The 60,948-nt window shown below is 41.9% G+C and overlaps 2 protein-coding genes across 5 annotated transcripts; both read left to right on the forward strand.

The window, feature by feature from the left end:
- The first annotated feature begins 4,386 nt into the window (after positions 1-4,386).
- Positions 4,387-21,833, forward strand: cept1b (choline/ethanolamine phosphotransferase 1b). 3 transcript variants are annotated; one of them, XM_080001428.1, is made up of 10 exons: positions 4,387-4,425; positions 5,047-5,287; positions 5,362-5,536; positions 14,111-14,258; positions 14,344-14,485; positions 15,260-15,344; positions 15,709-15,840; positions 17,495-17,653; positions 17,743-17,868; positions 20,597-21,833. In XM_080001428.1, the coding sequence occupies exons 2-10, from the start codon at positions 5,100-5,102 to the stop codon at positions 20,711-20,713; spliced, it is 1,272 nt and encodes a 423-aa protein (XP_079857554.1). In that variant the 5' UTR covers positions 4,387-4,425; positions 5,047-5,099; the 3' UTR covers positions 20,714-21,833. The 3 variants fall into 3 exon arrangements, with proteins under 3 accessions (XP_079857554.1, XP_079857553.1, XP_079857555.1); XM_080001427.1 differs by having other exon boundaries at positions 4,408-4,544; XM_080001429.1 differs by having other exon boundaries at positions 4,408-4,544; positions 5,368-5,536.
- A 12,557-nt stretch (positions 21,834-34,390) lies between these two features.
- On the forward strand, positions 34,391-40,967 carry dram2b (DNA-damage regulated autophagy modulator 2b). 2 transcript variants are annotated; one of them, XM_080000069.1, is made up of 8 exons: positions 34,391-34,496; positions 36,191-36,356; positions 37,982-38,049; positions 38,187-38,329; positions 38,608-38,785; positions 39,841-39,923; positions 40,133-40,225; positions 40,582-40,967. In XM_080000069.1, the coding sequence occupies exons 2-8, from the start codon at positions 36,226-36,228 to the stop codon at positions 40,702-40,704; spliced, it is 819 nt and encodes a 272-aa protein (XP_079856195.1). In that variant the 5' UTR covers positions 34,391-34,496; positions 36,191-36,225; the 3' UTR covers positions 40,705-40,967. The 2 variants fall into 2 exon arrangements, with proteins under 2 accessions (XP_079856195.1, XP_079856196.1); XM_080000070.1 differs by lacking the exon at positions 34,391-34,496 and adding an exon at positions 35,154-35,171.
- Positions 40,968-60,948: the final 19,981 nt, after the last annotated feature.

Consider the following 60,948-nt stretch of genomic DNA (forward strand, 5'->3'; position numbering starts at 1 on the left):
GAACTCTTCATTCGGGCTTCTGATGGTGAGCAGTATGTTGTTCTTCCCGTACAGGGCGATGTTGCTGCTCTCAAATCCCTCAACGGTGGCGATTGGGACTTCATAGACCAAGAGGGGCCAGAGGATCCGTGGAAGGATGCCATGCTGGTATATCCAGGCTTTAAACTTGCCTGGAAGGCCTGACTTGTCCACCGCCACCAACTACACTTCCAGTTCTTGATTGGTCGCTCGGATGGCTGCCTTGTCCCTCAGGCTGCTGTTAAATACTTCCCCAGGCTCTTCACTGGTTTTTCACTGATCGATGGTATCAGGGTGCTGCCAACACTGAAGTGGTACTTGTCAACGCTCTTGCCCTTCTTTAGCACCAGGGATCTGGATTTCACTGGCTTGAAGCTCATGCGAGCCCAAGTGATCAGCTCCTCCAGACCCTTCAGGATCCACCTGTTCCCCGGGACAGATGTAGTTGTCATGGTAAGGTCCATGAAGGCCCTGATGGGAGGGTGTCGGACATAGGACTTGGTTAGTGGTCCTCTGCACTCAACCTCAACCGACTTCACCAGCATGTTCATGGCGAGCGCAAAGAGGATCACTGAAATTGTGCATCCAGTGATGATCCCCACACAGAGCTTGATCCACTCCGATGTTGTAGTCCCGGAGGAGACCCTGAAGCTGAAGCTATTGTAGTAGTCCAGTATGAGGTCTCTGAACTTGCCTGGGACGTGGTTAAGAGCCACCTCAACAGGCTTGTGGGGTATAAAGCAGCACCACCAGGTCCCCCTTGCTCTCCAGTGCTTCCCAGATCAGCTGGGTAACAACGCCTGTGTGGTCCAGACATCCCGGCATCTTTGGGATCCCGCCTTTATGGACCGAGTTGTCGATGTATAAATTCCCTAGGAGGAAGTCTGTCAGGTGCCTTGACACAATGCTGAACAATATCTTTCCTTCAACACTGAGCAGTGAGATGGTTCTGAACTGGTCGATGTTCTCTGACTTCTCCTCCTTCGGAATCCACACCCCTTCCACACACCTCCACTGATAAGCAACCCTGCCCCTCCTCCAGATCACCTTCAGGATCCTCCAGAGCCTGTAGAATAGCCTTGGGCAGGTCTTGTACACCTTATAGGGTACCCCACTTGGTCCTGGGGCTGAGCTAGCTTGTGCCTTTTTCACTATCTCCTTGACCTCCTTCAAGGTGGGCTCCTTTTCCTCGAAGTTAAGGGTTGGTGAAGGAGGATTAATTAAGGACTTGCTTTGGCCCAGATCTTGCTCCCTGGTTGCATCACTAAAGGTGTCTCTGAGGTAGCTGTCAATCTCAGCTATGGAGGAAGTGAGCTGCCCACTGCACTTCTGCCACAGCAGCTATTTAGTAAACCCGAAGGGGTTAGCTTGAAAGGCAGTCCTGTCTTCTTGGGGCTCTCCTTCCTCCGCCTCCGATGCCACTCAGCTCAAAGCGTATTGTGTTCCCCTGGTTTGAAATGCACTTTATAAATAAAGTGTGACTTGACTTGACGATTTTCTGGGGCTCCCACAATCCAATGTTCATTACATTTCTTAGTTGTCTTTAACAACAACATACACAATCAATCACAGTTTTGTACCATACACATTACTTAATGACAGCTCTTTCCACACATTTTATAGCTCAGCCTTCTATCACGGACTCCGGAGGGACACAGACTAAGGCCTCCTAGCCTTTGACTTCCATGAAGCCTTTGACTTCAATTATGAATTACAAATTTGGCAATCTGACCGAAATCAAAATTTAGGTTCATCCAGGAGGCACACGATTCCCAAGACACACAGTCAGCAGCTAATGACAGTCCAATGTTTCTAAAACAGATATTTATGAAAAAGGCTCTGTTCACCGATTTTTCCTAGTTTTGTCGTTGGCTGACTGGGCTGCAGACCGATGCGTGTCCGAGGACAGCAGCTTCCTCCTGGCCTAGCTCGCCAGATGACGGCCGGTAATTTACTGCCAATGTGACTAAGGAAAGCTTAAACAAAGTCAGTAAAGTTTGTACAGGTACTTATGTAGTTTTATTACAACAGGTACAACAATGGTGCACTCTGGTCTGATCGCAAGGTATGAGCACTGAGACACGGTTCTGTCTCATCTTATAGCCCCCCTGAGTGGAAAACTACTGGAAGGACAGCACACAGAGTCAAGTTGTACAGAGTTGTACAATATGGAAACCGAAAGTGACTGAGTTACAGAGAGAGAGAGAGAGAGAGAGAGAGAGAGAGAGAGAGAGAGAGAGAGATTTGACCGAAGCTCATAAAATAGACTTCACCATCAGACCTTGAATGGTCTATTGTGGGATGCTTCTGTGTCAGGTACTTTAAGAAGAAAATGGACTTCACATCTTCTGAGCGGAGATGTGAAGCTGAGAAGAAAGGTTCTTGTCTGGTTTCAATCAGCAATGGCCAGGAAAACATTGAACTGGACAACTTCACCCAGGATCAGAACAGAGAGGACCCTCACATCTGGTTAGGGGGACTGTCAATGCGCCACCCCCATACGCGTCATGATTTAATGTGGCTGGTTGGTACAGCAATGCTCTATCACAAATGGCATGTCGCTGAACCCACTAATGATGGAGACTGCATGGAGATGAACTGGCTCGAGAAAGGAGACTGAAATGACATCCTTTGCTCTCATCCCAACTCCTTTGTGTGTGCTGTTGAAAAGTAACAGAGGACAAGGCAACACAAGACAAGCAAGAAGAGAAGATGTGTCTCACAGATGCCATCTACCCTTCACAATTATTTACATTCAACTGCCTTTGCCAACATCATACATTGTTTTGCCATTACCAATGAAAACGTCAACATTTCTAAATAAACAAATAAATAGATAAAGGTCTTTTTGAAGTGAATTCCTTGGTTTTCCTAATCATTCTCTTAATTTGTTAAGTGTTGTTTTTCCACGGCAGTATCCAATGAATGTTCAACTGCAATTTGGGAAGCAGGACAAATGGTTTTATGTTTATGAATGTACATGTATCCAGGTAGTTTATTATTATTATTATTATTATTATTATTGTTATTATTATTAAAACTCTACTTACAAATACGTGACAAACAACAAGATACAGCTAATAAATTAAGGATTAAGTATACGCTGTCGAACCTCGTTCTCCCGTGGATGGTACGTTTTTCTTTATAACTGCTCCAACAGGCAAACACCATGAAAAACTGAAATAAAATAAATATTACATTTATAAACAGAAGCATATTATCAGTGCAAAATGAGTCTCAGTTGAAACTTGTATTTACATTTACTTGTGAAACAATAAGTGAATAGCACAAAGGTTGGAAACCAAATAGCGTGTGCGCCTTCTGACCGGGAATTTAGAAGTTACAATCTTAATATCGCACTGACTAATACTTCCCAGTCAAACATTTTACTCCGTGTTCGCTCCTGATGGTTTGGCGAATTTATCCATTTATCCATGATCACATGGTCGCAGAATCTTGTCTATTCAACGTAATGCACTGGTTTGAACTGTAGGTGTAGCTACTAACCAAGACGTTAACAAACCAAAGGTCATTGAAAAATATTATTTACAATGCACCTATTGCACCTATTATAATAAACAATCTTATTTCTCTGGAAAGGTATCTTGGATATTATTGTATATTATATTTTCCTGCAACAGCTACAATAACTTCTAAACCCATCCCTCTTAGTCTCAAATTCTGAATCTTGGGCGTAAACCCTAAAAATCTATCTTTGAGAAGAAATTAAATTAAAGTGTCTGATCTCTGCTTAATTCACACAAAACGTCTGATCACTATCTACTGGAAAAATGTGTCATGCCCTCACATCAACCACTGGCTTAAAGAACTATCATCCTGTCTTGAACTGGAAAAACTACGTCTCAAACGTAAGCTCAGTGAGTACTACAAAAGTTGGGGCCTTTTTCTATGTCTTCTTCAAAGCGAGGATTTGCAGCACATTCTAGATTCATGAATCCTCTCCTAGCTTGTCATCCTATATAGGCATTTGATACTATAGTATCTACATTTGTATTAAAAATATTTATTGTTCTCATGCTACGCTCTATGGGTATGATACACTTTATGTTGTTACTTCTCTATTGTCTGCCCATTCATTGTACTTTATATGTTTATCTTGAAATGCCCCACCTGTTATTTTTTTGTTGTTGTTTTCTTTGATAAAATGTTTGGGGAAAGGGGCAATTGTCTACAGTGTATGTAGACTTTTGCTTTTACATTGTATCCTTGACTTAATTATCAAAAATCACAATAAACAAATGCAATAAAAAAAAAAAAAGAACCAACAAAATACAATACAATTTACTACTGTATTTTTATATACATATGGGTAATTTTATGCTTTTAATTTGAAGGCAAGCTGGGGCGGAACCCCCATTAGCTGAGAGAAGCAAGTAGTAGTCTGCTGTAAGTGAATTTGCTACCAAGTAAAAGAGGGGGAATTGAAATCGTTCCAACGACCCCGTTAACCGGGGCGAAGTGTCTCGGGTGTGCCTTCAATACACCCCACGTCTGTAATTCACTAGGTCAGTCGGTGAACTTCCACGTACTGGTTTGCTAGCGTTGAGCTAGTTTAGCAAGCTAGCTAAAGCCGTCCCCCCTATTTTAGCCAGCTTGAATTGCTACGAAAACGTCAGCTGGGTCATAACAAACCGATTTTGTAAAATCGCGTGCCCTACATTGTATTGTGCATGTGTTGCTGACAAAATGTTGCTACGTAGATGTTAACCGCAAAAAAGAGTTTCGTTCAGGTAGACGTGGTTATGAGCTAGCTTCCGTATGATTTACGACACTTAAATAGCAATGGGCGCTTAATAGACACTTATAACCTAATGATGTTGATATTGTCATGGGAAATATTTAACTGAGAGCAAAACCTCAACCAACTTGCAGCTCGATGGCTACGGCCGTGTAGACGTGCGGCTTTAAAACCCTTCTAAGCATAGACCGCTGCCTTTTTAACATGAACGGAAGCAAACGACGCTGTCAGACTTTATTAACTAGGTTACCATTATCCTCAATTTAAAGGAGATAGTGAGAGCAATTCTGGGCAACGGTAGCAGACAGCTAGCCAGTGCCCCATGGTCACCACGGGGCAGCACCAGCAGGGGGGTATGAGGTCACGTCGAGGACCAGCCCGGGAGAAAGACCCACAGGGCATGGGCATGGAGGCGGTCTGCTGGCTGGCCCCTGGAGCCCTGCGCAGGCTGATTGAGCTGCCCTCGCCCCCACTCTCTCGACACCAACTCAAGAGATTGGAGGAACACAGGTAGTAGAAATGGGGTTAATTGCAAAGTACATGTGCAGGCAACCCTTTTGATAGTAAATTATTTTTCCTTTTAGGTACAGCAGTGCAGGCCATTCCCTGCTAGAGCCTTTGATGCAACGCTACTGGGAGTGGCTCGTGGGACATGTCCCTGCTTGGATTGCGCCAAACCTGATCACCATTGTTGGCTTGGCCACAAATGTCTTCACTACCCTAGTGCTTGTCTATTACTGCCCTACTGCTACTGAACAGGTAGGTCGGTCTGAATAATGATTAAAAAGTAGGAATGGCTTATCCTAAAATATTTTTTTTTATGGCTAGGTGGTACTAGTAGTGCCAAAATCACATAAATGCTATGTTTTTTATATATATATATATATATATATATATATATATATATATATATATATATATATATACACACACATATATATATATATATATATATACATATACACACACACACACACATACATACATACATACATACATACATACCGGTTACTTTATTAGGTACAACTTCCTAGTTTTGCCTTCTTTTGCCTTCAGAACTGCCTTAATTCTTCATGGCATAGATTCAACAAGGTGTTGGAAACATTCCTCAGAGATTTTGGTCCATGTTGACATGATAGCATCACGCAGTTGTTGCAGATTTGTCGGCTGCACATCCATGGTTTGTGTGTGTGTGTGTGTGTCTGTGTGTGGCACAATTATCCACACGATTGGATTTTTAGTTTCTTTACTGAACTAAATAAAACTTACCTGTCGGTGGTCAGCTGAACAGTTTAGATTTTCGATAACAAGCCACGGAACCTTTTCTCTCCACTCACATTGTGTGCATTTGTCACAAATTAGGACCGCTTGTTTTGATACAACTAATCTTAACTTACCTAATGCTGTATTTGGTTAATGCAAATGCAGCAGAATCATTGTCTTCTAGTAATGAGATTCAGGTATAAATTGAGATTGTGATTATAATAGATTTTATAGCGCAGCCTTTGCTCGGTTGTTGGAGTTATGCAGGCAAACTCAAATCACTTGCGTATTTATTATATTGCTCATTTAAGTTTTTTAAAACACCACTTAAACAATAATCCAAATATCTCTTCCCATTTCAATGACAAAGCTGACATTGCAGGTTGGAGTATTTCCCTACTTGCAAGGCCTGTTGATATTCGTCTACCTCAGGTTTGCCAACTTTGTTCAACTGGCTAGAGTGCGATTTTGATATTCTGTGCTGTTCTCTTTTGCACATACCACTATTTTTTTATTATTGTTATTTGATTGTGATAATTGCAACTATGTGTACATAGAATAACAGTTTACATTGAGAATATGACATGAACCTATCATTGACTAGGATGTTTTCTTAAAACAATTTAGCCAGACTAAAATAATGGCCACCTAAATTGTTGTCTCAGCATGGTCTTCAACTACAAACCTCAAGGACGCCCTGCAACATGTTTTAATTTCATATTGAATAAATAGGTTGTGTAAAAGTACCAAAGACTTGCAGGACAAGGGGTCTCAGTAGACTGGAGTTGAAGACCACTGGAATTAAGCGTGACTGACCTCTTGCTGTTAATGCATCCACCCCTATTACACTCTGTCCTGGTATTTAATAAGGGGAAACAAAATAATCACGGGAAGGTTTTTTGTTTTTTTTCCCCCTCCCCCATCCCCATTTATCTTCTCCTGTGTTTTCTTTAGAGTTGTATGTACTTAGAAAAAAATCACCTCTGACATTGAAAAGCATGAAGGAGTGACCTTTTAAGTCAGAATTCACTGAGATAACGGACCTGATTGTGTCGTGTACCGTCAACCATGAACACAGTTCCCTTTGCATTGTTTTATATTTGAAGACACGTCAATTTTGATGTGAACTACCGATAGATGCATAACCGTAAATCGGGTTTACATGTAGACAAAAACCCCAAATTAAATTTTGTTAAATATGTAAGACTTCAGCAATTGGCCTTCTCAACCACAATGGTATATGATGTAGTAGTCACTAGTAAGCTACATCACATACCTTTTCACCATGTTCCCAGTAAGCCACTACTAACTTGTGGTTTACTGGGCACATGGTCCAACCTACATTACCCAACACTCTCCACCACCGCTCTCCCAGAACTTGAAGTGATACGCGGGCTCTGGAACTGCCAGGCGGACACCATTTCAGCCTATGCCTCCTTGCAGACTCTTCACTTCCTGGCCCTTACAGAGACCTGGATCACCCCTGAGAACACTGCCACCCCAGCTGCCCTCTCAACCCTCTACTCATTCACACACTCCCCAAGACAATCAGGTAGAGGGGGAGGAACTGGACTTCTCATGACACCAAAGTGGGTTTATCAAGTCCTTTGTCTGGATCACCTGCCAAGATCTGCATTCGAATTCCAAGCAGTCTCTGTCACCCTTCCACTAAAGCTGAACATTATAGTGATCTACCATCCACCAGGTCCCCTCCGTGACTTTTTTGAAGAGATGAATGCCCTCCTCAGCTGCTCCCCTGATGATGATACACCTCTCGTTGTCCTGGGCGACTTCAACATCCAGCCAGAGAAGTTGCGCTCATCGGAATTGGCTGTCCGAATCTCTTCGAGCTAACAGAACAGAGCTACGAGCAGCAGAGAGAAAATGGAAGAAATCAGGGAGACCTGATGACCTTGCTTACTACCATCACCTCCTCTCTGACTTCACCTCCACTGTCTCATCAGCCAAATCTGCCTTGTACCAGACAAGGATGAACTCCTCTGTGTCCAACCCCAGGAAACTGTCCTCCATGTTCTCTTCCCTCCTCACACCTCCCAAACCTCCCCCTCCCTCCTCCCTCACAGCTGATCACTTTGCACCCTTCTTTACTAAGAAGGTAAAATATATCAGCTCCTCATTAACCCTATGACCATCCAGAAGGCATCTCCCCCACCCCCCTCCTCTGTTGGCCTTACCTGCCTTACCCCTCTCTCCTCTGAAGACATCCACACACTAGTTACGTCTAACCATGCCACCACCTGTTCCCTTGACCCAACAACCTTGTTGACCCCCATCAGCAAGGCTTCAGGACTGCACACTCCACCAAGACTGCCCTCCTCTCTATGACTGAGTCCCTCCACGTTGCCAGAGCATTGTCCCTCATCGGTCCTCATTCTCCTCGACCTGTCTGCTGCATTCGACACAGTTAACCTCTCGCTGAACTTGGCATTGCCGACTCTGCTCTATCCTGGTTCTCATCCTACCTCACAAACCGCACCTACCAGGTCACTTGGAACGGCTCCCTATCCAAACCCTGCTCTCTCCACACTCTCTCCCCCAAGGCTCAGTATTAGGACCACTTCTGTTCTCCCTATACACTAGATCACTAGGCTTGGTTATCACCTCATACAGTTTCTCTTACCATTGTTATGCAGATGACACCCAACTGTTCCTCTCTTTTCCCCCATCATCCACACCGCAACCCGCATCTTGGAGTGTCTGGCAGACATCTCCACTTGGATAACTGGACATCCCCTCAAGCTGAACCGAGAGAAGACCGAACTACTCTTCATCCCAGGGAAGGACTGCCCTCACATGGACCTGTCAGTCACTGTCAAGGACATCACAGTATCACCTTCATCGATCGTAAGGAACCTGGGCGTGATCCTCGACAACAAACTACAACAGCCGACCGTTGTAAACTACAACAAACTATCCTGCTCCCCCAACATTACTGCTGTGGCCTGATCCTGTAGATTTGCGCTCTACAACATTCACAGGATCCGCTATTTCCTCATGCAGGAAGCAACACAGCTCTTGGTCCAAGCACTTGTCATCTCCTGCCTGGACTACTGCAACTCTCTCCTGACTGGACTCCCTGCCTCTGCGATCAAACCCTTGCAGCGTATCCAGAATTCCGCAGCATGCCTCGTGTTCAACTTACCAAAGTTCGCCCATGTAACCCCCCTCCCCTGTGACCTTCACTGGCTCCCCGTTGCAGCTTACATCAGATACAAGACAAGGCCTTCAATGCTGTCAATAAAACTGCACCCATCTACCTCTAAACACTGGTCAGACCACACGCCCCAGTGCAATCACTCCGCTCCAATACCTCAGCTGGCCGGTTGGGACCGCCATCGCTAAGAGCAAACAATGCTCGTTCAGCGAAGTCACGACTCTTCTCTGTTCTGGCGCCTCAGTGGTGGAACGAGCTCACAGCCAACGTCAGAACAGCAGAGTCACTCACGACTCACTCACGGCAAGAGACTCCAAGACCCACCTGTTCAAACTTCACCTTAACTCCGCATACCCTGACCCTAACCCCTTCCATCCCTCACACACATCCACACTTACACACACTCACAAAACAAAATAAAAAATAAACAATGCACTTGTATGTTCACTAGCACTTATATTGTAGTACTTACTATGCACTTGTCCTTGCGATGTAGCAGCCACTTTGCTCAAATGAGAGCCTGAAACTAGTTTTTTTTAATCTTTCAGACTAGATTGACTATATGTTGTGGTTTCTCTTTCTCGAGTCAAATGTACTTATTGTAAGTCGCTTTGCACAAACGCGTCTGCTAAATGCCCCAAATAAATAAAAAAATAAATGGTGGAAAGAGCTTTACAGTCCAGTGAAGCTCCCTTCCTTCCATTCAAACACCCAGCAAACAGCCCTTGATGCCCATTATGTCTCAGGTTCTTTCTGTCTCAAAATAGAGCTTAGTTGGTGAGTTTGCATCAGAGCGACTATGGTCAAGTCCAGCTTTACTGTCAATTTAAGCTTGATGTGTCCATCAACTTTTACATTTGGAATCTAGAGTTATGGTCTTCCAAATGCAGAGATACCTCAGTGCATTGCACTGATACCTCTGCATTGCGGTGGTCTCTTGGATGAGGTTTTTTTGTTTTATCATCCAATAACTGTCACATAGTATGCTTAGTCCCAGATCGGATTTGTGATCCAATGAGCCAGACCACCAATGTGGTCAGGATCGCTTATCAGGATAACATTTCATCGGCGTGTGGACGGCAATCTGGGTACAATGTGGAAAGATTACTGGATAAGTCATAAAATCGTGCCCCATGTACTTGAGATTGTTGTGTAGGTGTGAACATATGCGCTCAAAAGTGTGTTTTCATGTATTAAAGTTCAGCACTCTGTGTCAGAAAATGATCTATTGCTGCTTGTACTGCGGTGCTTGTACTGTTGTAGTAGCGCAGTACTGCTTGGACTGCACTACTACAACATAATATTTAAAAAATAATAACAGAAGGGCTTCTCTTGCACGCAGCACTGTTTTACCAGGAAGTACAGTGTTGCCGGATGGCCACAAGCAGGGTGGGAAGGAGGAGGCAGACAGCATAGATTGGTTCAATGCCGTTTGCTATGCGTTTATTTTATTTTTATTTTTATTTTATTTTATTTTTCTATTTTTATTTATTACTGCCTGGGGCGCTGTTGACACCGTGCTCCTGCGGGTTATCTCCCAAATAGGAGCCTTTCTGTGTGGAGTTTGCATGTTCTCCCCGTGCTCACAAGGGGTTTCCTCTACCTCATATCAGTAAGGACCCCCACCAAAAACAAGGACAAGCCAGGATGGGTCAAATGCAGAGGAACCATTTCACCGGCCACCATCAAAGCATGTGCGTGTGTGTGTGTGTGTGTGCAAGCATGTGTGTAGTGTGGTGTGTTGCGTGACGAATAAAGTTTCTTTCTGTTTCTTCTATTTGTGGGCGCCCTGGCCAAAACAATAATAAATACGAACAGGGATTAATTTGGGCTCTGGAGGAATGCTGGCTTCTCTGGCTCCTGGCGCTGCAGCTGGCTCCTGGATGACTGTGGAGCCCCATAGGCCAAACCCTCACTGCAAGACAGACAAACATTTAGAAAGCTTCCTGCCCCGAATCAGACCAATCAGTGCCGCTTAGGCGCTAATTCAGCCAGGGGAAGGAAGCCACGCTGCTTTACAGCTGCAGCTTGGGTCTGTGTTCCATTGTTGTGCATCTGATCACAAAAGTTGTATTGAAATGACAAGCGTAACCAAGGCCCAAATGTATGCCAATGATATGGTTCTTTACACTCATGCAAACCCCAAAGAACTGGCTCCAGCCAGACTGACAGCTGCCATCAGTAAAGGGTCAGAATGGCAGGCTGATTCTTATTCTTAACTCTTTACACACATTCTAAGCAAAACAATTGGGATCCATCAATATTTTCAATCTTGAGTCTTGAAAATGATATTGCCAAACAAACTAAATATAATTGCCATACAATTTGTAAATGTTCAATACTATACAATACTATAAAACTTTTTTTTGTAGCCAAATTGCAAACCTCATCGGACACTGCACCAGTCAGTGCCCCTATACGGTGCACCTTTAGACATGGCTCTTCCCTTTGTTTATCTTTGAGCAACAGCAGGAACTTCCTTATAAGCGGAAATAAAGGCTTGCTTTATGCTAATTAGAAGTTGCGAGAATGCGCCTGTCAATTTAGAATGTTTGACATTTATCAACACAACTGTGGGTAAGGCAAATGTGGCTGGTACGCATGGGTCTTGAATCAGGTGGTGATTTTGCACAGCCAGCTTTTTTTCACACAAAGTATGAACATTTCTATGCACATATACGTAAAAGAAGCCCAATCTGTGTGAATGTGAGAATATTCGTTTCAAGATTCAAGATTCAAGATTCAAGATTTTTATTTGTCACATACATATACATACTTCCATACATATATGCAGTGAAATGTAATGCAACGCACCCGGTGATAGCACACAATAAGTCCTAGGAAAAAGTACAAAAATAAAATAAAATAAAAAGTAGAAAATTCCTTTCTAATAGACCGACTAACTGACTCCTAAAACGTAATACAGTAAGTGGAATACTTATAGAATAAGATAAAAAATATATAGAATAAAATACAATAAAAAATAAATTGAAATAAAATGGAATAGGTTGAAGGAATATGGCTATGTATATACAGATATGTGCATTTAAAGTGGCATGTGAATGTGAATAGTGTGAGGTAGTGTTTGGGATAATACAGCACAGTATACAACAGTACGGCGCAGCAATACGGCATCACGAACAACCCTGAACAGTGATACAGTATGCGGTACAGTATGCTACATACAGTACAGTAGGTAGTGGAGCCTAGTGCATGGCTCAGTTAGGACCCCTGGTGAGGTCAGCGTTGACAGTTCTGATGGCTTGAGGGAAGAAACTCCGTCTCAGTCTCTCTGTTCTCGCTGCGTGACTGCGGAGGCGCTTGCCTGACCGCAGCAGCTGAAGCAGTCCATTGTTGGGGTGATGAGGATCCTTCATGATCCTACAGGCTCTGCTACTACACCTCCTGGTGTATAACTCCTGCAAGGGGGGGAGGGTAGTTCCAGTGGTACGTTCAGCTGAACGCACCACCCTCTGCAGGGCCCGCCTGTCCTGGGCAGTACAGTTCCCAAACCAGGCAGTGATGTTGCCTGTCAGGATGCTCTCCACTGCTCCAGAGTAGAAGGACTTGAGGATCCTCACCGAGACCCGGAATTTCCTCAGCTGCCTGAGGTGGTAGAGACGCTGCCTCGCCTTTCTCACCAGAGTGTCTGTGTGAACAGTCCATGTTAAGTCCTCTGTGATGTGGACTCCCAGATATCTGAAGCTGCTCACCCTATCGACAGAAGTCCCATTAATCCACAATACCTCGAGAATGTGAATTTATGGCTACACATACAATGGAGATAATTTAAGGATCATAGAGTTATAAAAACACAAACAATATACACAAAGAAGAAAAATAATACAGTAGGTATCGAAATATTATTAGTAGAAAATATATATATTTTTATTTAGTATTGTGTAATATTGAATATTTACTCCTTTTTTGTTATTCAAATATGCCACTTCCATTTAAACAGTTGGGCAATATCATTTTCCAGGACTCAACGTCATTGTGATTGTTGCATATGACTGGTTTGAGGCAGTTCTCAATTTTCTTCTAAAGTAAGAACAAATTCGAGGAAGAACATACTGTATAGTTGGATCCAGAATGTAATGAAATTATTGCTCCTTGAAGGGAAATATACATAGATCAGTTTGTTTGTGAATTATGTATTGACTTGACCTTAAAAAAAAAAAAAAAAGTTAATCAAAGTTATTAGTAATGTCAAGGTTAACCTGAGTAACCTGACAAGTCCATCAGCTGTCCTTTTCACCTGTAAAGTTTTTTTCCTTCCTTGTCATATTGCATCACAACCTTGTCTCACATAGGTATCAATGTAATAGGTGTTTGTTTGTCTAGCCAATGAAACTTGGTAAACCACCAGTATAAACAAGTCCAGTTGTAGGAATTTACAACAATGTTGCAAAGCACACAATTTTAGAAATCAAAAGGCTCTGTGCTTGGGTGGTCTGCACAGATCAATGGGAACCTCTGCCATCCTCTAACACTTTCGGCGAGGCTAAACTGCGAGCTGAACTAGCTTTGCAGATTGGCTAGCATAAAACCCAAACACATGATGGCCAGCGTTCTTCTATACCATAACCTTATGGGGGTCAAGTTGTGATCTTCAGTCAGTTGTGACCTGTTGCCTCAATTCAGAAAGTCCACATCCGGCTCATCAGCTTTCTCTTTTAAAGTAATCGGGGAAGAAAAATGTTTTGTGCATCTTATTGTATTTTGTACTGTATTGTGTTGCACTCCCTCCCCAGGGATTACAGATGCAAATTTGCTTGAAGCTAACTTAAATTGCGTATTGTACCTGTAATAATAATCAATTAAATAAAAAGTATTTGTTCCAACAGGAAGTGGTGCTTGTGTTAATACCATTTTACTTTGTCTCTTCTCTAAAGGCTCCTTTGTGGGCATACCTGCTGTGCGCAGTGGGCTTGTTTGTCTACCAGTCATTGGATGCCATTGATGGAAAGCAGGCCAGACGCACCAATAGCAGCTCACCTCTTGGTGAGCTGTTTGACCACGGATGCGACTCTCTCTCCACAGGTAAACAGCTGGGCTGTCGAGTTAAAATCATCGTTTCCTGTCACTATTTCTCTTTGCTTCATAAACCTTCCCCTCCCCCCTCCAGTGTTTGTTGTCCTGGGCACCAGTATAGCTGTGCAGCTGGGCACCAATCCAGATTGGATGTTCTTCTGCTGTTTTGCTGGCATGTTCATGTTCTACTGTGCCCACTGGCAGACCTATGTGTCCGGCACCCTGCGCTTTGGCATGTAAGTGGTTTGTGGGCGTGAACCTCTGCGTTTCCAAAGAACTTGTACGTTCATAACAATAGGTGGGACAGCTGTTAAGTGGCAATCCATAAGTCTTTGTTGGAATGATGAATGCGGGTCAGAATCCCAATCTGTTTATTCTGCCGACTACATGTACATGTACACATCTTACATGTACAAATATGGAAATTGTCGTGGTGAGGATTGGGGCATTGCTGTACAGAAATTAGGCATAAAGTCTTTCGAAGGTATGTCTTCTTTTGATCGATAGATCAGGGTATTTTTTTCGTTCGAGCATGCTGTTTTTTTATTGTGAATGTTCATCCATTTAGACAAGTTTACTGACCACAACTAGCTACGCCGGTTTATCAAATGTTCCGTGGCTGCCTTTCAAGTTCTCCCGCATGCCCATTGCATTCTTGCCGGAAATGCGTGTCTCGCCATCCACAATGGAGACGGCATATAGAGGAGCAGATTCATAACCAAAATACATTGAGTGACCTTTGGTTAATTAATTAGTTAAATAAAAGTACAAAATCAGTTGGGGATTTTTTTGGTTTTTATTTTTCCCCCCACAACATACTATTCCGAATTGTTTTTTTGCTTTGGGTGATATCCTTTTCGGGCTGCATTGTTCCTAGGCCACTACACTGAATGAATCAAGACTGTTTGGTCGCTTTGAGCTTATAGTATTAGTCCTCCCAGTACTCACCTCTGACCCTCTGTTTACCAATGAACATTTGTAATTTATCTTTTCCTTCTCTTCCCACTCAGCATTGATGTCACTGAAGTTCAGATCTTCATCATAGTCATGTATTTGCTGGCTGCCATTGGAGGATCCACCTTTTGGCAATCACTGGTAATCATGACTTTCTGAAATTCCAACAATCCTGATTGACTATCAAACTAAATGGTGATATTAATAAACTCCATTTGTTTATGCTGCAGCCACATAATAGTAAGGAATTTAGCAGAGAAGTTGGTCAGCTCCAGAATATGAATGAGCTCAAACCAGCTTCCTCCATGTAGTCCTTCTACCGCAAAGTACATTTTCTCATGTGGAGATTTACCCATTGTTCAATAAGCGAATGTTGCTTTGCGGTGGAATTTCCCTTTCAATGTATAATACAATAATGTGGTAATAAAATAGCTGTTGGATTTCTATTGTGTGTTTCAAATGTCCATGATGTTGGTAGTTTCATTTAGACCTCCTTTCTCCACAGATTCCAATTATAAATATCCAGATGAAAATAATTCCCGCAATCTGCACTTTTGCGGGAGCCATATTTTCCTGTACCAATTACTTCAGAGTAATTTTTACTGGAGGTGTGGGCAAAAATGGATCTACAATAGCTGTAAGTTCTTCTAGATCGACATGCTTTATTGACAGACTGAAAACCATCAGTTTTGACATAATCGGGCATTGTTATATTTACATTGTACCGTGCCTTTAAAATGTCATGTTTAGCTTTTGCTTTAACCTTTAAAGAACACATATACATATTAGAGGTGTGAATCTTCACTGGCCTCACGATTCGATAACGATTAACCTGTCAACGATTCTGGATGCATCTCACTGTATCGCATCCCCAATTTTCTATATGGGCACCAAGGCCTGCATCAGGGAGCAGTTGAATATGATGGTGAACACTCGGGAAGCAGGTCGGCACGGGTCTTCAGAACATTACATTACATTGCATTTAGCTTTTAACCAAAGCGACTTACAATTATTCAAGCACCGACGGACGCAGCCATCAGGAGCAATTAGGGGTTAAGTGTCTTGCTCAAGGACACTACAGCATGCTAGCAGGAGGAGCCTGGGATCGAACCAGCAACCTTTGCTGTCCAAGGATGCTGTCCGGACCGGCTGCTTTCTCACATTCTGCTCTGAGATACTGAATGTGCACTCACCTCCGGCGGCAGAACGCGGTTCTCTTGTGCTAACCAGGGGGCTCATGCAAAAGCATCAGCATTCACCGTGGTGGTAGTTCTGCCTAGTCCGTAATAGTCCGTAATCCCTCGTGTGTCAGACAGCTGGAACTGAGACTCCACTCTTTCCCTTTATCGATGCTTTGCCTCTTTAACAGCCCTCCTTAGTTGGTAAGACGTCGCTTTGTAATCATCCATGTTCCACGACCCGAGCCACAACACGGTCTAAGCAGCGGTGTGCACGTTCAGTGCGTCCTGTATGGATTTGTCAACCCTCGGTATCGCACTGTAACCATGGGAGCCACATCATCTTCTAGCTTAGCAATGAAGTTCGTCACCATTTCCGTAAACTCGCTGACATCATCAGGGGTGGAGCGAAACACAACCTGCAGCGTGACTTCTGATTGGCAGGTCCAATACCTGATCTCTCTCGTCCCACAATTTGTGTAGGCTGTTATTTTAATCACAATAAAATCTGTTAATTAGAAATGAATGGTAGGGTCTGGGTTTAAATTTTTTTTTCATGTAGGCCTAATTATATTTCCAATCACCCTATTATCTTCTATCACTGCATTGATGCAGAATCGTCCACATCCGCATCGAGATGCATCTTAAAATCGAGAAATTTCCACACCTCTAATACATAAACACATTCACAAATTAACACACACCTTTAGATTATCAATCAACATGATAACAAACATATAAAGTATATTATAAAAAGTTGTAATAATAGAGTAAAAAATATGTGATAGGTTTTATTACGTTATAAACATTATTTAGTTAATGGTTTTCTTGAGTTTTTTTGTACTTTTTTTAAATCAGGTTGTGTGCATTTATAGGTTTCTGTAAGGCATGATAGTTTTTAAATTATTATCTTATCTGTCTTAATGGTTGCCTTTATATTCACGCTGCCATGAATTAACTTTCTACACAGCCCCCTAGGTGTCACAGGAGAAAGAATTCTTCTCAATTTCATTATTTGCTCTCTCAAATTAATAATTCTTGCCATCAAATAACTTCATTTTTGTTTTGAAATGACTTAATCTGTTCCAACCCCCTGTTGTCTTCTTTCCGCAGGGAACTAGCGTCTTGTCTCCTGTATTTCACATTGGCTCAGTTATAATATTGGCGATGATGATATACAAGAAATCTGCTGTGCAGCTCTTTGAGAAACACCCCTGTCTTTATATTTTGGCCTTTGGTTGTGTGTCAGCCAAAATCACCAATAAATTAGTTGTAAGTCCACTGTACCGCCTTTACATGCTTGTGTTAAGTAATACTTGGATTCCACAGCAACGATTAACAGCCTGTCTGTCTGTTTAAAGGTGGCGCACATGACAAAAAGTGAGATGTATCTCCATGATTTAGCATTCCTTGGACCAGGTCTGCTGTTCCTCAATCAGTATTTCAACAGCTTTATTGATGAATACCTGGTGCTGTGGATTGCATTGGTAAGTACATAATTATACTCAGAAATTATTCTCACCCATTTCAAACACTGTGGTTCAGAGTAACGCCCTTAGGTCAAATGAATGAGGTTCAACTCGAAAGTCCATGGGTGAGAATGAATCTCCTTCCTGAAAAAAAGTTCTCAGGTCAAAAAGGTCTGGGTAACACCTTTTAGCTCTTCTAAAAGCGATCAAAGAACTCTCTCCTTCCAAATATGAGTTTTCATTGGAAAAACACAGCAAATTGTTGTGTACAGCGCATACTACCTTTTTTCTAAAGCTAGGGCCACAATGTTTGATTTTATTGGGGCCTTTTCAAAATCTTTTGGTGCGTGCGTCAAAGCCTCAAATCGCAACGGCAATTTTCAACAGCCAGTGAGATCACACGCCTGCGTGATGGCAAAGCCAAAGAAAGCAGGTGGGTGGGTGAATGTGAACTTTTGAAATGGAGGTCTGATTAGTGTATAATGTCAGAGCTGCAATTTCGCTGCACAAACAACCACAGTAGCGAGCTGTATGGCATATCGTGAGATATTTAGCCTCTGGCTAAAATATACATTTAGGCGATACATAACTGTCTGTCCTTGGTCTATGGATTTGTGCTCCTCAGAGACAGTAGTTTGTGTGCGCAAAAGAGACAAAGATATCTGGACCTGTGCTAGATATCTGGACCTGTAGGGAGTCCAGTGACCAATGAGAGCAGCGGGGAGTCTAGGTCTCCCCACCCGCTCCTCCAAATTTACGTAATCTTGTATTGTGGACAAGGCTTAAGAGTGTACAGACTAGGCAGCTCGCAGAAGGGCTTTCAACTATATTTAATGCACTGCTCTACTTTGCTCAAGCACCGTAAAACCATATTGAAAATCAAATGTCAATCATCGTTATGATTGTTTGACTGCCCACCCTTATTTTTATGCTCATTTTTTAGTTTCATTTCACCTTTAGTTAGTTTTCAGCGATACATTGAGGGGTGAACCCTCATTTTCAATGATGCCGAGATCACATTTTGGCAGAAAAAAACACAAAAAACAAAATTTAAAAAACTACAATAAGTCAAGAAGACGATAAGAACACAGTCATCAACATTGGTTAAAACAATTCCTAGTCATCAATTTGAAAAACAATTGCATTCTAAAACAATGAGATTTGTAAGCGTATTTCTAAAATGTCTCAATGGTATCAAGGTATTTCAAAGTAGTCTTTCCGAGTTCAGAGTTGACCCGCGGAACTTCCTAGTGTAATCTAGTCCCGAGAGCCGGTAAACATATACCAGTGTTGATCTCATCTCGCAAAGAGAGGGGGCGTGCCAACTTTTTCATAGAGTACAATGATGGGTAATGTAGGTATCACCAGTAATCTTAAAGCAGAGTGATATATAGCGTCTAAAGGGGGTGGTAACAGCAGCATGTCTATATATTCCATCACCATTATCAAAGATAGAAAGTTATACAGTTTCAAGAATTTTTTTTTTACTTAACATGGTGATGTTCTTGTGTTTGACGTACATGGGCCAGACGTGACCGTCAAACAGACCGGGCGGGTCTGGCACAGTATAGTTCCTTGAGCAGGTTCTATTTCGAGACAGAAAGCCAAGTTTCGGCCACAGCTTTTCAACCATCAACTATCAATATGAACTTTAAAAGTGAGTTCATTATCAATCCAGAAGCTTAAATATTAATAGTGTGGGGCTCTTTCAGTAATCGATTTCTTCAGCTCTTGTGAGTAGCGTGTATTTTTAGTTTTTTCAGCATTTAACACAAGTTTGAGATCAATAAGTGCCTCTTCAAGAACTTAAAAAAAAAAGTGCAGATTGTCAATAGCCAATTGTATGGAGTCCAACAATATAAGACAATCTGCGTACAGCTGGACAACACACTTATTTAAAGACCGAACAAAATCATCGATATATATTGTGAAAAGGGCCGGTCCTAAAATCGAACCTTGAGAGCACCTTTTGTTATTGATAAAAATGCAGATTGAACATTACCCATTTTTAAGACACTGCTGTCTATCAGAGTTGTAATTTTGGAACCACCTATGAACATTCGGGTCACAGCCAAAACTTAGCAGTCTGTGTAAGAGCAGGGAATGATCAACTGTATCAAAGGCTTTTGATTGGTTGATGAACAGAGTAGCACAATGCTTCTTTTTATCCACTGCTGTCACAATATAATTTAAAATGAAAGATGTTGCAGAGATAGTGCTATGGTTAGCCCTGAAACCAGACTGGTGAGGGCTCAACACAGAATACCTAGCTTGAAAAGAGTTAAGTTGATTGTTTACTTTTGATTCAAGTATTTTAGATGGACAGGACAATTGAGAGATGGGACGTTAGTTTCCTCCTCCTTTTTTATTCAATGGAGTAACAAGAGCAACTTTCCACACTTGGGGAATTTCTACCTGATAAAATGGATAAATTAATAATGTTATATTCTAATATGCACCTGACCTGGCAACCTGAAGTGATCATCACTCATAACAACTGATAAGAAACTTATACCATTTCAAGCTTCAGTTCCATGGCAAACATGTAGATTTAAATTGTGAACTGAATTGCTGTTGCATACAGAATATACTGTAGATCAGAACATGTGATGAATCAGTCAATTAAACCAAATCTTCTCAACTGGCTTTCCTTTTCCTGGTCAATTCTATATTTTTTTCTTTTCCCAGAGGTGTTTAATGTGATCGGGACACTTAACATCTCACTGTCTTGTGTTTTTATCCACAGGTGATTTCATTTGTCGACTTGGTGCGTTACTGCATTAGTGTTTGCAACCAAATTGCCTCCCATCTGCATATCTGTGTTTTTAAGATCAAGCCCACATCCTCCTCTGCCCTTCACTGAGAATGGATTGTCTATTCATTCTGGTCAAAGATTGTTTTTACTTTTTGGTTTTTATTTTATTAATTTTTTTTTTCTGGTTTCTAGTATATTCTATGTGCCCGAGAGGGAACAGGGGGTAGGGTTTCATCAGAGGCGATTGGGAGTTAAAAACGTTACACTTCATACAGAGTTCAGTTCAGTCTGAATTTCTTTAAAAGTCCTTCATGTTGTAAATCCCAACGGTGAATTATAAGAATTGGCAGACTGTAACAGACTTGCTCAATATTTCTGCCTGTGAAAATGCTGGGTTTCCAAAGTCAGCGTTTGAGCTGCTTCAGTCCATTAAAGGGGAGAAACTAGATTTCATCACAGACTGTTTTGTATTTCAGCAACAGGAAATAACAAATGCAAAGTTGTCTTTCTTATTTATTTATTTTTTTTGAGTTTATTTATTTATTATTCCTTATTTTTTTCAATATTTGCATAAAATCTTCCTACCATAAATATACTGTCAAAAGTGTTAAGGTTTGTGTCTTTTGCCTTTGGTTAAATATACTCCTTTCGGACATATATAAACCTCTTGGTCAATTAAATAGAATTTGAATGGTTGTGAATGAGTTAAAAGATTGTACTTTATTTTTCATGGAAGGCTGATACATTTTAATCTTAATTTTTTTTATTATAGTAATAATATATGAATGGTATCCGGAATAGCAAATGCATAACTTTTCTCAACTGTTACTTATATGATTTAATATTGTACCAGATTGTGCAGAATTTGTAATGAAATACTGTACATCAATGTTTTCCGGTTTAGATGCTGCTGCAGATTTGTCTCGCGGCAAAAAATGAGTTGAAATTCTAGCTTTTGCATATTGTGCCTGTTTCATAATACTGTTTAAAACAATAAAAAATTAAAAAAAACTGCCATAATTGCAAACCCACGACATTAGTGTGGCTGTCATTTGCTTCTATGTCCTCCAGAAGATCTAAAAAGTAATGTGTTTAGGAGTCATTGCATATGTGACATGTGATTTCTCAGGAAAACAATGACATTTATTGGTCATTAACTTGTGCAGAGGAAGGTTTTACATCCACAGCATGATCATCCCAAGACAAATAAAATGTATGTAAACCCTTATTCTAATTGTGTGCGCGTGTGTGTGCGTGCGCGGACAGACGGACAGATACCTATGGTTCTAAAAAAATAAAACTAAAAAAAACTGCCGTAATTGCAAACCCGCAACATTAGTGTGGCTGTCATTTGCTTCTATGTCCTCCAGAAGATCTAAAAAGTAATGTGTTTAGGAGTCATTGTGTATGTGACGTGATTTCTCCAGAAAACAATGACATTTATTGGTCATTAACTTGTGCAGAGGAAGGTTTTACATCCACAGCATGATCATCCTGTGACAAATAAAATGGTTGTAAACCCTTACTCTAAAAGTGTGTGCATATATATATATATATATATATACATATATATACATACATACATACATACATACATACATACATACATACATACATACATACATACATACATACATACATACATACATACATACACACACACACACACAGTGGGGCAAAAAAGTATTTAGTCAGCCACCAATTGTGCAAGTTCTCCCACTTAAAAAGATGAGAGAGGCCTGTTATTTTCATCATAGGCATACCTCAACTATGAGACAAAATGAGAAAAAAAAAATCCAGAAAATAACAGTCTTATTTTTAAAGAATTTATTTGCAAATTATGGTGGAAAATAAGTATTTGGTCAATAACAAAAGTTCATCTCAACACTTTGTTATATACCCTTTGTTTGCAGTGACAGAGGTCAAACGTTTTCTGTAAGTCTTCACAAGGTTTTCACACACTGTTGCTGGTATTTTGGCCCATTCCTCCATGCAGATCTCCTCTAGAGCAGTGATGTTTTGGGGCTGTCGCTGGGCAACATGGACTTTCAACTCCCTCCAAAGATTTTCTATGGGGTTGAGATCTGGAGACTGGCTAGGCCACTCCAGGAACTTGAAATGCTTCTTACGAAGCCACTTCTTCGTTGCCCGTGTGTTTGGGATCATTGTCATGCTGAAAGACCGAGCTACGTTTCATCTTCAATGCCCTTGCTGATGGAAGGAGGTTTTCCACTCAAAATCTCACGATTCATGGCCCCATTCATTCTTTCCTTTACACGGATCAGTCGTCCTGGTCCCTTTTCAGAAAAACAGCTTCAAAGCATGATGTTTCCACCCCCATGCTTCACAGTAGGTATGGTATCTTTGGATACAACTCAGCTCTCTTTCTCCTCCAAACACGACAAGTTGAGTTTTTACCAAAAAGTTCTATTTTGGTTTCATCTGACCATATGACATTCTCCCAATCCTCTTCTGGATCATCCAAATGCTCCCTAGCAAATTTCAGACGGGCCTGGACATGTACTGGCTTAAGCAGGGGGACACGTCTGGCACTGCAGGATTTGAGTCCCTGGCGGCGTAGTGTGTTACTGATGGTAGCCTTTGTTACTTTGGTCCCAGCTCTCTGCAGGTCATTCACTAGGTCCCCCCGTGTGGTTCTGGGATGTTTGCTCACCGTTCTTTTGATAATTTTGACCCCACGGGGTGAGATCTTGCGTGAAGCCCCAGATCGAGGGAGATTATCAGTGGTCTTGTATGTCTTCCATTTTCTAATAATTGCTCCCACAGTTGATTTCTTCACAACAAGCTGCTTACCTATTGCAGATTCAGTCTTCCCAGCCTGGTGCAGGTCTACAATTTTGTTTCTGGTGTCCTTTGACAGCTCGTTGGTCTTGGCCATAGTGGAGTTTGGAGTGTGACTGAGGTTGTGGACAGGTGTCTTTTATACTGATAACGAGTTCAAACAGGTGCCATCAATACAGGTAACGAGTGGAGGACAGAGGAGCCTCTTAAAGAAAAAGTTACAGGTCTGTGAAAGCCAGAAATCTTGCTTGTTTGTAGGTGACCAAATGCTTATTTTATCGAGGAATTTATCAATTAATTCATTAAAAATCCTACAATGTGATTTCCTGGATTCTTTCCCCCCATTCTGTCTCTCATAGTGGAAGTGTACCTATGATGAAAATTACAGGCCTCTCTCATCTTTTTAAGTGGGAGAACTTGCACAATTGGTGGCTGACTAAATACTTTTTTGCCCCACTGTATGTATGTACTATGCGTGTGTATATATATATATATATATATATATATGTATATATATATATATATGTATATATATATGTATATATGTCTGTATGTGTGTGTGTGTGTGTGTGTGTGTGTGTGTGTGTAAGATGTCCACAGGTGAGTGAACATGACTTATCCCCATTAGTACTGGTGTAGAAGGTCGGTATCATGTCGCATCACCTTTAAGCAGCGGAAAGGGCCCCGAAGCCCCCCGAACTCCGCAGCCCTGTAGACACCCTACGGCTGCAGGAAAGCCCCGAGTACCCTGCCCTGCGGCCACAGAAGACCCCCGGGCCCCCAGAGAAGCCAGAGGGCAGTGGAGCAACCCCCACGCCCAGCACCAAGGAGCATTACCCAGTCCCAGGGAGCACGAGGAGACCCCGCACCCCAGGGGTAGCAGAAGCAAAAGGCCGCCCCCCACACCCCAACCCACACCCACAACGGCAAGCAGTCCCCCCAGGGGCCCCAGAAGGCACAAGGGTCCATCGCCTTTTAAAGAAACCAAACCTTGATCCCTCTGTTCTTAACAATTTTAGGCCCATTTCTGAACTTCCATTTTTTTCAAAGGTTGTAGAGAAGGTGATATTATCAACCCAGCTTTTGGCTTTTATGTGTCACAATAACATCTTTGAGAAATTCCAGTCTGGTTTTAGAGCTTGACATATTACAGAAACTGTCCTCCTCCAAGTAACAAACGATATCCTTTAAGCAGCTGATAGGAGGGATAGTGCAATTTTGATTGTTTTAGATCTAAGTGCAGCCTTTGACACTGTAGATCACTCCATTTTAATAGACCGTCTTAACACCTGGGATAGCATCAAGGACACTGCACTTGCCTGGTTTTATTCCTTCCTTTTAGAAAGAACCCTTGCAGTCTCCATAGGTAACGACTCATCCTCTACAGCTCAAATTACCTGTGGTGTACCACAAGTTTCCATTTTAGGTCCAATTTCAGTTTCAATTTCTATTTCAGTCTGTGCTGCCTCTTGGCCAAATTATCCAAAGACACAATGTCTCTTTTCATTGCTACGCAGATGATACACGAATATGCCTTCCTCAGAGACCTGGTGACCCAAACAACCTAGCTGCTGTTGTAGATTGAGGCCTTACTCCAAGCTACATAACAGATATTTTGACACCATATGAGCCAGTACGCAGCCTCAGATCCTCAGGCGGGGCCCTCCTGGCTGTTCCAAAGTCTAGACTTAAAACTAAAGGTAACCGTACCTTTTCGGTCAGGGCCCCTTGACTTTGGAACAACCTGCCTGAGGAGATTCGGTGGCAGACTCAGTGATGTCTTTTAAATCTCTTCTCAAAACCCATTTTTATATCTATTTTTATGTGGTGCCGCCCCCCCTTCTTTATCTATTATATTTTTTACTTATTTATTTATTATTTATTATTATTTATATTTTTCCTTTTATTTCTATTTCCTTTTATGTTGTATCTAACCTAGCCACTGGGGGTGCACAAGCCAGTGTATCATCGGTGCCGTTCACAAGCCCAGATGAATAGAGAGGGTTGCGTTAGGAAGGGCATCCAGCGTAAAAACCATCCCAAATCAAACATGCAGACAACAAATCTGATTTCCATACCGAATCGGTCGAGGCCCGGGTTAATAACGACCCCCCCTGGTGCCGTTAGCCAACAGGGTGCCAGTGAAAATTGTGCTACTGTCGGCCGAAGAAGAAGAAGAGGGGGAAGGTGTGTCCAGAGACAGCCGGAGAGGAAGAAGGGTAGGCGAGTAGAGTTAAGAGTAGGAACTTTGAAAGTTGGCACTATGAAGGGTAAAGACAGAGAACTGGCTGACGTGATGGAGAGAAGGAAGGTAGATGTACTATGTGTACAAGAGACCAGGTGGAAGGGGAGTAAGGCCAGGAGTATTGGAGCCGGGTACAAGTTGTTCTACCATGGAGTGGATGGCAGCAGAAATGGGGTAGGGATAGTCTTGAAGGAAGATGTCAAGAGTGTTTTGAAGGTGATGAGAGTGTTCGGACGAAGTGATGAGCATGAAGCTGGAAATTGATGGGGTGATAATGAATGTGGTCAGTGCATATGCTCCCGAAATTGGGTGTGAGATGGAAGAGAAAGAAGAATTCTTAAGTGAGTTGGATGTAGTGGTGCAGAGCGTCCCCAAGGGAGAGAGAGTGGTTGTTGGAGCAGATCTCATTGGGCATGTTGGTGAAGGGATCAGAGACATAGGTGACGAGAAGGTGATGGGTAGGTATGGTGTCAAGGAAAGGAATGTGGAAGGACAGATGGTGGTGGATTTCACCAAAAGGATGGAATTGGCTGTTGTGAATATGTATTTTCAAGAAGAGGGAGGAACAGAGGGTGACATACAAGAGTGGAGGAAGGTGCACACAGGTGGATTACATCTTGTGCAGTAGGTGCAATCTGAAAGAGATTACTGACTGCAAAGTGGTGGTAGGGGAGTGTGTTGCTAGGCAGCATCGGATGGTGGTCTGTAGGATGACTCTAGGCCAAGAAGAGAAGGAGAGTTAAAGAAGCGCCAAAGATAAAATGGTGGAAGTTGAAAAAGGAGGAGTGTTGCAATTATTTAGGGAAGAGGTAGTTGGGAATGAACCAGATGACTGGGAAACAACTGCAGAAGTGGTGAGGGAGACGGCCAAGAAGGTACTCAGTGTATCATGCGGGAAGTTGAAGCAAGACAAGGACTCTTGGTGGTGGAATGAGGAAGTACAGGAGAGTATAGAGCAGAAAACGTTGGCGAAGAAGAAATGGGATAGTCAGAGAGATGAAGAAAGTAGACAGGAGTACAAGCTGATGCGGTGCAAGGCAAAGAGTGAAGTGGCAAAGTCAAAGGAAAAGGCATACGAGTTGTATGAGAGGTTGGACAGTAAGGACGGAGAAAAGGACTTGTACCGATTGGCAAGACAAAGGGAACAAGCTGGGAAGGATGTAGAGCATCAGAAACGTTCGAGAACTCAAAATAAGTCACCAGCCTGTCGGCAACAAGTGACGCATACAAGGTGCGACGCATATTTTGATCGACAAAATATTAAAACGCATTTTATTGTCCTAAAGCTTTGGGAGAGGGCCGGTACCGCTGGTGACACGATCAAGTGCTGAAGGCAATCGCTGAGTCCATCTGTAGCACCATCGACCAGAGCAAGCATCTCCAACCATCAAGATGAGAAATCACATTTGTGTGGAACACATCCAAACCCGCGCCCAAAGGCCCAGGCAGGCAGGTCAGAAGGGACAAGCCGTGGATGAATGCTTCTTGGACACAGGCTGGGAACTGATCACTCCCGGTCGGGTCGCCTGGGTGAGGGTGTCTGAGGTTGAAAGACCCGAAACACCCTATGATCCCAGGTACTGTCACTGAGGATGTGTCCAAGTGCATCATGAGATGTTTTACTATCGCGTGTGTGTGTGTGTGTGTGTGTGTGTGTGTGTGTGTGTGTGTGTGTGTGTGTGTGAAGATGGCTCTTCCCCCTGTTGTAGCTGGGTGTATGTGATTCAAGACTCCTCAACCTGGGGTCAACACAGGGAAGACATCCTAATACACTGCTGGGTCACTGATGCAGAGCAACTGATCCACATATATTACTCAATGCAGTTAAGGCCTTGGAGGTGATTACACTAGGCTAGATACACAGGAAGCTGGCAACCTCTAATTTCCTGCCTTGAAGGGGAAAATAAATGAAGGAACGCAAATTGGAGGGCGCATTAGCAGTGGGTCGCGGGTGACCTCTCCTGATCACTTGAGGTGGCTGCAACAAGTTTCTGGCTATATACTGCAACAAGTTTCTGGCTATATAAATGGCAATGTGGTGGCACGGTGGCACAGTGCATTGCACTGCTGCCTCACAGCAAGAAGGTCCTGGGTTCGATTCCCGCCTGGGGCGCTGTTGGCACCGTGCTCCGGCGGGTTATCTTCCAAAAACAGGAGCCTTTCTGTGTGGAGTTTGCATGTTCTCCCCGTGCTCACATGGGGTTTCCTCCACCTCACGTCAGTAAGGACCCCCACCAAAAACATGCACCCATCATGGTCTGACCAGCGATGGACACTTATCACCTGGTCCCCGGGCGCGTCCACGTACGCTGCCCACTGCTCCTGGCTGTGCCCCCGGAGGAAGGACAAGCCAGGATGGTCAAAAGCAGAGAATCCATTTCACCGGCCACCATCAAGCATGTGTGTGTGTGTGCAAGCATGTGTTGTGGAGTGTCGTGTGATGATTAAAGACTGTTTCTTCTAAATGATACGAAACGACACTTTATCTTAAATAATAATAACTCAAATATATCGCGACTACCCTAGGCTACATGTCACCAATATGCACTTTACATTGGCAAAATGCTTTGTTCTCCCTAACAACACGTCCCCGCTGTCTGTCTGAAGTTCTTCATTCTTCAGTTCCAAAAGAAAAAACAAAAAAGGAATTTCCAAAAAAAAAATTGGACCGTTTTTTGAATTTGGATTGTCGAAAAAAGGGCTCTTTTGGGATTTGAAATGAAAAAAAGATTTACAGTATTATATCCGATGATACCTAGACATCTTAGTTTCCTTGGATAATCCATAATTCCTTTGTACTTTATCCATATATCTTATATGTATTTTATTTTTATGTTCATACACATGTCTAAGCCTTTGAAAGTTGTAGGTGATAAAAACAAGGGAATTTTAATCCCATACAAATGATGCTACATTTTTTTTGTAAAATGGTTTACAAAGCACAAGTATGACTTCCTTATGTATTTGTGGATGGAGACATATATTTATCTTTATGCATATAAAAATCGAAATACTGATTTGAAGACTGAGATATATGTAAATAAATAAAATACATATAAGATATATGGATAAAGTACAAAGGAATTATGGATTATCCAAGGAAACTAAGATGTCTAGGTATCATCGGATATAATACGGTAAATCTTTTTTTCATTTCAAATCCCAAAAGAGCCCTTTTTTCGACAATCCAAATTCAAAAAACGGTCCAATTTTATTTTTTGGAAATTCCTTTTTTGTTTTTTCTTTTGGAACTGAAGAATGAAGAACTTCAGACAGACAGCGGGGACGTGTTGTTAGGGAGAACAAAGCATTTTGCCAATGTAAAGTGCATATTGGTGACATGTAGCCTAGGGTAGTCGCGATATATTTGAGTTATTATTATTTAAGACAAAGTGTCGTTTCGTATCATTTAGAAGAAACAGTCTTTAATCATCACACGACACTCCACAACACATGCTTGCACACACACACACATGCTTGATGGTGGCCGGTGAAATGGATTCTCTGCTTTTGACCATCCTGGCTTGTCCTTCCTCCGGGGGCACAGCCAGGAGCAGTGGGCAGCGTACGTGGACGCGCCCGGGGACCAGGTGATAAGTGTCCATCGCTGGTCAGACCATGATGGGTGCATGTTTTTGGTGGGGGTCCTTACTGACGTGAGGTGGAGGAAACCCCATGTGAGCACGGGGAGAACATGCAAACTCCACACAGAAAGGCTCCTGTTTTTGGAAGATAACCCGCCGGAGCACGGTGCCAACAGCGCCCCAGGCGGGAATCGAACCCAGGACCTTCTTGCTGTGAGGCAGCAGTGCAATGCACTGTGCCACCGTGCCACCACATTGCCATTTATATAGCCAGAAACTTGTTGCAGTATATAGCCAGAAACTTGTTGCAGCCACCTCAAGTGATCAGGAGAGGTCACCCGCGACCCACTGCTAATGCGCCCTCCAATTTGCGTTCCTTCATTTATTTTCCCCTTCAAGGCAGGAAATTAGAGGTTGCCAGCTTCCTGTGTATCTAGCCTAGTGTAATCACCTCCAAGGCCTTAACTGCATTGAGTAATATATGTGGATCAGTTGCTCTGCATCAGTGACCCAGCAGTGTATTAGGATGTCTTCCCTGTGTTGACCCCAGGTTGAGGAGTCTTGAATCACATACACCCAGCTACAAGAGGGGGAAGAGCCATCTTCACACACACACACACACACACACACACACACACACACACACACACACACACACACACACACACACACACACACACACACACACACACACACACACACGCACACACGATAGTAAAACATCTCATGATGCACTTGGACACATCCTCAGTGATAGTACCTGGGATCATAGGGTGTTTCGGGTCTTTCAACCTCAGACACCCTCACCCAGGCGACCCGACCGGGAGTGATCAGTTCCCAGCCTGTGTCCAAGAAGCATTCATCCACGGCTTGTCCCTTCTGACCTGCCTGCCTGGGCCTTTGGGCGCGGGTTTGGATGTGTTCCACACAAATGTGATTTCTCATCTTGATGGTTGGAGATGCTTGCTCTGGTCGATGGTGCTACAGATGGACTCAGCGATTACCTTCAGCACTTGATCGTGTCACCAGCGGTACCTGCCCTCTCCCAAAGCTTTAGGACAATAAAATGCGTTTTAATATTTTGTCGATCAAAATATGCGTCGCACCTTGTATGCGTCACTTGTTGCCGACAGGCTGGTGACTTATTTTGAGTTCTCGAACGTTTCTGAGGAAAGAAACGTTTCTGAGGAAAATAGAACGTTAAAGTTTATTTCATGGAATGCGGAGTGGAATCAAGACAATGGAATGCCATTCCCGACACCTATTTGAACATGAACAAGTACGCATTTGGGGTCCTGTCCATCTTTGGATCAACATACTTACATGCGAGCAAGTGTTTTCCACTATGAACTTCATAAAAAGCAAAGATCGGTCGCGACTCACTGATGACAGCTTACAGTCATGTGTGAAGCTCAAAGTTACGTCATACAGCCCGGATATGGAGAAGCTCTGCAGTGAAATTCAGGGGCAGAAATCACATTAAGCAGGTGAGAGAAACAAGCTATTCATTTTGCAAACATAGATATTTATATCGGACCCTGAACTGATGTAGTTATTTTTCATATTCAGGTCAACGATTGACTGTGGCACGCGACTGAGGAAATAGTCGCGGATGACGGCACACTGAAATAGACTTAAGTCATTTTTTTGCCCCTTATAATTAAAATGAATATTTATTTTCTTCAAATCCACAAATAAGTGAAGGACCTGCATTTGGTATTTTATTTAAAAAAAAAATGATACATGCCAGTATTCTTTTTTTTAAAGTTCAAAAGAATTTAGTGTTTTGCTGTGTCAAGCACCGAAAAAAAATGAGTCTTTATCAGTTTGTAGTTCTTTTATTTCATAAATGCAACGAACTACAGTTCTTATATACAGTACATAGCACAAGTGTAATAAAACTATACTGTATCTCCGGTGTATCTTAATTATAGCGGTCAAATAGGTTTGCGGCTCCAGGTGGGTTTTATTTGGTGGGAATCACACCCAAATGGCTCTTTTAATGCTGAAGGTTGCCGACCCCTGACCAAGGCCTATAATTGAAAATTTCCCTGCTTTCCACTCAGTGCATGCTGGGATACGTTCCAGTACTTTCAAACCTTTTCTCAGTGTACTGCTTTTTTCTAGTTTGAAATGTCTCAGTGTATGTATGCCACAGTGTAACTTGCTCACGGTATTTTTCTGTCACACACATTCCTCAGAGCATTGATATGACCATATGATTTCTCTGTACATTCTGATCAGATAACAAAATAACTAACACTTTGAGCTGGTTGTAAGCCACATGAGTGTGTTTGTGAGGAGTTTGAATGTGTAAGGATATGTGCTTTGCTCATCTCTGTTCACCATTTTCTCTGTGAAGCACTTTGGATCAATTGTGTTGTGTTTCAAGCGCTATATTTAAAGCACTATATAGATAAAGGTGACCCTTGATTTCAACAAAACATCAAAAGTATCAGTAATATTTTTAACTCGCACAATTTCCAGAATGTGGAAATCATATGTTGTTTTTTTTTATAGCATTGTCATTTTAAATGTTCAGCAGATAAAGGCTTATTCCTGTTGAATCTAACACAATGAAAATAAATTATTTTTAATCTACATTTGAAATTGTAAATGTTATCCCACTCTTAACTTTTTATTGTGCAATGGTCATTATTTTCTCAGCATCATCCAAATTCCAAATTGGCTCACTGGTAATTAAGTTTTATCCATCAACAAGCAGACCAACAGGAATTTAATCTGCCGCTGCACACCGTACTAAACTGGTTTGAATCTTACTTAAAGTACGGGGACTACTTTGTGTCTATAGGTTATTAAACATGTAAGCGGACAAAAATGACATGCAAAGTTCCCCAAGGCTCCATTCCAGAGGCCTCTTGTGTTTAACATCTATATGGTCCAACTTGCTCAGATTATGGAAAACAACAAAGTATGTTACTATAATTATGCAGACGACACACAAATTTACATAACCATATCACCAGGCAACTATGGTCCAATACAATCACTAAGCAAGTACATTGAACCAATCAACGATTGGATGTGCCAGAATGTTCTCCAATTAAACAAAAACAAAACTGAAGTAATTATTTTTGGCGCCAAGGAAGAACGACAAAAAGTCAGCACTCAGCCTCAATCGGTAAAGTTAAAAAGCACAAACCAAGCCAGAAAAGCCATGCCAGAAATAATTTCTGATCTTGGGCTACCTATATTTATTCTGGGACAGGTCTGCTTTTTGTCCCCAGAGTCAAAACTAAACATAGAGACATAGAGCATAGAGACGCATTCAGTTTTTATGCACCACATATCTGGGACAAACTCCCAGAAAATGGCAGGTCTCCTGCAACTCAAGGTTGAAGACTTTTCTGTTTGTTGCTGCTTTTTACTAAACAAAATATTAATTGCTTACACTGCACTGTAACTTTTATGACTTGATTTTATGCATTCTATGTATTCTATTTCTTAACTTTATAATGTGTTATTTCCTTTTACAATGTGTTTCTTTTGCACTTTGTCTTAATGCTTCTGATGTTTTATGTAAAGCATTTTGAATTGCCTTGTTGAAACTAGTGGCTTTGTGTGCACTGTATTATAACGGCTTTGGCCTATCTGAAACGAAGATTGCAGATAACTGAAAGATCTCCAGACCGGTTCTCCGGTAATAGGATCTAGCCATGACAAGATAAATTGCTATTCTGGGCATAGGCAAAAAAGTTGTTAAAAAAGAAAAGATCTCCAGATTGGTTCTCCGGGGCTAGGATATCGCCTTGACAAGGCCACATGCAATTCGGGGAATAGACGGTATTCAAAATAATTATTAACAAAGAGTAAAACAAGGTTTCTTTGATTAATTTCTTGCACTGCACTGTAACTTTTATGCATTCTATGTATTACATTTGTTTTACTTTATGCATTCTATGTCCTTTTATGATGTGTTTCGTTGCACCTAATCTTAATGCTTTTGATGTTTTATGTAACGCATTTTGAATTGCCTTGTTGTTGAAATGTGCTATATATATAAACTTGCCTTGTAAGCATAATTCAAGAGAAAGTAATTATTTTGGGCTACTATCTGCGACAGATGATGACTTCTTAACCAGCCCACTGAAGAGATGCAGACCACCGACAATTTACTTTTGACAGGGGAGCCCAAGAAGGATGCTTTTCCTGTTTTTTGTTTTAGGTTGGAGCCACCCTCTCGATAAATTACATTTGTTGACATTAGTTGTAATAAAGGTGGTATGGTGACTCAGTTGTTAGCACTGCTCCTCACAGCAAGAAGGTGCTGGGTCCAAATCCTGGCTGTCTAGGTCCTTTCTGTTCTGGAGTTTGCATAATCTTCCTGTGCTTGTGTGGGTTGCCCCTGACCATGGCACTGGCTAAATGAGCTGGAGCCCACTGCTCTTAGGTATAGGATGGGTTACTTATTTTCCTACTTGTATGAAATTTAAAATGTTCACATCTGTGATAGCTCTGTCACTGTTCCTTGTGTCTCAGGGTTGCGCCAAACAAATAACAGCTGTGTTTTCAGATTACATGTATTTGTTTTCTTCCATTTCTCAATTGAACGGAAAAAAACCCCAAATGACATGTTTTTGAAAGAACCTGACAAGATTCCGTGGCCCATGCTAGTCGCCTGTTTGTAGGACGCCTTAGCAGTGGGTAGCGGATGACCCCTGCTGGTCATTTGAGGTAGCCGCAACGAGTTTCTGGCTATATATTTTATACGGAACTAAAATATATCTCAAATAATAGTAATGATAACTCAAATATATCCCTACGACCTAGGCTACATGTCACAGCAACCAGTTCACCTTATCTCAATCTGAAAGTACAGGTCCCCGATATGCGCTTTACGTTGGCAAAATGCTTTTATTTAGAAGATTTTACACTTCACTTCCGCTTCCGCAAACTGTCTAGTCCGATGTTTTTCATTTTTCAATTAAAAAAGGAAAACCGATAAAGTTTTTCCGTTTTTGGTTTTGAAACGAAAAGCATATTTACCATTTTTTTCGTTTATAAAGTACAAAGGAATTACGAACCTAGACCCAAAGTAAAGAAGAGATATTGATTGATATTTGAAATTAAAGGCACCTAAAAGAACCGTCAAGAAGAAGGTGGCGCTAGTGCAACAGATCTGCCGAGCGCCTAGAAGAAGAAGAAGCAGACGAAGAAGAAGCAGAAGAAGAAGAAGAAGAAGAAGAAGAAGAAGAAGAAACAAAAACAATTATGGCTGCTGTCGCGGAGTTTATGTTATGTGAGGACCATCCGAGTTATATTCTGTACTCACTTCCAAATTCTTAAATGTGTTTTTTTTTAATTCCCGGGACTCTGGCAAAATTCAAGGAATTTAGTAGTCGTAGTCGATATTTCCTTTCGCCGAGCTTTGGAGATCAAAGTTGAAAAATACTTGATGGATTTACTGAGGATGGATTTCTCTTTCCAAGTAAAAGCTTGTACTTGGAAAGAGAAATCTATCAAAATGTATTTTTTAATTGTATTATTATTTACCTAAATCATTTACAATAAAAATTATTTACAATCACTCCCAAATCCCTATGGAGTGATTGTAAATACTTTATTATTTTGCTAGATGCGACCTACTGGCCGAGGGGGATCGTTTAAACGTTATAGTAATAAAAATATGTATTATAAAACACTGCGTTTTGCGCGAATGGTGAAACATCGTTCGGCCTTATACAAGGATGGGACTGCAGCTGCACCCAGTCCACACCACCTCTTTTATTGTTTTTAAGTGTTTTATTTAACAGTGTCGACCACAGTATTCTCCTTAACAGACTGGGAAAACGAGTTGGCCTTTTTTTTGGTGGTGTTTTGAAACTGTTCTATGTCATATCTGTCTGGTCGAGAATAGTCTCTCCCCTGGTGACCACTCCTCTGCCAAACATGAGATTACTTGTGTTCTGCAAGGGTACGTTTTAGGCCACTTATTATTTCGCCTGTACATGCAGCCATTATGTGGTCTTATCAGAAAACACGGCCTCCACTTTCATTATTATGCTGACGTCACACAATTGTCTCACCAGAGGACATTAGAAATGTAAACCTATGGACGTTTGACTTTTTTCTTTTTTTTAATCGAAACTGAGAAAAACCCCCCAAAAAACAGAAGTAATGGCTATTGGACCCAAGGCAAAGAGAGAAATGTTACTTCCACATTTAGGGACCCTGGCACACAATACAAAGCCTATAATGTAATTATTAGAATGTTTCTAGACCCAGATCTTAAAAAATGTCACTAAAAGAGCCCTTTATCATCTTCTTTATCATCGGCAGAGTGCAGCTGTTTTTAAGCTTGGGAGATACTGAAAAACGTCTGCATGCTTTTATTACAGGTCTTCTTGCACCCTATTGACTAACACCAATAGGAGAGCACACATTACCCTTGTTTTTAAAACCGCTTCACTGGCTACCTGTCAGTTTTAGAGTGGATTTTAAGATTATTTTGTAGTTTTAAAGCTCTTTATGACCTAGGCCCGCAGTACATGTCCGGCATGCTTTTAACATATGTTCCCACTTCCCAGTATGTCACTTGGGTCCTCTGGTGCCATACTTCTTGTTATTCCAAGGACGAGGACCATACCTATGGGGAGACGGCCTTTAGTGTCTGTCTATGGTTCTCGTCTTTGGAACAGCCTGCCAGAGGATCTGAAAAATGCACAGTCAATGCTTATTAAAATAATTCTTAAAACTCACCTTTTCAGCCAGCCTTTTATGTAAGGAGTGGTATCAATGATCAGTTTTATTTTGTTTGTTTAATTTATTGATATTTTATTCATTTACTTACTTCATCCTTTATTTAGGATAAAGTTTGATTGATTTGATTCCAAGCTAACCACTTTTTCTCAAGCCATGATGCTTGCATATCATTCCCCTTTGGCTTTATTTGTCCTGCTGGCATGACGATACAGACTTTGTTTTGTGACACAGGTTCCCTTCAATGACCGCGTGAGAGTGACCCAAGGATGTGGTGGTTTCAGCAGGGCCTCAGCATCCTGCCGGTCGCCCTGGTGACCTGGACCACAGCCACGTTCATCTTTGCCTACATCACAGCCGTGGTCTTGAGGCACGTGGACCCACTGGTGCCCTACATCAGGTCGGCCTGTTTTCCCACGGTTCTTACTAGAGGCCCTTGAGGTGTTTGAAGGCTTGTTTTTTTCGTCCTCAAAAACTGAAGTGCTGGAATACCTTGAAAATATCCCCCTTTTGTGCTGGAGTGCTTGAAAAGTCCAGGGGGGTGGTGATCATGATCATTCATAACCCTGGTTTTGTTATTCAAATTGCAACATAATAAAATAAAAATTCCAGAATCACTCTCATGACATAGATGATGCCAGGTGCCATGTACATTTAATCCAGCATGGTTGGAAATAAACACTTATAATAATAGCTGGCAGTGAGATTAATAATACATTGATATACTTATATAGATCAGTGAGATTTAGATTAAATTAGTATATAATAATAATAATAATAATAATAATAATAATAATAAATGTAGCTGCAGGCAGCTAACACGGGGTCCGTTATCGACACCATGTAAAAATTGTAGATTTCCCATGGAACATAGCATCGGTTTGTGCTGTCGCTCCTCCTTACGTCAGCATTACGTCTAAAACAAATATTTTTCACGTTTCCAGTGACCACAGCATCAACTCACATAATAAAATGCAGTGAGTCCTGGTGACACGCAGAATTACTAATACAAGGATACATTTGTTGCGTGTTATAAGGCTGTCTACTACCTTGTAGTGCACAGAGTCCTGCCTCACGGTGTCTCTGTGAAAGGAAATCACTCTGTGTGGACGTTCCCAACAATATGGTTCCATTCAAACTCATTAAACACTACATGTTCCTCAGACATTTCATAAACTTTTTAAAGTTTTGGGACTAAAATATAACAGACACAATTCATCCCAACGGGATAGACCCCTAATAATAATATTATATCATATTTTAATTAATAAATATTACATTGAAAATTGATTTGTTTTATGTGAAGTCCTTGAAAATGAAAACAAAATAGTGCTTAACAAAGGTCCTTGAATTTTTTTCAGTTTGTAATGCGGGAACGAACCCCGTTTCCACACCAAAGGACCTTTCCACTTGGGCATAAGCGACAACCTTGGAGACTATTCAAATGAAGAATCTAAGTGCACTTGTTTTTAAAACACATGATTGATCAATAAAAAAAACAGAGATATTAACGTTTTTGTGGATTATATTAATAGTTATAGGCTTATTATATAAAAAATAAGATTCTGTGAATAAGTAGACAACCTTAACCTCATCAAACTTTCAAGAGCTTAAGAAAATAAATGTCTTTTCTGGAGGGTTGTTAAAAGCATGCTCCCAAGTCTGAGACACTTAGAGTCTCAGACTCATATCAAGTTGATTTGACATGATCTTAAGTCTCATGGCTTTTGGCCCCTCTGATTCCCTGTGATCATTAGTCCCTACTGGTTAAATCTTTTTTTTTTGCCAACTTTTTAATAGCCTCCTGGCTAAATCTTATATTTGGTGCACTACTGGGATGGACGGGGAAAAAGTCTTTAAATGTGTAATACTATCTTTGGAAAAAAAAAAGTTTTTGGTGTATCCCTGCCATTAGTGCCTCCCAAGGATTGTATTATGAGGGTAAAGCAAAGCTTAAGCTAGTCAGCTGCTAGTCAGATCCAGGGATATGGATCTAACTTAATGATTACATTTCTGTTCTGACAGTGACACAGGGACCATGGCTCCAGAGAGGTGTGTGTTTGGACTAATGCTGGATGTGTCAGCATTCCTAGGTAACACTGAACACACATCGCCCATTTCCTTATTCCAGATAAGGAAAAAAAACCTACGATAATTTGTTGATGACCACAAATGCTTTAAGTTGTGGGATGGTGGTGTGATTTGATGATATCCGCGGTTCTGATTTCAGGTGTGGCCACAACGTACGTGCGCTACAAGCAGGTCCAGGCTCTGACCGGGCCAGAGGAGAACAAACTCCACACTCTGAACCAGTTCGGTCTGGTGCTCGGCTGCATTAGTTCCTCTGGCATGTGTGTGGTTGCCAACTTTCAGGTTACTGTTGATTTCCACATGTTTTATGGTGTCCTTGAAAACACATTATTACCATATCAGGTCTGTTTTAACAAGACTGGTGTGAATTTTTTAATATTGGAATTGTATTATTATTATTATTATTTTTGCAAGATCTGGCAGCCCTCACAGACAATATTGGACCAAATTTAGAAAGTCAAAATTATGTGTCTGTGAATTTATTCTACTTTGATGTTTTATATTTCCACGACACTCGTCTGCGAATACTGAAACTCTCCATGCGTGTGGGTCCCATTCAGAAAACCACCCTGTTCTCCATGCATCTGGTGGGGGCTGTCCTGACCTTTGGAGTGGGGGCTCTGTACATCCTGATCCAGGCGCTGGTGTCCTTCTCCATGCAGCCCCATGTGCACAGCAAGGCCGCCTTCTTGGTTCGCCTCTGGGTCGCAGTGTGGACCGTCTCCAGCATCATCAGTAGTATCCTTGGGTTTTTTACACTTGTGTTTTTATTTAGGACTGGGCACATTTTGACCTTATTCAATACAGGCCTCTGCCATAAAAGGCCAGGATGTAGAATGAGTTGATAATTCTTTGCCTTCAGCAGGGAATAAATAATGGGGCATGAGAGACACTGAACAAATATCTAGAATGCGTGCACCATATCGGACATTTTCCCCATTGTAACTGTATGATAATATTATTTTGTCTGTACCTCAACTTAAGATTCCACAAAGTATGTTGGGCCGTTTTGAAAAAAAAAAAAAAAAAAAAAAAATCTGAAAATGGATCACAAAGGTCCGAGAACAAAGCGCGGGCGTTACATTGACGAAGTGTATCGAGTCTTATAACGGCGTTAATCTTGATGGTTTCAATATGAATTTAAACTTTTAAAAATGTTAAAACAATGTTCAAATGACTTCAGAAATGCAGAACAGCTTTGTAGAAAACCACCATTAAGTGATGTTGGATTTCTGTCTTTTTGGATAAAAATGTTACATTGCCAAAACCTTTCCTTATGTAAGCTGGTCATGTTCATTGTAATTGTAAAAAAATAATAACAAATCTGTTTTGCTTATACCAAAATTGACAGTATTTTAACTTTCATCATAAACTTGTACATTTGTTTGCTTCACATAAGGACGCACCACACAACAGGGAATGGCGAAAAATAGTGAAAAGCTCCAGTTGTGCTCTGAAAATTAAGTCCTGTTTCTGATCCAAAGTATTTATTTGCTATTTCCCTTGGGTATGAATAAAGTATCCATTTATCTATCCATCTTATTTGAGAGGCTCCAAATTTGCATAACATCCCGTGAAATATTATGGTTTGCCACTTCAGCCACAGGGATGGGGCATCGTGGCAGTTGTCGATTCAGTACACCGCTTTTTGTAAATTAATTAAACAAATACGTGACATGGCTTAGAGGAAAAAATGGCAACCAAAATCTTTTTTTTTTTCTATTTTGTTATCATGCATCATATCAATGGTTAATACGGTTTTTCCATTGTTCTCCTTGACTACTATCCTCCAGTGTTTGTGTCCTCTGTTGTAATGTACAGCAGTCTACCTGGAGTGGATGTAGCCCATAAACTACACTGGGTGCCTGGAGAGACGGTCAGTGGTACCTGGTGTCATGCACAGGGTACAGGTTTTGATGCAACGTGGGTCGGATCGGTAGTACCTTTCTCTTGAACATTGTCATGGTTTGGTCTAAGAATTTAATGTGTGTATGAGAAAAGTATGCAGAGCTGCCTGCAGAACAGTACTTTTTTTTTGGGTGGTGGGGGGGGTGTCCTGAAAAATAACCACCCTACATTTTGCAGGGTTACACGGCTCACATCATCAGCACCATCTCCGAGTGGTCGCTCGCCCTTTCCTTCGTCAGTTTCTTCCTCACATACATCAGGGACTTTCAGGTATGCACCACACGCCATACATGAACTCAAAAGACTGTCTGTTAGTTTATTTTAAAAGTTATTTTTTGCCTCCAGTATAATGTGTGATAATATGGTTACATTGTTAGCTTTATACTTTGGGAGTGTGATGCACGTAACAAAAACATCTTGGGTTGATTCCTAAGTCACATTGGGACCCAGGTGACGCTAATCCTTGACAAACAGTTGTAAACATCTCATTAAAGAAAAAAGGCAATACTGAAAGCCCAGGTCCCATATGGCAAAGACGTTTAATGAAAAGCTTAAAAGCTGTAGAGCTGCTTGGTCTTTCCACGATGACTTTTGATGACATGACTTTTCATATTTTCTTTTTGAAGAAAATAAATTTGCGAGCAGAGGCGGAGCTACAGGCTAGCCACCTGTACGACTCACTTCACCACGGCACTGCAGCGTCCTTGGACCAATCGGAAGCTTCACCACTATTTGCAGGAAGCATTTGAGCAGAATATCTTGCCTTCTCTAGCAATGTAATGCTACCAAATCTTTATTAAAAAAAAGAAATTTAATGCAACCATTTTTTACATATTTGTATCAAGTTATTTATGTGCCCAGTTTGCTTGTATTAAAGAACTGAAGTATTTTAAGTCTTTAGAAGTTTATCTGCTTACCTACATCAGACATCCAGTATATTTACTGAAAAGACTACTGTATCATTGCTTACAAAATATACCACTGAGTCTCTCTCTCACTCACACACACACACACTCACTCTATTAAACGGCTCTTTTTGTTTTACATTTGGATTCACATTTTGTTCTGTGTCTTGTGCCGATGATTATTTGATGATCATTTTTTGGGGAAATTGAAAGTAAGAAAGTAGTTTTATTTAAAAAAGAAAGTGCTTGTCTGACATTACTTTCATATTGCTAACACTAACCAAATACAATAGCAAGTTAAAGGACCGGACTTTTGATCTCAACTGTTTTGCCAGGCATAGGGAAGGAGGCCTCTCGCAAACTCTGCATAAACGGAAAGATCATTGCCATGGACTTCCGTCGACGCTTCTCCACTTCATCAAAAATCGAAATCTTTTTTTTTTTTAAAAGCACAAGCGCATCTCACAGTTCAACCTGAACATCCATTAGCCATCCACTCTCGCACCTTTGAGTCTCATTTATTTATTTCCATTCATATTTAGTTAGAATGGCTGAGTTAAATGACAGAAAGTTCAGTTACTTCTGTTGCAGAATTATTGATGCTAGACGGCTTAACCATTTAAATGCAGTCCAATGGGGCAAACATTTAAGCCCTAAAAAACAAAAAATGTTAAATATCCTTAAGAACAGCAAGGCAAGCTCACAATATAGTCAGACATGGTCCCAAACAGTGTTTTTTATCAGGTTTTTATTTATTCTTTTGCACTTCTGCAAATCAGGTGGTATTCCCGAAAGCACACTTTACAAGAGTCAAAATTGGCCCCTTTCTATGCAAATGAGCTTCATTGCAAAAAGCGTCCACAAACACGAGACGCTAAAAGTCACACAGAGTTTTATAATTTTTACACCAAAATGAGCTGGTATAACCGGGCTTTTGTAAATGCGGGAAAACAATTTGTGATTGCCGCCAGTTCGGGGTCCGGTGGGGAGCGTGGTGGTTCTCCGCTGTGGTCCCCAGACTCAAAACACCTAAACAATTTCCATTATTTTCAAATCCCCGTCAGGATTTGGTAGATCACCGTCACAGTGCCTCCAAGGATTTCCTTACAATTTTATGTGTAGAAACAATTTTAGATTTTCTTAAAATGAAAACAACTACTGTCTGACAATTATTTAAAGTTTTATATTTATTTAAGACTGATAAAAATAAAAATAAATTGCCACCCAGCTGGAAAACTCTATGGGTGCATTTGCGCTGGCATATCACAAGCGCAATATCTTTTGTGAATCGGACGCTGCCACGGAACGTATCAAAACCACAGTGCCTGGCACACAGACAACACCTAGGCGCTGCTTTGCCGAAACAAAATAAGAATTACATTACCACCTTTGGATGTTCCATCTCATTTGCAAAAGGTAGTTCTACATCACCACCTTAGATGTTACTGTTTTTAACATACACTTAAGACAGGTTGGACTATAATGTTAGTTCCTGTTTTTGAAAAGGAGATTTAACATGTGGGGAGCTGCAGTTATGCAGTAAGTTTCTCAAAAGTAAAGTTCAGTGAGGTTATGCTATGAAGTTATAAATGATGAGAACCAACATTTAATTGGTAATTTTATTGGGAAAAAACATTTGGGCATGGAGTAAAAATTAGCAAACCTATCCTTTAAATGGGTTAGACTGTAACTGTTTGTGAGGATATGGGAGACATTTTTGAAACAAGTTTTCACCCTACCTTAGAGAAGAATCCAAAACAGGCTTCTTTGCTAATGATGCAATATGCCTCTAGAGGATGTGCCCCTTTCCCATAAGGCTGCAGGAAAATAAACACAACAAAATAAAAAGCTGTATGACGGACTCGCATGAACAAACCCAGCGGCCTAAATGCCGTAGTACATGTTCTTGCCATCACCTAGTGTACTGTAGTATGTGAAAACGATGGCTTCTTGGCAGTGGTGAAACAAAGCAACACCAGGCCCGATAGTTGAATCAGGCCCGCCCCTTAATGACATTGTGTTAGTAACTGATCATCGTGCAAAAGCTTTGTAATATCTTCCTCATGCACTAAATTTAGCATTTTACACACGACATTCCACACTCAACACCTGCAAGCTTTATTGAAAAAGATGCATCTTGCAGCATTTCCAATTGCCAATTAATCCAAATTAAAAACTGAATTCAAACTTTGAGAAGTATGGATTCATCATTAGTGGGGTTTTTTTGTATCTAGAGAACATGACATTTATTTTGATAGGGAAAAAAACCCACGATGAAGATGATTATATACCAATGGTACTTCAGTCGCGGTATTACATTGTTTGAGTGTAGGGCAAATTCATGGAGGCCCCAATGCACGCATATTGGCTGCATCTATTGTAGTTTCGCACATACATATGACACTGCATAGAAACCTGTACTCTTGTCCTCTAATCATGGCCTCACAATGCATTGTAGCATCTACTTGCCAGCGTAGTGGGCAGTGTTTTCATACCATCACTGGCATGTAGTACGTCATTCTGGTCATTTCTGCATACTATCTAAGTGTACTGTGGTTTGGGACGTACTAAAAAGTTTCACATACTAATTTGCTGTGTTAAATTGTATGCTAGTATGTAATTCCAGACGTAGCAACAGATCATGGACATGTGCCAATCTTCGTCTCACCAGTAAGCGTCTACAGTAGCCATTTCTCCAACTACCATCTATCTCGGTCAGAACAAAGGAGAAGGTCTCACTGAGGAATAGGAAAGAGAGAATGTGTCGAGGGAGACGAATGGACTCGTCGGGGAGACGAATGGACACGTGGATAAGAGAGATATTGGCATCAAACAATCAGAAGGCAATGCAAGCAATTGGTTTATGGAAATTAACAAAATCCAATGAAGACTAAATGTAATCTTTTATTACTTTATTTTATTTACTTTTGCACATCATTAATGAATGCCCAATCTTCAAATCACCACATGGAGTCAGCGGCCTCATTGAACTGGATGAAGATACCACTTCTTGGCTAATGTCCCAATTGCCTGTGTAGCCCTACACGAACGAACGAACGATTTACTTTTTACTACTACTTATACGTTGGTCATGAAATGGCATGACCATAAGACTAAACCCCTCTACTATAGTTTGCAGAGCCTGTCTGGATGTCTACAAGTGAAAGCCCACTGACAGGGGGACAGATTTACTGAGCCTCACACCTTGTTTCAGACTTATTCTGTGGAAGAGCAAAGCACACTTCTCTCCTTAATGCATATGCATTTTGGGGAGGAGCACACAAAGTTATGATTAGCATGGTTCAGTACTCATTCTACTGGATTTACTGAAGTTCACACATTTGGCAAGGATCTTCTCCTGTAGTTGAGAACACTCAATCACCAAATGCAGAACATAATATTCACTCAAGCCACAGTATAAACAACTGATATGAGATATACAACAATATCATTCATAAAATATAGATATGTGGTGTGATAATCGTAGTGTATGCTCCATGTATGTTTGCGATATTGTGGACCTCTGGTATTCTGTGAGCGGGACCCAGTTGGCTTTCTCAGGGAAACAGAACAGTGGGATGGCCTTCAGGATCTTCTCCTCTTCAATCTTCTGCAAGTGCCCCATGTCTGTTAGCTAGGATGCAAAGAACATACAATGTAGACAGAGAAGTAGCTTCAGTAAGTGATAAGTTGTATTTAATAGAACATTCTGTATGTTTCATAGAAAGTCAACCATTCCCGGAATCTTGCTAACACTGCAAGCGAAGCTCATTAGCCTGGTCAACTTCTGGGATAAAAGTGTCAACGAGATCCCGCAAAAATGGATGAATACACCGAACCGCACCACTTACCAATCGCTTGTGCCCTCTTCCTCCTTGCCCCCCGCCGCCAAAGAGTCGCATTGAACAGCCAAATCCAACTGAGGTACAGCCCTAGTTAATATACTGAAGAACAACTGTAGCTTGCAATTCGTTATTCAAGTATGTAATATTTCCTGTTTTATGTGCTATTGTTTGCAGTTTGGAGCATGGTGATCCTTCATCACCCTAACCTGCTCTACATCCTTCCCAGCTTGGTCCCTTTGTCTTGCCAATCCTTGTCTTCCGCAGTTGTTTCTCTTTCATCTGGTAACCGTTTATTCCCACCTATTGCCTCCCTTACCTCTTCCCAAAATTTCATGCAACACTCCTCCTTTTTCAACTTCCACCATTTTATCTTTGGCTCGTCTTTCACTCTCTTTCTCTTCTTGGCCTCCAAAGTCATCCTACAGACCACCATCCGATGCTGCGTAGCAACACACACCCCTACCACCACTTTGCAGTCACTGATCTCTTTCAGATTGCACCTCCTGCATAAGATGTAGTCCACCTGTGTGCCCTTCCTCCACTCTTGTATGTCACCCTCTGTTCCTCCCCCTTCATTAAATATGTATTCACAACAGCCAATTCCATCCTTTTGGCGAAATCCACCACCATCTGTCCTTCCATATTCCTCTCTTTGACACCATACCTACCCATCACCTTCTCATCACCTATGTCTCTGATCTCTTTGCCAACATGCCCATTGAGATCTGCTCCAATGAACACTCTCTCTCCCTTGGGGACGCTCTCCACTACTTCATCCAACTCACTAGAGAATTCTTCTTTCTCTTCCATCTCACGCCCAACCTTGGGAGCATATGCACTGACCACATTCATTATCCCCCCATCAATTTCCAGCTTCATGCTCATCACTCCTTCCAACACTCTAGCAGCAGCACAATTTCCACTGACACCCTGTTGGCTAACGGCACCAGCTGTGGTCGTTGTTACCCGGGCCTCAACCGATCCAGTATGGAAATCAGATTTGTTGACCGCATGTTTGATTTGGCATGTTTTTTTACGCTGGATGCCCTTCCTGACACAAACCTCTCTATTCATCCGGGCTTGGGACCTGCACTGATGATACACTGGCTTTTGCAGCCCCAGTGGCTAGATTAGTGTCAACACTCTCAACAAGGAAAATAACATCAATGCAGTCGCTGTTCCAAGGGTGGGCCGATGGAGTAAGCACTGCGGTAAACAAGATGGCATTCGTATCGGAATAAGGATGCAACCTTACCATCTACCTCTGCCCAGGATCCTTCTTGCCAATGTCCAGTTCCTGAAGAACAAGATGGATGACCTTCGAGCGAGGATTATATTCCAACAGGATTTGAGAAATTGTTACATCCTCTGCCTGATGGAGACATGGCTGAACCTGCTGGTGCTGGATCAAGCCATTCATCCAGCTGAGGCCTTCTCCATGTTCTGCGCCGACAGATCGGGGGACTCAGGGAAATCCCAGGGCGGAGGCCTCTGCATTATAACTAATAGAAGCTGGTGTAACCTCAACAACATCAAGACTCTCCCACTCCTGCTCGCTGAACCTGGAACAGCTGACCATCTCATGCCGTCCATTCTACCGCCCGCGGGAATTCAACATGGCCATCATCACAGCTGTTTATATTCCACTGCGAGCGGGCACTGACACAGCACTATCTGACCTATATGATGTGTTGTGCGGGCTTCAAAACAAACATCCTAACATGGCTGTGGTGGTGGCTGTGGACTTTAACAGGGCGAACCTTCAAAAAGTTCTGCCTAATTTCCACCAACACATCACGTGTGCCACCTGCTTTCCGGAAATTGGATCATGCCGCCATCTTGTTTCTTCCTGTTTACAAGACTTACATCGTACGTGGAACGGTAGTGACGAGGGACGTAAAGCGGTGGTCAGGCCAATAAGAATCTGCGCTTTTAGGACGCTCTGAGTGACGTCGACTTGGACATGTTCCAATCAAGTCCGAGTGACGTCAGCGAGTTTACGTAAGTACTACAAGATTCATAGCTATGTTGGCAGACAGCATCGTTCCTACAGTGAAAGTTCGTATATTGCCGAACTGGAAACCGTGGGTCGATAAATCCATCTGCTGTGCTCTGGGTGCTCACACCGCCATTTACAATGGAGGTCTTGTATCCATAAATATGGACAATTACAAAGCAGCGTCCTACAAACGGCGGAGGGCGTGAAGGATGCTAAACAGATATACAGAGACACAGTGAAGCTACAGATGGAGTAACGGGACACCAGACACTTGTGACAGGGGCTGTGGACTATTAAAAACTATAAGAGCAGCCCCTCCCCAGCCACAAATGTGGACGCCTCCCTAACCAAAAAACTGAACTCCTTTTTTGTGTGGTTTGAGGCTGGCAACCACACTGCTAGCTCACGGGCAGATTTGAGTTACACCGCTTGGGATGAGCCTGACGGGGGGCTATGTGACTGTTAGCGTCTGAGCATGACTTCAAGAGGGCTCTGATGTGTATGAATTCCAGGAAAGCTGCGGGCCAAAATGGCATATCTGGGCAAGTACTAAAGACTTGTGCTAACCAGCTAGCCCCGGTGCTCACTAGGATATTCAACGCCTGACCGAGTCGGTGGTCCCGTCCTGTTTCAAGAGATCCACCATCATCCCTGTGCCGAAGATCGCCTCTCCAGCCTTCGTGAATGACTTGTGTTCACTGGCCCTTACCTCGATGGTCATGAAGTGCTTAGAGATGCTGATTAAGGATTAAACCTGCGCCTCCCTCCCTCCTCCCTCACCCTGAATACAGGATCTGTAGTGGAAAAAACTGCATCTAACAATTAAACTGAAGAATAGAAGTTCGAGAGAGTCGAGGTCTGAAGATATAAGACTTTATTATCACTTGCAAGAAGTGACAACAGAATCTGAGTTGGTTTGGCAAAGAACTCCCGAGCCCCTCATGGACTCCTCCTTTTAACCTCTTTCTGTTGGTCAAGAAAGTACATCTGTATACTCAATTAGGATCCCTTCCTTCCTCCTATACGGTCAATAGTGCAAAGAAGCCATTTGTCTGCATTCTTTGACAAACCTCCCGACACTCGTCCAGGCCACATTTTATGAGGGGATGGTTGCATTCACACACCTTCCCATGTCACATGGCCCACAGTCAACAAAGCACTTATTCACGTCTTTGCTGACCCCTGTCTCACACACACTTACTTCATTCATATAGCATATGGGCAAGATAACGAATGCTCTTTCTTATTTAATGGTAGAATATAATGAACATATTTCTTTTAAATGTACTAGTAAATTTCTCCCATATATCCCCCCTTTGGGACTTATTAAGTCCCAATGTCAATTACCATTATCTTTAATAACCCCAATTTACAGATGACTACTTGCCGGACTGCTAGATAAATGAACAGTATTCACATTTGATTACCTGGAAAAAACGTCTTGCTTTCTTATCATCACAGGAATTTCAACCTGTTTCAGGGTTTTCAACCTGAACCTTTTACTTAAGCAAGTTAAAAAAGGTTACCAAATGTGCGATACCCTATAAGTGTTTCAATCCTCTGAGTTGGTACCCATAATGAAATATATAATCGAATATAAAAACATGCAATACAAAAATTAAAAGTTAACATAAAAACCTTTAGCATAATTATATCAAATTGCATATTATTTGAAAACAACTTAACATGAGTACAAGTTAACTTAGTAAATCACATAGCATAATGAGTTCAGTTATAAATGTCATGTAAGCGGCAGCCTGTTATTTAAGTAGAGTCTTGCATGTGTTATTTCCTCTATAAATCGTGAAAAACATCGAAATCATTATCTCTCCACAACCCATAACCTAGATAAACATCATATAAGTACTTCAACAGATGCATAACACAAAATTAAACAAACTTTCAACATTCATTGTCGTGGATGATCAGGTGATCTTCATGTATTGGTGTGCTGTATGTTTGTGGGGGGTTTTGGGCATTATTGTAGTCGTTGCTTCAGCTTTCATCAGCCTCTTCATGTCCGGTTATTTGATGAGTTCAGTGTTCATCCTGCTTAACAAGGGTGTGACCCACATGGAGAGGTTACTAGCACAATCACATGTGAGCCTCCTCAAGGCCAGGTCAAACCTTGAATTTCTCCCCTTCCATGTCGTCATCATCCCCATATTCACTTTGGCTTTTATTCCCAACATATTCCCATTCTAATCCTTTCTCCTCACCTATGCCTTTGGACATAAGTAACATTTGCTTGTTTAGCCTAGATTCTATCATGGACCTTAGTATTGGAATACAACAACAAAAAATCAATCCCATCATTGTGAATACAATCAAAAGAACTAATCCTATTTGAGCCAATATTGTTCCCCATTTTCCCATTTGTACCAGCTATTTCCTATTGCTTGACCATACAACCGGTCTACAGTTATTACTTTAATTTTTCCGTTTGAAGTGATCAGATGTATCTTGTTTAACAGATATATCCTGTTTTATGGCTCTTGTTGTTTTATTTGATCTTGTTTCAGGATGGACATCCTCTATTGCTGTCGCCTCTGTGCTTTAGACATTTTCTCTTGGAGCTATTGTGGTGATTGTCCCTTTCATCTGAAAAATGGATACGGCATCATCTGTTGTTATCTCACTACCCTTTACGGTGACGCCTGTTATATTAGCATTATTATTAATTATGTCCGAATCCATAGTTAATATTTTATTTGCCTTGGTCATATCATTATTCTCTTGTATTATACAAGAGGTATTTCGTCTTAATAAGGAAAATATTTTTGTATCTTCACGTATATTTGGAATCTGCAGTTTCGTAATTTCTAATCTGTAGTGGTTTATCTCATAGTTCCATTGATTTGTAGGTTCGACTGTAAAACACCAGTATGCATGAGTATTTGAAATACTTATTTTGCATTGTTCTTGTCCCCAGATAATTGGTTTGAACTTCTTGAGCATCATTACCGCACATTGACGTTCTCCATCTGCCATAATACTTAAGATAATTTGTTCATTGTCAAATTTTACTTCTTGTGGGGGTATTTCAATATGTAAGGCATCTCTCTCTGACCTCTTTTTCCTTACACTATTTACTATTCCTGAATACCTCGGGGCTAGCCTTTCCTGCAACACTGTCATGTTTTCTCTGTTGTTACCATCTGATTCCTGGTTGTTCCAGGTCTGCTCTGTTAGTGTGATTTCATCCTTCCTCTGAATCCGTCCTTGGGCCACTGGGGTCTGCCCAAAGCCGTAGAGGATCAGGAACAGCTTCATCAGCTTCAACATCATCATCATCCTGGCTGGGCTAGGTCTGGTCTTGGGGTGGTGGGTCAGTATCGGGTGCGTCTGCATCCGACTCCTCCCCACTCTCTTCCCTCGTCCTGGGTTGTGCAGCTTTCGTGCAGTGGTTGAGGTGGTACCAGGTGGAACTCCCTTCCACCTGGATGGCAGTTGGGGTTGCATTGGTGACTTTGTATGGTCCTTCTCTCCTGGGCTCGTTCCACTTTCTCCGGAACACCCTTAGGTACACCTGGTCGCTTGGTTCCACCCCCCTTGGTGGGTCGTCTTCTGGTTCTGGTACTCGGTTCTTCTCCCCTTGGAATATATGCTTATGTATGCCAGTTAGTTGCTTGATATATTCTCTAATTTCTAATTGCAATTGTTCCAGTGGAGGACCCTTAGGGGTCCTCCACTGGAGGACCCCTAACTGCACCTGAGGTTAGGTGCAGGCATGGGTCGACCCGTGAGCATTTCGTGCGGAGTTAAATGTGTCATTCTGTTAGTTTGCATGCGATAACTCATTAGTGCTAATGGGAGTGCATCTACCCAGTTCAATTTAGCACTTGCACAAATTTTGTTAATTTTTGTCTTGATTGTTCCATTCACTCTTTCCACCATTCCTTGTGATTGAGGGTGATACACACAACCCAATCTTTGTTTGACATGTAATTGCTGTATTACTTGTTTAACAGTTTTTTGGATAAACGCAGAGCCGTTGTCTGAGCTTATTTCTGTTGGAATTCCAAACCTTGGCATGACCTCTCTGGTCAAAAATTTGATTACTGTAACCGCACTCTGATCTTTTGATGGGACTGCCTCCACCCATCTGCTAAATCTGTCAATGACTACAAGCATGTATCTTTTCCCATTTACTTTTTTGATCATGTCCACATAGTCTAAGACTAGATGTCTGAATGGTCCCTCTGGTATTGGAATGTGTCCCAATGGGGTGGTGATTGTTTTTCGTACATAATTTTTCGCACATACTTCACATTCATTGAGCAGATTTTCAACCATTGTTTGCAAGTATGGTGACCAAAAACCTTGTTTTCTGATTCTCCTTACTACTTCCCCCCTTGCGCAATGGTCAAAACCATGCGCATTAGTGATAAGCAATCCTAACAACGCGGTCGGTGCCACTAACATCCCATCATGAGTTCTCCATAACCCAGTCGGAGTTCGCACCGCACCCCTCTTCAGCCACATGTTTTGCTCATAGACACCAGCCTTCTCTTGCATGCGGACAACATCATCTTCAGTAGGTGACGCCACAGGCATAGTCAACACTGCCTGAATCAAAACACAACTGTTAGAGGCTCTCTTGGCCGCCTCATCTGCAGCACTGTTACCTTTTGTGACATAGTCATTTCCTTTCTTGTGTGCCTGACATTTGATTATCGCCACTTGCTTAGGTAGCAACAATGCCAACATCAGTTCCACAATCTGATCACAATGCATTATGGGGGACCCATCAGTCTTCTTAAAACCCCTCATTTTCCATACTGCTCCGAACAGATGACACACACCATGTGCATATGCAGAATCAGTATATATGTTCACAATTTTACCTGCCCCTTCCTGGCAGGCAGCTGTAAGAGCTTTCAATTCAGCCACCTGTGCTGAACATGGTTGTTTACAATAAGAACTTTGAATGACAGCAAAAGTTCTATCCGGGTTTTGTCGTACTACTGCAAATCCTGCATGGTTACCCAAATGATCTCTGTAGCACGAACCATCTACAAACAACTCCTCCTCAGCCCCAATTAGTGGTGTTGACAACAAATCAGGCCTTAACTTGGTAAACGTCAGAGAATCAGTCACACAGTCGTGTGACGTCCCTTCAAAATCATGCGGAATTTTTTCTGCTGGGTTCACCGTTGAACACCTTCTGATGGTAACATCGGGGAACGTAAGCAAGGTCAAATATTCCAACAACCTCGCGTTTGTCAACACAAATTTCCCCTGTTCAATCAGTTCAGTAACTTTATGATGTGTAAAAATAGTTACCGGATATCCCATCGTGATGGACGAAGCTTTGTCATAAGCATACTGTACCGCAGCTAATCCCTGATAACAGGGTGGGTAGCCTTGTGCTACTGTATCCAATTTTGAGCTATAATATGCTATGAGTTGATTTCGCCTCCCACTGCAGGATTCTTGCATTAGTATTGCTGATGCGTACCCCTGACTCCTATTTGCTACATACAATAGGAATGGTTTTGTATAGTCTGGAGTTGCCAATACACTTGCTCCCTGAAGTTCTCGTTTGATGCTTTCAAACGCTGCCAATGCATCTGCATCCCACATAAGTTTAGCTTGAAGGTTAGTTGTTCCTACGTTCTTCATTATTGCTCTTAATGGTGCAGTTTTAAGGGCATAGTCCTCTATCCAATCTGAACTAAACCCTGTCATCCCCAGAAATGTCATCATTTGTTGTACCGTGTCTGGTTTAGGTGCTTTGCTAATCCCCTCGAGCTGATTGGGTGCTATGGCTTTAGTTTGGTGTGCTATCAGCCTCCCCAAGTATTCAACATCTGTCTGGCAGTATTGTAATTTTTTCCTGGACACCTTGTGCCCCCCTATTGCCAGTCGTGTTAATACAGCCATGGAGTCCTCATGACACTGTTCCAATGTAGGAGAACAGATCAGGAGATCGTCCACATACTGTATCAGTGTACCATGTAGTACCAGTTCGTTCAAATCACTTTTCAATACCTGATTTAACAAATGTGGAGAATGTTTAAACCCCTGTGGCATTCTTGTATAAGTGTATTGTTTACCTTTAAACGTAAATGCGAACAAATGTCTGCTTTCTTCTGCAAGAGGTACACTGAAAAATGCACCACATAAATCAATCACTGTGAAGTACTTGGCATCAGGAGGAACGTTGGTCAGCATCGTGTGTGGATTTGGAACTTCAGCCTGCATGTCCTCAACAACGTCATTGACAGCTCGCAAATCATGCACCAACCGCCATTTTTGTTTATCTGCTTTTAGCACAGGAAGCAAAGGAGTGTTTCAGTTACTTTTTGTCTCTATTATAACACCTGCCTTTATTAGTTCTTCTATGGTGGGAGCTATGCCTACCTCTGCCTCGGGTTTCATCTGTCTCGGGGTCCCCCGTCCCAGGGTGTAACTAGTCTGTCCCTGCTGCTAAATATACCTTGAATATTCTCGCTGTCCCCTATACTGGTTCTGTGTGTTCCCACTATTCTGCGTATATACATTAACCACAGGTGGGGTGAGTGACCCTTGGCTCTGAGGCTGTCGTGCCGGGGGGGGTAGTGTCTGTTGAAGAGGTTGGATCTGTGGCGGGGCCTGTTGGACGTTTTGCATTGTTGCAACATCTGGTTTCACAACAACCGCCTGCTTTTTCTTTTCTTTCTTCGTGAGTTCTTCTAGCTGAAGCTGAGTCAGCTTTCTCTGCACCTCTTTGCTTTGTTCTTGAATCTTCTGTTCGTTTTGTCGATATCTCTCCACTGCGTGGACCAGATGATCGCTGAACTCTTTATGGGGCATTGATGAGGTCAGTCCCACCACATCTCCTAGCTTGCTTTTGACCGGGCCAGGCAATGCTTCTATTATGGCATTTCTGAACAGCATCGAGATCAATCCATCATTTCTGGATCTTTCTCCGTCTCCAATTGCCACCTCCTAACTTGGTTCTGCAGGAATGTTGCAGGGTTTTCTGTGTCGCCTATTGTGTGACCCCTCAGGATCTTGTGGTCTATACAGACTGGGTACTCACATCTGAGTGCTGTCCAAGTTCTTTGTCTATAAACGTCAAATGTGGTTCCATCAGAGGCCTCGTCCAACAGTTGGCTCAAACCCCCGTTTGTTAGTATGCTCTTCATCTTCTCTATCCCCAACACTCTGGCCAACAAAGCTTTCAGATCACCCACCGCCATTATATTCCCTATGGTGTTTTCCTCAAACATCCCAATCCACTTTGCAGCCCCTTTGTTAATATTAGGTAACTTTTTTACCAATCCTTCTAAATCTTGGGACCCCCATGGGATATATTGGGCTTGTTGTCCTTTTACCAGGATAGGATATATTCCTGAATAAGTCTTAGCTGCTCTTTTCTTCCTTTGTGATCTCCTAAGTTCCTCTTGCAAGTCGAACACTAGGGGAACTTGCGCTGATATACTGCGGCTGGGCTCGGCCCCCTCCCTTTCTTTCCCTGGTGTCCCACTGAAGCTCTCTCCCTCATGGCTACGCTCTGCTGTCATCTCCATCTGGCTATCTTTTAACCTTCTTCCTCTATTAACCACCTCGTCTCCATCACTATCACTTCCGCTATCACTACTCCACTCGTTTGCTGTCCTTCTAAGGCCTTTATAACAGTCCATCTGTAAGGGTGGTCCTCTCCCTCTCTGTGTTCTACAAGCCTTATCCCTCTCTTTGTCCAGCTTAACCTCCCCTTTAACCTCCACCGTACCTGTTATCATTGGGTACTGTCCTGTGTTATATGGAGGTGGCTGAACCTTTTCAACTTCCTCAACTCCACTCAACATTTCTCTAGCTGTTCTTTCTCTCTGCCTCCACTTTGTACCTTCTTTTTGAAACATTGCTAATATTATCTTCTCTCTTTCTCTTCTCTCAATCGCTTTTTTCCCGGTTTTATTTATTTTGTGATTCTTCATCATCACCTCCATTTCTTCACACACCGTTGCATCAAATGTTCCTCCCTCTGGCCACTTTGTTCCCAATTTGGCAGTCCTCTTACCCCATTTGGCTGAGATTTTTATTATCTCCTCTTTATTTAAAGGGTTTTTTTAGTCAATATTTCCACGGCTGTAGGTGCCATGATACTTAATAATGTATGTAACTATTAATTATCTAGTTTTACTTTATTATTATTCACTACAGTTTACGTTCACGCCTTTTCCTCTGTCTTCTCCAAGTGAATGTAAAGCTGCTCCACTCCCTTTTTTTTTCTTTTCTGACTTGCGGCTCCTCGACCCCCACCTTTCTTTTGTCTCCTCTCCTCCTTTCTAACCCCTGCTCTCTACAGGCTTCCCAAGCCACTCTGCTCGGCCCTATTATTAGAAATGTATTTTATATTAGTTGTTAATTACAATACCTTATCTTCACCTATATCTCTATCTATTACTTCTAGAACTCCTTCTCTAAGCTAATTAACTACAATAGACGAAGACAAACACAATTCTCTGACTATGCAGACCCTTTTACTCTTGAAAGGCGGTATCCCAGATTTACCAACACATAACAAAGCTCCTAACTAACACAAAACAACACAAAATAACTCTTTCGACCAACTGCGCCCTCTCGTCAGAGGGAGTACCCCAGATTTTTAAACTTCAAAACAAACTTAAAATAGATAATCACATGAGTGATAAGCCTCTGAGCACTGTCCCTATGCTTTTAATGGACTTTCTATATGATTACCCGCGGACAAAATTAAAGAGATCTATACAGGCCGTCTCTACCCTGCTTACCAAAAATAGATCTTATACAGGACGTCACTAACCTGCTTACCAGAAATAAAAGAGATCTATACAGGCCATCTCTACCCTGCTTACCAAAAATAGATCTTATATAGGAAAAACAAAACTTATAATAGATAATCACATGAGTGATAAGCCTCTGAGCACTGTCCCTATGCTTTTAATGGACTTTCTATATGATTACCCGCAGACAAAATTAAAGAGAGATCTATACAGGCCGTCTCTACCCTGCTTACCAAAAATAGATCTTATACAGGACGTCACTAACCTGCTTACCAGAAATAAAAGAGATCTATACAGGCCGTCTCTACCCTGCTTACCAAAAATAGATCTTATACAGGACGTCACTAACCTGCTAACCAGAAATAAAAGAGATCTATACAGGCCGTCTCTACCCTGCTTACCAAAAATAGATCTTATACAGGACGTCACTAACCTGCTTACCAGAAATAAAAGAGATCTATACAGGCCGTCTCTACCCTGCTTACCAAAAATAGATCTTATACAGGAAAAACAAAACTTATAATAGATAATCACATGAGTGATAAGCCTCTGAGCACTGTCCCTATGCTTTTAATGGACTTTCTATATGATTACACTCAGACAAAATTAAAGAGAGATCTATACAGGCCGTCTCTACCCTGCTTACCAAAAATAGATCTTATACAGGACGTCACTAACCTGCTTACCAGAAATAAAAGAGATCTATACAGGCCGTCTCTACCCTGCTTACCAAAAATAGATCTTATACAGGACGTCACTAACCTGCTTACCAGAAATAAAAGAGATCTATACAGGCCGTCTCTACCCTGCTTACCAAAAATAGATCTTATACAGGACGTCACTAACCTGCTTACCAGAAATAAAAGAGATCTATACAGGCCGTCTCTAACCTGCTTACCAAAAATAGATCTTATACATGACCTCACTAACCTGCTTACCAGAAATAAAAGAGATCTATACAGGCCGTCTCTAACCTGCTTACCAAAAATAGATCTTATACAGGACGTCACTAACCTGCTTACCAGAAATAAAAGAGATCTATACAGGCCGTCTCTACCCTGCTTACCAAAAATAGATCTTATACAGGAAAAACAAAACTTATAATAGATAATCACATGAGTGATAAGCCTCTGAGCACTGTCCCTATGCTTTTAATGGACTTTCTATATGATTACACTCAGACAAAATTAAAGAGAGATCTATACAGGCCGTCTCTACCCTGCTTACCAAAAATAGATCTTATACAGGACGTCACTAACCTGCTTACCAGAAATAAAAGAGATCTATACAGGCCGTCTCTACCCTGCTTACCAAAAATAGATCTTATACAGGACGTCACTAACCTGCTAACCAGAAATAAAAGAGATCTATACAGGCCGTCTCTACCCTGCTTACCAAAAATAGATCTTATACAGGACGTCACTAACCTGCTTACCAGAAATAAAAGAGATCTATACAGGCCGTCTCTACCCTGCTTACCAAAAATAGATCTTATACAGGACGTCACTAACCTGCTTACCAGAAATAAAAGAGATCTATACAGGCCGTCTCTAACCTGCTTACCAAAAATAGATCTTATACATGACCTCACTAACCTGCTAACCAGAAATAAAAGAGATCTATACAGGCCGTCTCTAACCTGCTTACCAAAAATAGATCTTATACAGGACGTCACTAACCTGCTTACCAGAAATAAAAGAGATCTATACAGGACCGTTTCCACACTCTGCTACAATGTGTATAATTCACAGAGCGTTGTGTGTGCATGCATGCGTCAACTTCATTCCAAGCCACCCTCTTTCTCTCTCCTCCTTCTTTACATATATGCTTTTGGTTCTTTTTGGAGAGACACAATACCTACCACCGGGCATGAGAATCGGGCAGACAATGATCACACAAATTTACTAAACTAATAGGTAAGAACAATGCTTACCTTTTCAAATTGGGTGGCCACCCGTTTTTGTGTGACCCTTGCCGGTCCCCGACCCACAGCCCAGCAGCCGGTGGGTCCCTGTTCTTCAATCCTGCCGACAACGCCAAATATGTCGTGGAAAAAACTGCATCTAACAATTAAACTGAAGAAGAGAAGTTCGAGAGTCGAGGTCTGAAGATATAAGACTTTATTATCACTTGCAAGAAGTGACAACAGAATCTGAGTTGGTTTGGCAAAGAACTCCCGAGCCCCTCATGGACTCCTCCTTTTAACCTCTTTCTGTTGGTCAAGAAAGTACATCTGTATACTCAATTAGGATCCCTTCCTTCCTCCTATATGGTCAATAGTGCAAAGAAGCCATTTGTCTGCATTCTTTGACATCAGTTACAACAACAAAACTCCCGACACTCGTCCAGGCCACATTTTTTGAGGGGATGGTTGCATTCACACACCTTCCCATGTCACATGGCCCACAGTCAACAAAGCACTTATTCATGTCTTTGCTGACCCCTGTCTCACACACACTTACTTCATTCATATAGCATATGGGCAAGATAACGAATGTTCTTTCTTATTTAATGGTAGAATATAATGAACATATTTCTTTTAAATGTACTAGTAAATTTCTCCCATAGATCCCCCCAGAGCTGCGTCCTCAGCCCCCTACTGTGCTCCCTGTACACACATGACTGTGTGGCCAGGTTCAGCTCCAACACCATCATCAAAGTTTGCTGACGACACCATCGTGGTGGGCCGGATTACCGACGACGAAGAGAAGGCCTACCATGAGGAGGTGGCTGATCTGTCCCTCTTGTGCCAGAACAACAGCCTCCGCCTGAACGTAAGCAAAACTAAGTAGCTGATTGTGGACTTCAGGAGAGGATTACAACCGAGGACACACATGCTGTTGGTGATTAATAGGACTTCTGTCGACAGGGTGAGCAGCTTCAAATACCTGGGAGTCCACATCACGGAGGACCTACCATGGACTTTACATACAGACACTCTGGTGAGAAAGGCGAGGCAGCATCTTTACCACCTCAGGCAGCTGAAGAAATTCAGGGTCTCAGTTAGGATCCTTAGGTCCTTGTACTCTGGAGTACAAGAGGGTGCTGCGTTCAGCCGAACGTACCACTGGAACTACTCTCCCCTCCCTGCAGGACACCAGGAGGTGTAGAAGCAGAGCCCGCAGGATCATGAAGGATCCTCACCACCCCAACAACGGACTGTTTCCGCTTCTGCGGTCGTGCAAGTGCCTCCCCAGTCACACAGCGAGGACAGAGAGACTGAGAGTTTCTCCCGTAAGCCATAAGGACTGTCAATGCTGAACTCACCAGAGACCCTCACTGAGACACTCACATAGGCCCACTACCTTACTGTACTGTATGTTGCATACTGTACTGCATACTGTATCACTGTACTGGGTTATAGCATACTGTGCTGTACTGTGCTGTGCTGTTACTGTATTGCTGTGCTGTACTTTTGTATACTGTACTGTATATCTCAACACTGATCACATGGCACTTTACTGCACATATCTGTATATACATAATAGTCTATTCCTCTTATTTTTATTTCTTACTTTATTATAATTATTATTATTCAGTTACTATTGTTATTATGCATGCTTAAAACCCTATTGTTTTTTCTACACTGTTTTATGTATTCAAATTTTTTCTAGGATAATTTTCTTATTCGTCTCAACACATACTTCACAAGCCAAATACAGTGTCTACACCGAATTTACTTATGCCCCACCTGAGCGGCTGAACTTCAAATTAACAAATCTTGTGAGGGGTAACTGTGGGAGACCTAACCACGCAGAATTCTAATGTTTCCAAACACAGAGCTGTATCATAGGCTTTAAATTTTACCCTATTCGTACAGCCCCTTAAGTTTTTACTTTTGGAAATGTCAAGCGGAATGTCATAGGGACCTGTCCATTAAATGTTCTTCATAACACAGAGCGGTATCCACAGGCTTTTCTCAAACACTTTACATGCATGCCTTTCTCTTCCTGTAACCCAACCACCTTTGCCTCTTATTTCTATACATTTTGTTTGTTCATTTCAAGAGACCTACTTACTGCTTAGCCTTTAGGGTTGGTCAGCACGAACCACACAAAACTGCTAACTAATAGAAAGAACTTTGCTAGTGTCTTTTTTGAGTGGCCACTCACTCCCGGTCCGGACCCTGCCGGGGCTCAGTAGTTCTTCGGACCCTTCTCTCCAATCCTGTTTGTAACGCCAATTATGGGTGGAGAAAATGGAGCCTTTCATTCTTTATCAAAAAAGGCAGCAGTCGAGGTGGAGTTGAGTTCTCAGCTAGACTTCTATTACAGAGAACAAGAACCGAGCTGGTCTGCAGAACAACTGTTTTTCCAGGCTCCACCTACACATTTTAATCTGGTTAATTACAGTGTTGCAGCGCATGTGTGAAGATTCTTTAGTGTACAGTACTCAGATTCATTTGATTTGACACAAAACCCAGACCAGTGCATCACCTGGAAGTCATTGGAGAGTCGAATACATTTGTCTGGACCGACCTTGCATCAATACGGCAATAAATATGTGTATGAGGCTCTGAACACAGGGGATGGTAGCTCAGGCGGTAGATTCAAGATTCAAGATTCAAGATTCAAGATTTTTATTTGTCACATACATATACATACTTCCATACATATATGCAGTGAAATGTAATGCAACGCACCCGGTGATAGCACACAAGAAGTCCTAGGAAAAAGTACAAAAATAAAATAAAATAAAAAGTAGAAAATTCCTTTCTAATAGACCGACTAACTGACTCCTAAAACGTAATACAGTAAGTGGAATACTTATAGAATAAGATAAAAAATATATAGAATAAAATACAATAAAAAATAAATTGAAATAAAATGGAATAGGTTGAAGGAATATGGCTATGTATATACAGATATGTGCATTTAAAGTGGCATGTGAATTAAAGTGGCATGTGAATGTGAATAGTGTGAGGTAGTGTTTGGGATAATACAGCACAGTATACAACAGTACGGCGCAGCAATACGGCATCACGAACAACCCTGAACAGTGATACAGTATGCGGTACAGTATGCTACATACAGTACAGTAGGTAGTGGAGCCTAGTGCATGGCTCAGTTAGGACCCCTGGTGAGGTCAGCATTGACAGTTCTGATGGCTTGAGGGAAGAAACTCCGTCTCAGTCTCTCTGTTCTCGCTGCGTGACTGCGGAGGCGCTTGCCTGACCGCAGCAGCTGAAACAGTCCGTTGTTGGGGTGATGAGGATCCTTCATGATCCTACGGGCTCTGCTACTACACCTCCTGGTGTATAACTCCTGCAAGGGGGGGAGGGTAGTTCCAGTGGTACGTTCAGCTGAACGCACCACCCTCTGCAGGGCCCGCCTGTCCTGGGCAGTACAGTTCCCAAACCAGGCAGTGATGTTGCCTGTCAGGATGCTCTCCACTGCTCCAGAGTAGAAGGACTTGAGGATCCTCACCGAGACCCGGAATTTCCTCAGCTGCCTGAGGTGGTAGAGACGCTGCCTCGCCTTTCTCACCAGAG

Source organism: Zeus faber (assembly GCF_960531495.2).
Source record: "Zeus faber genome assembly, chromosome: 5".
NCBI lineage: Eukaryota > Metazoa > Chordata > Actinopteri > Zeiformes > Zeidae > Zeus > Zeus faber.

What these genes read in the sequence shown, in the direction of transcription:
- cept1b (XM_080001428.1), top strand. Translation starts at nt 5,100, where the DNA reads ATGGTCACCACGGGGCAGCACCAGCAGGGGGGTATGAGGTCACGTCGA. An exon ending in CCACCTTTTGGCAATCACTG is followed by an intron (nt 15,345 to 15,708) that starts GTAATCATGACT and finishes CTTTCTCCACAG; the next exon opens with ATTCCAATTATAAATATCCA. An exon ending in AAAATGGATCTACAATAGCT is followed by an intron (nt 15,841 to 17,494) that starts GTAAGTTCTTCT and finishes TTCTTTCCGCAG; the next exon opens with GGAACTAGCGTCTTGTCTCC.
- dram2b (XM_080000069.1), top strand. Translation starts at nt 36,226, where the DNA reads ATGTGGTGGTTTCAGCAGGGCCTCAGCATCCTGCCGGTCGCCCTGGTG. An exon ending in GTGTGGTTGCCAACTTTCAG is followed by an intron (nt 38,330 to 38,607) that starts GTTACTGTTGAT and finishes GGTCCCATTCAG; the next exon opens with AAAACCACCCTGTTCTCCAT. An exon ending in ACTGGGTGCCTGGAGAGACG is followed by an intron (nt 39,924 to 40,132) that starts GTCAGTGGTACC and finishes TACATTTTGCAG; the next exon opens with GGTTACACGGCTCACATCAT.